This window comes from Lycium barbarum, chromosome 10 (assembly GCF_019175385.1).
Source record: "Lycium barbarum isolate Lr01 chromosome 10, ASM1917538v2, whole genome shotgun sequence".
NCBI lineage: Eukaryota > Viridiplantae > Streptophyta > Magnoliopsida > Solanales > Solanaceae > Lycium > Lycium barbarum.
The window spans coordinates 95,490,867-95,562,955 of record NC_083346.1 but is presented as its reverse complement, the minus strand read 5'-3'; the positions used below and the strand labels follow the sequence as shown (position 1 = coordinate 95,562,955).

Below are 72,089 nucleotides of genomic sequence, written 5' to 3'. Positions count from 1 at the left end.
CTTATGGGCACCTTATCTCGACCGGCTGTGTAAGAAAAAGTTCCACATTTACTCCGCAATCTATCTGGATTTGATTTGATCAACCTGCTCTCTTTGGCGGCTACAAATCTGCTTCCATCTGCTAAGTAATGTTGATTTTGGTTGACGAATACTGCGGTCATCTGATCGGGTTTACATCGTCTTGTCTTTTTGAGCTAATACTGCGATCGGTTTTACATCGCTTTGTCTTTTGAGGCGAATACTGCGGTCTCATGACCGATTTTACATTGCTTTATCGTCTTGCTATATCCGGTAGTTTATATGCATGGCCCTTTCGGCAATTGAAATGAATGACCCTCTTGACAGTAGGAAAATAGATATGCAATGTCCCTCTTGGCAAATAAGAAGAAGTTATAGCCCTCTCGGCAACAGGAAAATAGATATGCAATAGCCCTCTTAGCAAATAAGAAGAAGTGATGGCCCTCTCGGTAGCAGAAAAATAGATATGCAATGGCCATCTTGGCAAATAAGAAGAAGTGATGCAAATGACAGATATGGCCTTTTTGGCTAAATCGTATTTCTTTCGTCCTTTATGCCGGCTGTGACCTTTTTGGTCAAGTATGCCGTTCGTTCTTGTTGCGACCCTTTTGGCCAAACATTTGCCTTTGCGGCAATTTCAGTCATTTTGTTACCTTCGTGGCTAAATATTTTTCCCTTGTGGCATTTTTCATCCTTCCATAATCCTTGTGGCAAGATATTTGTCCTTATGGCATTCAAAATCTTACAACCCTCGTGGCTGGATACTTTGCCCTTATGACGTTCTGATATTCTTTTGCCCTCGCAGCTAGATATTTTGTCCTTGGTGCTATTTAAAACCCTATAGCCCTCGTGGCTGGATATATATTTGAAAGCCCAATCCCAGTGGTGGTCTTGATCTTGTTTGGTGAATCGCTTCCTACACATAAAGCAAAGTTAGAAAAAAGGATCCCCTTCCGATGTCCTGGGGACCTGAATCAGAAATGGATTAGTTTTTCACTATTTAAAGTTGATTCGTGTTGCCAGCGCTGTCGCATCTTCAGATTTCTGGACTCGAAACCCCCTCGGCTCTGGTATTTGAAAGACAAATTTATTTCCACTATGCAGAAAAAAGCATTTTTGTAAAGTTACTATAAAGGTATCTATTTTGTAGGAAAATAAATGCATTGTTTTGAAAGCGGTGAGATTAATTGTCATGACATGTGCTCTGAATGAGGGATATCCCTTCTTTTGTGACTGGTGCTCTCGGCTTTCTTCGCGCAGAATTTTTGAGACCTTTTCTCAAAAATCCTGCCCAGTTCGAATCTTGATTGACGAACTCTTGTGCCGAATCTTCCGAGTTGCGAGAAATTTTGAGGTTGCCGCAGTTTACGGTATTGTATAAATGGGGAATTTTGAGAGCTTCTCAAAATTTCTGACCCAGTTTGAAAATGTGGGTTAGCTGACTCTTTGTAGCGGATTGACGGCGCGAAGTTTTGAGATTTCATCTAAAATTCTGCCCCAGTTGGGCGTGCAGCAATCCTTGCTCCTTTGTGTAGTTTTATCTTTGAGGCTTCCTAGGGGTTTCTTGGGTTTTTCTTTTGGTGCGACCGAGCTCAAAGAGCACCTACGTATCCTGTCGCAGCAGGAATTCAGGTCGAACGTAGTTCGAAATAAAAGTAAAGGAGTTTTTGGTTTTTACTAATAGTGTGACCGCGTCCCAAATGGACTGCCTACATAGCCCACTGTGGGGAAGTCAGGTCATTGCGTAGTTCAGATTACAGAGATGTTTTGGTCTTTTCTATCTATTACAAAATGATTACAAGCAAAGGAAATAAATTAATACAAGCAAATAGAAAAATTATTACAAACAAAGGGTGCTATTACAAACTGGAAAACTTCGGCTTCATGCATAGTAGCGCTTGATTGCATCTGAGTTGATTGGCTTCAGCCACTCTTGTCTATCCATTTCTGCCAATACTACCGCTCCTCTGGAGAGCACTTTGCGGACCACATAAGGACCTTGCCAGTTAGGAGAAAACTTCCCTTTGTATTCATCTTGATGTGGAAAAATTCTTTTGAGCACCATTTGCCTAATTTGGAAAAGCCTAGTCCTGACTCGCTTGTTAAAAGCTCTTGCTATCCCTTGTCGATACAGTTGACCTTGACATAAGGCAACCATCCTTTTCTCATTAATTAATGCCAATTGATCATATCGAGCTTGGACACATTCAACATTGTCTAATTCTGCTTCTTGAATGATTCTCAAAGAAGGTATCTCAACTTCGACAACTTTGACTGCTTCAGTTCAATAAACAGCAGGTATAGAGTTGCTTTTATTGAAGTTCGGGCCGTAGTACGGTATCCCAATAAAGCATAAGGCAACTGCTCGTGCCAACCTTTATAATTATTAGTCATTTTTCTCAATATCCTTTTGATATTTTTGTTGGCTGCTTCTACGGCTCCATTCATTTGTGGCTGGTAGGCTGTCGAGTTTCGGTGAGTGATCTTGAATTGGGCACAGATATCCTTCATCAGATGGTTATTAAGATTTTCTCCATTATTTGTTATGATGGACTCGGGTATACCGAATCGGCATATGATGTGGTTTCGTACGAAGTCAGCTACCACTTTCTTTGTTACTGATTTGTGAGACGTTACTTCCACCCACTTGATGAAGTTGTCAATGGCAACTAAAATGAGCCGGTGGCCATTTAAAGTTGCGGGTTCAATGGGTCCAATAACATTCATCCCCTAAGCAAGGAAAGGCCATGGTGAACTCATAGCGTTAAGTTCACTTGGAGGGACCTTGATTAGATCACCGTGGATTTGGCATTGATGGAACCTTTTCACATATTTGTAGCAATCACTTTCCATGGTCATCCAATAATTTCCAACTTGTAGAATCTTCTTTGCCAGTATAAATCCATTCATATGTGGTCCACATGTCCCAGCATGTACTTCTTCTAGAAGTTTGGAGGCTTCGCCGGCATCTACATATCGAAGCAAACCCAAATCTGGCGTCCGTTTGTACAGTATTTCCTTGTTTAAGCAGAAACCATTCGCTATTCTTCTGATGGTCTTCTTTTTTCCATTTGTAATGCGTTCGGGATATTCCTATCTTTCTAGATACATTTTGATGTCATTGTACCACGGTTTGCCATATGGCTCAGCTTCCATGTAGCAACAGTGGGCATGCTCTTCTTTTAGAGTTATCCTTAGCGGGTCAATGTGACTGCTTTCGGGATGCTAGATCATTGATGCTATTGTGGCCAGTGCATCGGCGAATTCATTATGAGCCCTCGGCGTATGTCGAAATTTGATCTTTCTGAATTTCTTGCACAATCTTTGTGCCAAGTTCACATATGGCAAGATCTTTTCATTCTTGGTGGCCCATTCGCCTTGTACTTGATGAATCAGCAGGTCAGAATCTTCAATGACCAGTAATTCATTGATGTTCATATCCAGTGCCATTCTAAGACCCAGAATGCAGGCCTCATATTTAGCCATGTTGTTGGTGCAACAAAATTTGAGTTTTGCAGCCATGGGGTAGTGTTACCCATTTTCCGATATCATAATCGCTCTGATTTCAGAACTTTAATAATTCACTGCTCCGTCAAAGAACAGTTTCCAGCCAGTGCAAGGTTCTGTTGCTTCTTCTTCTACGGCCAACACCCCTTCATCTGGGAATTGGGTGCGGAGTGGTTCGAGCTCTTCATCTACCAGACTTGCAGTTAGTATGTCAGCCAAAGCATCTTTAATGGCTTTCTGGCTGGGTAGATGATGTCAAATTTACTTAACAGCATCTGCCATTTGGCCAATTTCCCGATGGGCATGGGCTATCGGAATATGTACCTCAAAGAGTCCGTCTTGGATATGAGGTGAGTGATGTACGAAGATAAATAATACCTTAATTTTTGAGCCACCCAAGTTAGAACGCAGTAGGTTTTCTCCACTAGCGTATATCTTGCCTCACAGGCTATGAACTTCTTGCTCAAATAGTAAATGGCACGCTATTTTTTTCCTTCTTCATCGTGTTGTCCTAACACGCAACCGAAGGCCTTTTCAACAACTGACAAACATAGCGGTAATGGGCTCCCGTGCCTTGGTGGTACCAAGACTGGTGGGTTGTGCAGGTATCTCTTGATAGTGTTGAATGCCTCTTGGCACTCCTCTGTCCATTTTGTAGGAGCGTCCTTTTTCAAGAGCTAGAGGATGGGTTCCACAGTGTTGGTAGATTGAGCTATGAATCACCCTATATAATTCAGCCTTCCCAGGAAACTCATGACTTCTTTCTTAGTTTAGGGAAGAGGTAATTCTTGGATTGCTTTGATCTTTGTTGGGTCTAGCTCTATGCCCCTTCGGCTGACTATGAACCCCAGTAATTTTCCGTTTGGTACTCCGAACGCACATTTAGCCGGGTTCAATTTCAAGTTAAACTTTTGGAGCCTGTCGAAGGATTTCCTCAAATCTGTGGTATGTCCGAGCTTTCCCTTGACTTAATAATGACATCGTCCACATAGACTTCAATTTCTCTATGGATCATATCGTGGAAAATGGTAATCATTGCTCTCATGTATGTTGCGCTGGCATTCTTGAGGCTGAAAGGCATTACCCTGTAATGGTACACTCCCCATGGGGTGATGAAGGCTATTTTCTCGACATCCTCTCTATCCATTAGGATTTGATGGTAACCGGCGAAACAATCCACGTACGATTGTAGTTCGTGTTTGGCACAATTATCTATGAGTATGTGGATGTTCGAGAGTGGAAAATTATCCTTTAGGCTAGCTTGCTTAAGATCTCGGTAATCCACGCAGATTCTTATCTTGCCGTCTTTCTTGGGTACCGAAACTATATTGGCTAGCCATGTGGGGTAGGAGGTCACTTCCACCACTCCTGAATTAATCTGTTTTTCCACCTCATCTTTGATTCAGATACTAAGATCCGGTTTGAATTTTCGGGTTTTCTGCTTTATTGGAGCAAAACCCTCATTGATGGGTAACCTGTGGGATACTACATTGGTGCTTAGTCCCGTCATGTCAGCATATTACCATGCGAAGATATCCACATACTCCCTTAGTGAACTTATCAATTCTTCTTTTAAAAGGGTATCTAGGTGTGCACTTATCCTTGTCTCTCTGACATTCTCTTCATCAGCTAGATTTATGGCTTCTGTTTCATTCATATTGGCTTCTACTCATTCTCTAGTTGTTCTACTTCTTCCGCGAGACCCTCGGGTAGCATTGTAGTCTCATTATATTCCTCATACTCTTCTTCCTCTATGCTGCCCGACTCATTTGCTTTGCAACATGTCATGACATTTAAGGTTGCTTTACTATTTTTATTACTGAAAAAAATTCAAAGCAAAAGATGTTAGAATAAAACATGCATGCAGGAAATAAATAAAAACAGTTTTGATAAATCGAGGCTTTCATTGATTTAAAAATGTTCAGAAGTACAAACTGTGGTCTTGGCTTGATTCAAGCCATTTCCATCTTTGAAACATTACGAGCATGTAAGTGACAAAAGGGTGAGCAATCGGGCCTCGACCGATTCTCCCCATTTCCAAAATAAATTCATCTTTCTCTACCGAAGAGCCAGTAGCGGGGTAGAGGTCCAGTTGGACAGTTGCTCGCTCAGTTCTGCCTCTCTGATGGTGGGTGCTTCAGCACATTCTTCCAGAATCACGGAGCAATCTTCTTCTTGGAATAGCATCCTTATCCCTTCTTCAATGTCAGCGTCTCCAGGCATAGGCATTATGTAGGAAAATGACTGGTATAGGTTTAGAATGGGTTTGCAAAGATCCGCAATCTGTTGTTTCTTCTTGGTAGGTATCTCTTCTTCCACTGGGACATAACCAAGTCCAAAGCAAAAATTGTCTGGGAGGATGGGAATTGGCTCAGTGATGCCTTGCAAGTTCTTCCCCAGACCTTTGTTGGGTTCAAACCCGTTTAAGATCATAGTAGAAACAATCATTTTGTAAACTGCTGCATAGTAGTTTCCAGGGAATCTATCTTGTGGGCAGCTCCCACTAACTCCATGACATGAAAATCTGTTCCTTTAGGTGCAACTTCATTGACAGGCAGAGAGTTGTCAGGGTAATTATGCATGCTGGCTTCTCCGTGGATCACCACTTCTTCCCCTTCCCAGACAAATTTTACAGATTGATGGAGCGAGGATGGTACTGCCCTTGCCATATGGATCCATGGTCTTCCCAGAAGTAAATTATAATTGGCGGGTATTTCCATGAATTGGAATTCAGCTAGTCCTATTTGAACGTCCAAGTCAACTACCCCAGTGGCATCACATCGGCCTCTGTCGAACGCTCTTATATTAGTATGGTTCTGACAAACTTTTCCAAGGTCATATCCCAGCTGAGTTAGGGTAGACTTGGGACAAATGTTAAGTCCCGCCCCGTTGTCGATTAATACTCAGGTTACCACTTTGTTGCGGTACATAATAATGATGTACAACGCTTTGTTAGGATTTATACCTTCTTTGGGCAACTCTTTCTCTGTGAAGGCAATTTGATATTCCTCCATGACATGAGAGACCATTTCGGCCAGATTTTCACTATTTATTCTAGCTGGGACGTGAGCTTCTTCAAACACCTTTATCAAAGCCAAGCAGTGTTGAGGTGAACTTTGCAACAATGCCAGTACCGATATTTGGACTGGTGTTTTCTTTAATTTCTCAACAATGGAGTATTCCTTTGGCTGCATTCGGCGCCACAAATCTTCAGCTCAACTTCGGTGATAGTCCTTTCCTGGTTTCCCTCCCTTCAGGGTGCCCCTTGGGCCAGATCTTTGGGAGCGTAGCATCTCCCTGATCTTGTGATGCCATGTGCGGCAGCAACTTGGACTATGAACTCCTTGCGAGGTGGTGCTGGAGTCACTTGAGCTATATGCGCTGTCACTGGCACAAGGATTAATACTTTGAATCACGGGCGTTCTTGCAAGTACAATAACACTACTGTGCGCTCAAGTTCTTTCACAGAATTATGGATTGTGGGCCTTCCTGCGACGCAGACTTCTTCGCTTTCAATCATGTGAATCACATTGTTGCCATCGTTCGGAAAAGGGTTGGTGTTCACATTTGGAGGGGCTGTTTGGAGTACAATTTCCTTCCGATCAATTAGATATTGTATTTTGTACTTGAGATTAATGCAATATTTAGTACTGTGTCCTATGCCATTGGAATGATAGGCACATGTCTGGTCAGCTCGGTAAAATTGATTCTTTAGGTCGACGACCTTTGGGGAAAGCGCTTGGATCATTCCAACCGCGCTTAATCTTTTGAATAAATCAGTTTGAGATTCCATCAGTGGGGTGAATACTCGAGGTGGTTTCTTTCTAATAAGTATTGGGTTGGTTATTTTGTGGAGTGCGGTAAATGGGTGAGAGAGTTTGATAATTTGGCTGTGGAGCTTGGTAATTTGGGAGTCGTGATTGGAAGGCATTTTGCTGAGCTTAGTAATTTTAGGGATGTGATTGGAAGGTTAGTTGCTCGTAATATACGGGCACCGTGTTGTAAGGGGTGGGAATATAGGTATTTGGGGGAGGTGAAGCGTATGCTTCCGTCGAGAAATCTTCTTTTCTTTTGGATTTGGGTCTAGGAGTGTGGGATATTCTAGCCACGTCTTCTTTCTTCTTGCGTACAATCCCGGTTGAGCTTGAACCGATGGATTTTCTAGTCATACTTATGATTCGGCTAGTCTTGTGACCTTTTTCTATGGCCTCGCCCATTTTGACCAGTTCAGAAAAAGGTCTTTCTGCCATTGAAAGCATTCTATCATAGAAATCTGTTTCTTGTGAACGGATGAAAACCGACACAAGTTCTTCTTCGCCCATTGGGGGTTGTACTCGGGCGGCCTCTGTCCTCCACATGCTCGCATACTCGAGGAAGTTTTCGGTGGACTTTTGTTTTACCTTCTCCAAGTAGTATCTATTTGGTACTGTCTCCACGTTAGAGCGAAACCTTTCCATGAAAGTCGCAGCCATGTCTTCCCATGTGATCCAACGGCGTATGTCTTGCGCCGTGAACTATTCTAAGGTTTCTTCGGTCAAACTTCAGCTGAACAACCTCATAATGAACGCTTAGTTGTCTCAGACGCCGACCAATTGGTCACAATAGGCCCGTAGATGTGATTTGGGATTGCCCGTTCCCTTGAAGAACTCGCAACGGGGTACTTTGAAGCACTCGGGTAAATCCAAGTTGGGATGCATACACGAATCGTCATAGCTCAGGCCTGTGCCAATGAGGGTAGTCCTCATGGATTGTTCCAACATTGCAGTCATCTTCCGCTCAAGCCTTTCTTCCTGTTTTTCCTGCTCAGCCTTCTACGTTTTTTCCATCTTCTCATGATGGTCAATTTCTTGATCGGGTAAAAAGGTGCCTGGTGTGACAGGTGTGTGGAAAGAAATAGCAGGGCGAGTTCGGGTAATAGGGGTGCTTTTGTCGGTTGGTAGTGGGATGGGACTTGGTTTTATTGTGATGCCGGGATGGGTATTTTGTTGCACTGGGTAAGAGGGGATAGCGTGAGCGGTTTCAGGAATTTGGTTAATGCTAAGTGGCAGTGAGGTATGGTTCGAGGCACCAATGTGCCCGTCGATTGGGGTAAATGGAATGGTGGTCATAACGGACCGGGTGAGGAAGTGATCGGGTAATGGTGAATTCAGAGATGGAAAAAACGGCGGAGGCCTTGTTTCTTAAGCAGGGGCCTCTCAGGCAGCATTATCAGCTTTGTTTCGCGCCACTTCCTCTTGTAGATGGACGATTTTTTCAAACATCAGTTTCATGACGTCTTCAGTAGGTGATAACTCAGGCAGTTCATGCAGACTCCCTATTTTAAAACCTACTCGTGACCAAGCCCGATAAGGGCTTCCTGCTTATCCCTCCTTGGGACGTCAGGTCAGCGCAGTTCTGTTTACATAAAATAGGGGGGACAAATCCGTATTAAGTACAAAAAATGGGATCCCTTAAAAACTACCCGAAAGGTGACCTTTCTTTTGAGGTCAATAGGTTGTTTGTCCGTTCAACCATTTCTGGCCTTAAAGGCCCCACATCCTAGTACTGAGATGGGAGCACCAACCAAATGGCGCCTTTTTGGACCAAATTCTCTAATTCAAACTTGAACACATCGCACTCTTCTATGTCATGCCCCAAGGCTCCAGAATGGTACAGACACATTTGCGGTGGCCAACTCCTTCAGTTTGAGCCCTTCTGGCTCTGATGGGGCAAATCTTCCCAATGTTGACCAACTTCTGGAAGATGCTGGCGTAAGAGTCCCTAAATACTGTAAAGTCATAACGCCAAATGCGAGTGTTCAGAGTAATCCCTTCAGTAGGGATAATATTGTCATGGACCAAAACTGAATGCAGTCCCCACATCTTGGTGATGCTTTTCTCATCTATCAGCTTGATGAGTCTCTTCTTGAAGGCTAAACATTCATTGATGGTGTGCCCTGCCTGATCTTGGTGATAAGGGCACCTCTTGTGTGCAAAGACCGGAGCACATGGTGGCAACCTATCAAAGAAAATACTGACTATTCCTTTGCTTCGAAGCTTGATCATCATTTCCTCGCTCGTAATGTACTTAGGCGAGACGCGGTAAGGATAATCCAATGCCTTGATCGCAATAGCCCACCATTCGGGCGAAGCTGGTTAGGCATACCCTATTCGCTCCACGGGCTCTTCCCTAAGGCTTGATGGCGCAGTAGAAGTTCCTTCCCCTTTTTGGCTTGACGGTGCAGCAGAGGTTTCTTTCCTTTTTGTACTTGATGGTGCAGCGAAGGTTTCTTCTCTTTTTAGGCTTGACGGTGCAGCGGATGCAGCCCCCTTTGATGGCCACATGGGCTCCTGCGGCTCCGACTCCATTTCTTCTTCCTCGGACTCCTTCATTACCGGGATGTATTCGGGAAGAATCCCTTTTCCCTTGTCCAGGACGTTCTCTCCTTGAGCTTAAACAGGTATCTTGGGCGAACTCTCAGCCGAATCCATTAACTCATCCGCCTCTTTGATCTTGTCTTTGATCGCTCGGATCTGCTTTTTGACATCTTGAATTTTTTGGCGAAGTGAGACCTCATTCTTTCTCATGACCTCGAGCTCGGCTGCATTTTTGTTCATCTTCAGATTCTGAGAAAGTTATTAGGCTTAGTATGGGTAATTTTGTTCATTGTTTTTCTTTGGGTGAGTGGGCGGCATTCGAGATCAATTAAGCATTTAAGTGAAACATATGAAAGCAAATAAGTCTCACAAAGCAGTTTATAAGATTATACTACGCGTGCTCCTAAGCATATTAATTGCTTGAAATATAAATGTGCCATTTGAATCAACCCATTGCCCCATAATCATTAATAGTAATATTCTTCCCAGAAGGGGTACAAAAGATAAAGTAAAGACAGTGCATAAAATAAATCAGCAAAATTATCCTCCAGTGGTGGATGATGAAGCCCGATCCCAGCCAGTCTTGGCTTTCTTCGCCTTTCGGAAGGTAGTCTGGATGTGAAGATGGGTTGATGTTAAAGTGACGTCCATCAGAAATCCTTTCTGTGTGAAAGTCAGTGGAGTGACATCATCTAAAATCTTCTTCATCCGATCATCTAGCTAGATCAAGCAATCATTAGTAAGCTCCAATTCATGCTTCAGACTTTCTATGATGGTTTTGTCATGCTCAATTTTCTCCAAATACTTGGTATCTATGTCGTCAGCTCTTCTCTGAACCAAACGGGTTCGGATCTTGGCTTGCGAATCCTTGTCTTGGACACAGCTGTAGAGAATAGGTCTAGGAGGCAGTGTGCCTTGTAAGTCGGCCCTCAACCAATCCTTATACTCCACAACACAACCCGGACGAAACCTATCTTCGGCTAAGGTATCGGGACCCCAAATCATGCGACCCTTCCGTTCTTGTATGCAATCCAAAGCTCTCGGTGGTCTGTCAATGTTCTAGTCAATGATGAAATCCCCCATGCCTCCAATTTGGGGTATGACTTGGATTCTCCCAAATTGTCTCAAGACCCTGGCAGGTACATAAGGGCGAATCCCATAAGTGGTAAGAATGGACACTTTCTTCCTTTAACCACAACTTCGGTGGACATAAAGTCATGGAACATCCATTGAATGCTTTGCTCCTTCAATCTAGAAAAGGTGAGTGTCCAGCTCTGTTTGTTTTGCTCTCCGAAGTTTGGGCAAAAATCATGAAGACTATCCCTTTCGGCCGGCTTACTTAAGTGTTGTTCACCCCTAACCTTGATCATGTGCTTGAGGATCCACCATTATAGGAGTAGGTTATAGCCTTTGAAGTATTTTTAGTAATTCCGGCAGAGGCTCAAGGCTCAGTGAAAATCGGCTAGTATGATCGGGGTTATGTCAAAGTATTTGGTTTCTTCTTGTTGGGTTATGCCGTAGAAGATGACATGGGTGACTGAAATGACTCAGGTATCTATGGCTAAGGACCAATCCTTGGGAAAAACCATGGTTCCCAAAAAGCAAATGGTGAAAGCCAAAGGTCTGGTGGCCATCCAGTTGGCATAAGTCTTGAATTCACCGGGATACTCCATAAATTCGTCCGGGCTTCCAAACCTTCTGTATATCTCTCTAAAGGGTATGGTGGGGCCATGGGCCCAATTGGCGTAATTCAAAGAAAGCATTCTACAAATTTGGGAGTAAGTGGGTTTTTCTGGGATTAAAGCATTTTGGTCGGATTTCTTTCTTCTTTTCAGCCCCGAGCCTACGCTAGTCAACACATCCTTAAACTCCTCCAGAGTTAGCGTCATTTCGTTGTCATCCCCGAATTTGAAAATCATCCGGTCTCTATCCCAAAATCCAGTAATTACCTCTATCAATTCCTTGCAACCGATCATAGTCATAATGGATGTCAAGTTTCCTAAATGACATGAAATTTCCTTTTTCTCCTCCGAGGACATTTGGCCCAACCAAATCAACAGCAACTTAGGTGTAGTTAGGACCATATCAAAACTTAAATTGATCGCAGAAACCAAAGTTAACCGGCCCCCCACTAGGCAATGGTTTCATTCATAGGCACATTACATATTTTCAAATAGCACGTATTATGAGATGCAGTGTTTTTCGGGTCACAGACCGTACTTGACATGGGGTAGTCTCCCTATCGTGTTTGGATATGTCTAAGATATCCAAACCACACAGTCTACTTCACATTTGGATTTGGCTTAGCTCTAACCTAGGCATATGCAAGAATGGGTTTTTCGAATTGACCTTGGAACCAAGAGGACTACTCGGGGTGAACCGTTGTCGGTCGTTGGGTGACCGCACACCAACTTAACATTCAACGTGTTCCAAAGAAAGGGTGTTTTGGTTTTTTAGTGAAGGCAAGACCGCGACCCCATGCGTCCCCTTTGAAATCATGCATTTTTGCCAGAGTGGCGGAGTTTATGATATGAAATGAATGACTGTTATAGTTGCGGAATTTAAACACATAAACTAATTAGTAATATATAAAATCACATTATATTGAAACCTATATGGTTAGAACCTAGAAAATCTCCAGCGGAGTCGCCATATGTTACGGTTCGCTTTTACGCGGGTTAAGGCATAAAAGTTACTACGAGGTTGTTGGTGCTCTAATCGAATTTTAGTAATTTTAGATTTGTCACCTAATTTATTAAAAGAAAACTAGGAAAACCGGGTAAAAGATTTTTTCAAGCAAGAGAGAAATTTTTTTGGTACAAAAGTTCGAGGTAAGAGTTCTGGTGATCCCCTAGGGAAGGTTTTACGCACCCTAATATTAAAGATCCGTAGAATACGGTTGACCTACGAGCTTCAATGTGTGATTAATGTACTTATTTGTTTTAAAATGTTTAAATTTTCGCAAAATGTCATTTTTTGTTCATATCATAATTTCGATACAAAATTCGGCAAAAAGTCCCCTTATAAAAGGGGTTTTTTGGGTTCGAAAATCCACGTAAGTGTTCAACTCACTTTATTGCCGGACTAGGACACACCTGGAATTTCTCCCGAGTAGAGTCGCTACTATTCTATTCCTAATAATATGAGTTTAGTTCTTACGGGTTTTTATTTTATATAAGAAAATATGGAGTATTCTCCTATATATATATATAAGAAAAAGGAAAATTTTTGTTAAGTCCAAATTTTATCATTTTTTAAAGCTCATAAGGTCAAACCATATTCCAAGTCCAAAGTCCATCATACCTCAATCTTGGTCCAAAAATATTCCTCTTATTTCAATCCGTATAATGTTGGGTTTCCAGGCCCAAAGTCCTTTTTCAGAAATGTATCCAAGTAAGAAGTTCAAGTGATCCAAATTTAGTGTTGGGCTTCCCAGTCCAAATGTCTCTTTTCAATCTTGGTCCACAATTCTTTGGCCCAAATAGTCTCCGTATCCTTTTTAAGTAAAAAAAAAAAGTAGTCAGTTTTTATCCCTAAATAAGATCTAAACTTTAACTTTACCAAAAACCTAGATTTTTCTCAAAGTATTCAGAGCATTTTTTATAAAAATAAAACAATTCCACCATTTAAACAATATTAGGCTACTTCTTGAATTTCATTTTTTCTGTAAGCAGTCCGGTTTCGTCAGTGGGCTTAAGGCCCAAAACAGTTCAATTATTTCAAGGTGTTAATTTTAACAAAAAAGGGCGGAAGGCCCAAATCCCTCTACCACTTAATCAACTTTGGAATCATTTTGCCTTATTCAAAACACTAGTCCAGTTTTAAACATAGTTAAAATTGGATTAGGTTCTATTTCATGCAAAGATTTAAGTTATTCGAACTTTGAAAAATAGTTTAGGCGACTTTCCTAAAAAAACTCTAAATGTTGTCCTAAGTTCTAGCATCCATAGGGGTTCCAATATATAAGTGTTGTTTACATATACAACAAATATACAAGCAAGATACATAATGCAAGGCAGGAATGAAGCAAGGTAAATTTCGACTGATGGGCCTACCCAAACCCATCAGTGTAATTTTCACCCATGACTGGGCCTTCAACATATTAGCTTCCATTTCTCCTCCATCGGACTCGATAAAAGAAGGAAGTTGGGCCTCTGGCCAAACAGGTTTCATGCAAGGATGCGGCCCAAACAATGGTGTTTTATGCGAACAAAGAAGAAAGGGAAATATGGATTAGAAAGCATCTAAAACTGAGGTTTAATTAAGACAAAGTTTTGTGTAATAAATACATAGAAGTCATATGATTCTAAAAATATACTACATTTGATGAAATAGAAACTCGACTAAACATACACACCCACATGGACTGAAACAACAAAGAAACAAGCCCAAAATGCAAATAACTGTAGGCCCTGAATTTAAGGCCCACATAGACTGAAATAGCACAGAAAACAGGCCCAAAACTGAAATAAAGTAAACAGGCCCATAGGATAATTTTCTTAAACAGAAATAGGCAATGCCACACGAATAAGTATACACACCTATCAACTATATACCATTGATATACACACCCATGGAGATACTAAAACAACCCAAAAAGGAAAGCTTTCACCCTCTTGTTCCAGATGCAGTACAAGATTCAAGGGGTTTAAGGGAACCCCAGACATGGCAGACACCAGGGAAGGCTTAAGCTTAACCCCGAAGTGCAATTTTGCCTCTCCATTTATGTGTTAAGCTCATAGTATATGAGAGGGAGTGTTCAAGATTTGTATACTAAACATACAATAAGAGCTAGCTATAATTATCCATACACACAATTTACAATCACATACTTAATCAATTAAATTAATATGGCACAAAGGTCTGGCCCAAAACACAGATGGCCTAACAGGACCAAAACTTAAAAGAAATGAAGAAAGTGGAAGGCCCAAACTCCAATCATAAAAGAGAGTAGCAGAGGCAAGAAAATGGAGGCCCAATATGTTAGAACAAGTAAAAGACCAAGCCCAACTGAGTACTGGTTAAGGCAAAAGAAAAATTCCTAATTCATGTGGGTGATATACCTCGCTTATACTAAATAAACAAATCCTTGTATACCAGAGACATATCAAGCTGTGTATACTTGGTCTACTGGGCATATCCCCAGCTCAAGGCACAAATATAAATGACACATAGCACGTAAAAGTAGGATTTTCATGGTTGTCACTCAATTCACATATAACAAACCAAGCCAGTATAAACCCAAGATTTCATAGACAAAAGGAATGCCAATATTTCCAACTTACAGTTACTGTTTAGGCAAACAAGACCTTCTTAACATGGCAAAGTCGTTATCCTCCCAGAATATGACATAAAGTTATTACGGGACATGTTTTATATTTTATTTTATTATCATAAGTCAAGTATTGATCTTCAAAATAGACTTAACTTACACTTACTTTAAACATAGCAACAAACCACAAAGAAAAGCATGATTTAAAATCCAATTTCATAGAGTGTACTGGGCTGATCCTTTAACATGTTTACTAATGATTAGTTGATTGCTTGAGGTTCCTTATTATCATGTATAGGGCTTATTTATCCTGACAACTTCCTTACCAACTAGATGAGGGGCTAACCAAATAACAGAGATACCAAACAAGTTTTAAACAGTTCAAACCATGCTTAAACTCAGCAAGGCCAGTAACAAGATCAAGGTAGCCTGGACACTCAATACTAACAGGCTTAAACTATTTTTAGTGCCATTATTACATTTAGCCAAACTATAGGGCCTTATCTATTAGTTAAACAAATCAGGCTACAAACAGGACCATACCACATACTGTAAGGGTACAATATGCAAAGACAACTAGGCTGCCCATGTTAAAAATAGATTTTTAAAATTAATAATGCATAAATCATGTTGTTACCACCATGACAATCAACTTAGCTGAACCACACATAGGGAATCGCTAACTAAACAGATTAAACTAGACCAACCATATAAACATGATCAATCAAACAAGCTGAACTAACATATAAGCATGCCTAATTAAGACTAGATTAATCCAAGCCTCACATAACTAATGTACTTAACTTAACAAGCTAAACTAGGCTAGAATATATAAACATGTTCAATTAAGAAGCACTGCCACCTCAAGTTTTAACAACTACAACTAGCACATTTATTTAAAACATGCATGACCTAGATGAGATCTAGGCACATTAATCAGGTTCAAAACATATCCCTACATGACACAATTTTTGGCCTTCTTAAGATTAAATAAACAGCTTATGTAGGACAAGTTGGTGTCACACAACAATAGCTAATTAATTTTTTTTAATATAGTTATGTCCAATAGTCACAGCATTCTATCACAATTGTCTAACACACCTCTTGATCTCATGGACATGATTCAAAAAATAACCTCATATAAACTCTAACAGAACCAATCTATACAGACCAAGCACAACTTTATACTACCATACTAAAGCAAGGGGAAACTAGACCAAAATAGATTAGACACCATTAATATCATGTTAAACTAACAAATAAAACCAATCACACCAAGCATGACTTATACTGAATTATTATATTAAACCGACTAAGCAACTAACTAAATAACACACTAGCTGCAGTATATATGAAAAAACAAGTAGACTAAGCACATAATCATTAATATGTGAGGCAAGTAAGAACATAAAAAAAACTAACTAAATAAACTAATAAAGAGAAAGGGTAAGAATGTGTCACGCCCCAAAACCCACCCTAGACGTGACCGGCATCCGACGTCATGAATAACATCGGAAGAACCTAAACAACACAATAATAATACTTGAACCTGCCAGGTTCAACATTCGCCTCCAACAATTTATAAATTAAATGTAACAAATCCTGAATACATGAACTAAATCAGCGGAAGTCTTTAATATCATAAAAGTTAATCAAAACGTGACTACGCCCAAGAGTTAACAAAACTCAACAACTAGCCACAAGAACGTATATTATGGAGCTTCTAGGATAAAGAGGTAATAGTTCGACTCATCGGGACGCAGCCCAAAAACTAATAATAAATGAGCAACATAATAGGGTGTCCCACGAATGAACGTGTGGGCTCACCAAATCTGCAGCAACAGCAAGTCCTTCCTAAGCGCCTGAAGTATCAAGAACCTGCTCTCCTCCGTTACCTAACATACCATCAAAAACAACAATGGTATGCCTGAGTACTTCGTACTCAGTGAGTGCCTCGGGGACAATAAGTAATATAAAAATAAAATAAAATATAATAATACATACCGAAATCAGTTCTGAAAAGATAGTATAAAAACTGTCATTCCATTTATGATTCTTAATATCGTTTGTTGAACAGTTTATAAAGCCACTCCAAAATCCCGATTTCAATTATGCTTTAAATTGATCAGGCATAAATATCAGTTCCATAATAAATATGGATATCACAATCACCCATATAGGCCCAACTAAATATCAACAACATTGCGTAATACACCGGAATATGGATTCACGGTGGCTACTCTTCCTCCCGAATAGCAAGGCACATTGCGCAATTCACCGGAATATGGATTCACGGTGGCTACGCTTCCTCCCGATTAACAAGGCACATTGCGCAATTCACCGAAATATGGATTCACGGTGGCTACTCTTCCTCCTGAATAGCAAGGCAATCAATACACCCCAGGTAGCGAACCCGGAAGTGTCCACTCTTCCTCCCGAATGGCAAGGCAATTAATACACTAGGATCCATAGTGGCTACTCTTCCTCCCGAATAGCAAGGCAAACACAACAACAAAGTCCATGGCATAGAAGCCGATTCACAATTTGTCTCAAAGTAGTCACACCATCAATAACATTAAAGTTCATTATGCCATATCGAAAGAATAAGTCATTCCAATCAAAGTTTTGAAAATGTATAAATTCTTTACAAAAGATTTCCATGTCCCAATTCATCAATGAGAATGTCATCAACAACTCTTAACCATCAGTATTAAGCATCTTTCATAGATGAAAACATTCATAATATCTTATACATATATAAGGTTTGTTACAATAGCGTTAATGTGGGTTTGTCCCCTCACACACATTAACCACCATTTAGACATGAATTAGAGTCCAAGAAACATGAAAAGAATACTTTTAATTTCATTCATTAAAGAATCTTGAATAAAAGTTATACTTCCAACAATGGTTTCAAAAGTGACTTTCATTCAAAATAAGTTTTTAAAAGAGAGACATGCCTTAATTTGTTAAACAAGGTTTAACAATTCACTTTTCTAATGAAGAACACCCAAACCCTAGTTTGAATCACTTTGGGAAGAATTATGTTGCAAACCTTAGGTTTTGATCACACAAATCATGTTAAGAATCATGGGTTTGATGTTAGAATGATTTAGTAATGTTAAGGATGCCCTTACCTTTGATTTGAAGACTTGGGGGAATGATTTTCGTCCTTAGGGTTGTTTAGGAAGTGGAGGAATAAACAAAACAAGGGTCCTATTTATATTTTTCCGGTGAAAACGGGCCAAAGGACGCCTCTGAAGGACGGACCGTCCTTCGTGTTACGGACCGTCCTTTGGACCGTCCCTTGGTGGGAATTTCCAGAGAGTTTCTGGAAATTTTTGAGACGTTACAGTTCATGTTACGGCCCGTAACACGTGTTACGGTCCGTAACGTCTCACCGTAACACAGGCAAAATTTCCAGTGAAGACATGCTTCAGTAAAACGGGCATAACTTTTTGTACGTAGCTTTGTTTGGGCTGGGCAACCTACCGTTGGAAATCTATTTCAAAGATCTATAACTTTCATGAAGGAATTGTTTCCAAATTCGCAACACATGTTCATGAAAATCGCCCAGAAGACAGACCTACCAAAACTTAGGCGAATTTATGATCCCTTAAGAACTACACTAGTTGGTTTGACTTCAAAACGACCATCCTCCACCAGAATTCATCAAGAATGGATTCATATAGATATAATATCATCTTATTACTATATTTTTACACATTCACTCCTAGTTCAAGTTTATGAGGTGTTACATTATCCCCCACTTAAGATCATTCGTCCTCGAATGAGGATAGTATTCTAGGAAGGTAATTAATCAACACGAATTTAACCACACAATCACCTTGTGCACGAATGGTTCAAAACTTAACTCATACGTGAAATAGGGAACAAGTGCGGATATCTCTTCTTCATTTCCTCTTCCGCTTCCCAAGTAGCTTCCTCAGTATTATGATTTCGCCACAACACTTTGACCGACGCAACATCCTTTGTTCTCAACCTTCTAACTTGGCGATCTAAAATCTGAACTGGTTCTTCTTCATAAGACAAGGATTCATCAATCTCAACCTCTTCATAGTTCAACACATGAGAAGAGTCAGGTTTATACAACCTCAACATCGAAATGTGAAACACCGGATGAACCATGGACATCTCAGCCGGTAACCTCAAATCATAAGCTACCTTCCCATCTCTTCTAATAATCTCATAAGGACCAATGTAGCGAGGACTAAGCTTGCCCTTTCTGCCAAAACGCATTACCCCCTTCATAGGTGACACCTTCAAGAAAACCTTGTCACCAACAGCAAATTCCAATTCCCTACGCCTCATGTCCGTATAAGACTTTTGTCTACTCTGAGCGGTCTTTAGTCGTTGCACAATAAGATTTACCTTTTCGATTGCCTCATGAATTGAATCAGGACCCAACAACTCTACTTCCGTTGGTTCAAACCAGCCAATTGGAGACCGACAACGCCTCCCATATAGAGCCTCATAAGGAGCCATCTGAATACTAGCTTGATAGATATTATTGTAAGCGAATTCCACCAAAGGTAGGTGTTCATCCCAAATTCCTCCAAAATCGATTGCACAAGCACGCAACATATCTTCCAAAGTTTGAATAGTTCTCTCTGCTTGCCCGTCAGTTTGAGGATGAAAGGCAGTGCTCAGTTTCACTCTAGTCCCCAAACCTTCTTGAAACATCTGCCAGAAATGAGCAGTAAGTTGGAACACCATGCAACCTAACAATCTCCTTCAAATATAACTTGGCGTACTCTGCAGCGGCATATGACGTCTTTACAGGAAGAAAATGGGCAGACTTCGTGAGCTTATCCACGATCACCCAAATTGAATCATACTTGGCCCTTGTGCGAGGTAAACCTGCAACACAGTCCATATTTATCATCTCCCACTTCCATTGAGGAATCTCAATGTTTTGAGCCAAGCCACCAGGACTTTGATGTTCAGCTTTCACCTGTTGACAGTTCAAACACTTTGCCACAAAGTTAGAAATATCAACCTTCATGCTCTTCCACCAATAGTGTTGTTTCAAATCCTTAGACATCTTGGTGGATCCCGGATGAACCGAATACTTGGAACTATGAGCTTCCATCATTAGTTCTTGTCGAAGACCATCAACATCGGGAACACACAATCGTCCTTGCAATCGCAGAACACTATCGCCAGTCCCAACTGTAAATGAAGTGTACTCACCCCTTTCCACTCCATCTCTCAGCTTTGCCAAAAGTTCATCATCATATTGCTTGAATTTAATCCTTTCTACAATGTCAGACCGTGATGGAGTGATTCCCACTAACTCTCCATCTTCAGTTTCATCAAGCCTAACCCCAAGACTAGCGAGCCTTCGAATCTCTTTCCCCATGGGCATGTCACGAGCACGCAAATAAGCCAACGTGCCCATAGATTTTCTGCTCAAAGCATCAGCAACCACATTAGCCTTACCAGGGTGATACAGAATATTCAAGTCGTAGTATTTTAACAACTCCAACCACCTCCTCTGCCTGAGGTTCAACTCTCGCTGCTTGAAGATATATTGCAGACTCTTGTGATCAGTAAAAACATCACAATGCTCACCATACAGGTGATGACGCCAAATTTTCAAAGCAAATACCACAACAGCCAACTCCAAGTCATGAGTCGGATAGTTTTTCTCATGCTTCTTCAACTGACGCGAAGCATAAGCAATCACCATACCGTTCTGCATCAATACACAACCGAAACCAATTCTAGAAGCATCACAATACACCACATATCCACCAGACCCCGAAGGTAACGTCAAAATAGGAGTCGAAGTCAACCTTGTCTTAAGCTCTTGGAAACTCCTTTCACAAGCTTCAGACCACTGAAACTTAGTAGTCTTCTGTGTCAATTTAGTCAGTGGAGAGGCTATTGACGAAAAACCTTCCACAAACTTTCGGTAATAGTTTGCCAAACCCAAGAAACTACAAATTTCAGTCGCACTAGTGGGTCTAGGCCAATCCTTCACCGCTGCAATTTTCTGAGGGTCTACTTTAATGCCGTCCCCGATCACCACATGGCCCAAGAAAGCCACAGAATCAAGCCAGAATTCACACTTAGAGAATTTTGCATATAGCTCGTTCTCCTCAAGTGTTGTCAAAGTTATCCTCAAATGATTAGCATGATCCTCACGATCCTTAGAGTACACCAAAATGTCATCAATAAACACAATAATGAAGCGGTCTAGATACGGCTTAATCACACGGTTCATTAAATCCATGAATGTAGCAGGCGCATTAGTCAACCCAAAAGACATGACTAGAAACTCAAAGTGCCCATAACGCGTACGGAAGGCAGTTTTCGGGATATCCTCCTCCTTTATCTTCAACTGATGATACCCAGACCTCAGGTCAATCTTTGAAAAGAACTTATCACCCTGAAGTTGGTCAAACAAATCATCTATTCTAGGAAAGGGATACTTATTCTTAATGGTCACTTTATTAAGCTGACGGTAGTCAACACATATTCTCAGGGAACCATCCTTCTTCCTAACAAACAAGACTGGAGCACCCCAAGGTGAGGAACTTGGTCGGATGAAACCCTTATCCAACAAGTCCTTCAATTCCCTTAGCTCCGCTGGAGCCATACGATAAGGTGGAATAGAAATAGGTTGGGTGTCGGGGATAACATCAATCCCAAAATCAATAACTCTATCAGGAGGAATACTGGGAAGATCTTCAGGAAATACTTTGGGATAATCCCTTACTATGGGAACAGATGCAAATTCGGGTACTACGACTTTTGTATCATTAACTGCAACCAAATGGTAAATACACCCCTTAGTAATCATCTTATGAGCCTTAAGATAGGAAATAAATCTACCCTTTGGCTTAGCAATTTCACCCTTCCACACAATAACAGGCTCATCGGGAAAGGCGAAACGAACTAACTTATGGCGACAATACACATTAGCATAACACGCAGACAACCAGTCCATCCCTATAATTACATCAAAATTCACCATCTCAAGTTCATACAAATCAGCCACGGTCTCACGGCCTTTAATCACAACAACACAATTTCTATACACTCTAGAAGTAATAACAGGAACACCCGAAGGCGTATCAACAGCAAAGGGTTCCAACAAAGGTTCGGGTTTCATACCCATATCAAGAGCAAAATAAGGAGTCACATAGGATAAATTTGAACACGGATCCATCAATGAGTAAGCATCATGAGAACATATGGTAAGGATACATGTAACCACAGCATCAGAAGCCTCAGCTGCCTCCCTACGAGTCAGCCCATAAAGCCGAGTTGTCCCTCCACCAGAAGTATTAGCAACTTCCTTTCCTTTGCCATTATTACGAGCATTATGATAATTATTGATAGCATTACCAGCAGACGGATTTTTAGCAGATGCAGAAGCAGGCGAATCATTCTCTTGGTTATTCATAGCAGCAATCTCACGTAGCCACTTTCTGCAGTCCCTCTTAAGATGCCCCTTAACACCACACTGATGACAGATACGATCCTCCCACACTGGCGGACGACTACTTCCCTGCGAAAACTTACCATTATTATTATTAGTCTTCCGGCCTTGCCTACCAGAAAACACATTAGCATGGGAATAAGCGCCAGACTGAGCAGGCGCAGAATACCCTTTACTCTGCCCTCCCCTATAATTACTACCACTGAAACCACCCGCTGATCGGGACTTCTTGTGTTGATCTCGATCCACCCTCTATTCATTTTTCCAACTTTCTTGTTGTTCAGCAAACTCAACCAGAGATGAGAAAGTCCAAGTAGGAGACATAGCAACAGCAGCACATGCAGACTTGATACGTGATACTAGGCCTTTCACAAAACGAGTCAACTTTTGTTTTTCAGTCGGAATCATGTATAAAGCATACTTTGACAGACGAGTGAACTCCAAACTATACTCACGAACTGACTTGTTACCCTGCTCTAGCTTTTCAAACTTCGTAGCCATAGCAATTCTTTCCTCATCAGACAAGAACCTTTCCATGAACGCCTCTTCAAATTCAGCCCACGTCGGAGCTAAAGCAGCGTCACCTCTCTCAGATTCCCACATCTCAAACCATACATGAGCAACATCCTTCAACTAATACGAAGCAAGCCTCACATCTTCAGAATCCTGGGCATCCATTGCCCTCAATACCTTAAAGGTCTCATCTACAAAGTGTTGGGGGTCGTCCACCTCTCGTGACCCAAAGAACTCTGGTGGCTTTAAGTCTAGGAACTGCTTAAATCTGCCTCCACCATGAGGTCCCACACCTCTACGCTGCTGTTAATCGCAACCAAAGCAGTCAACATTTGAATAGCCGTTTGCATAGTACCAATCTCAGGCACACCCGCAACAGGAACAGCAGGAGCAGGCGGTGCTAGGGTGGTGCTTGATTTCCAGCATCATTTTCATTACCAACATTCGCGCCCCCAAGATTTCTGTTAACTTTCGCAGGACGTCCTCGTTTACCATTTTTGGATCGCGTCAGAGTCATTTCTGCAAGGCACGAATTAACGAGCGAATTAGAACGATCCTAAAAAGGACTTTAAGCTCTACAGCACAATCTAGAATCAAGAAGAATAGGAAACACCTATAAATGTCCTGGGCGTTTCTCGGTCATTCAGGTGATCAGGCTGCACAAGGAAAACCCCACTAGACACAGCTCCACAGACACCGACAATAATCCTAGGACGTAATTAAACCTAGGCTCTGATACCAAGCTTGTCACGCCCCAAAACCCACCCTAGACGTGACCGGCATCCGACGTCATGAACAACATCGGAAGAACCTAAACAACACAATAATAATACTTGAACCCGCCAGGTTCAACATTCGCCTCCAACAGTTTATAAATTAAATGTAACAAATCCTGAATACATAAACTAAATCAGCGGAAGTCTTTAATATCATAAAAGTTAATCAAAACGTGACAACACCCAAGAGGTAACAAAACTCAACAACTACCCACAAGAATGTATATTATGGAGCTTCTAGGATAAAGCGGTAATAGTTCGACTCATCGGGATGCAGCCCAAAAACTAATAATAAATGAGCAACATAATAGGGTGTCCCACGAATGAACGTGTGGGCTCACCAAATCTGCAGCAACAACAAGTCCTTCCTAAGCGCCTGAAGTATCAAGAACCTGCTCTCCTCCGTTACCTAACATACCATCAAAAACAACAATGGTATGCCTGAGTACTTCGTACTCAGTGAGTGTCTCGGGGACAATAAGTAATATAAAAATAAAATAAAATATAATAATACATACCGAAATAAGTTCTGAAAAGATAGTATAAAAACTGTCATTCCATTTATGATTCTTAATATCGTTTGTTGAAAAGTTTATAAAGCCATTCCAAAATCCCGATTTCAATTATGCTTTAAATCGATCAGGCATAAATATCAGTTCCATAATAAAGATGGATATCACAATCGTCCATATAGGCCTAACTAATTATCAACAACATTGCGTAATACACCGGAATATGGATTCACGGTGGCTACTCTTCCTCCCGAATAGCAAGGCACACTGCGTAATTCACCGGAATATGGATTCACGGTGGCTACTCTTCCTCCCGAATAGCAAGGCAATTAATACACCCCAGGTAGCGAACCCGGAAGTGGCCACTCTTCCTCCCGAATGGCAAGGTGTTACAGAATGTTACCTTTTTTTTTGTTTGTGCAACCTTGTCGAGATTTGGAATTGGCGACCTTTTACTCCTCAAATCGCAAGCTTAACCACACAGCAAAAGTAAAAAAATATTTAAAACTTAAACTTTTAAGTCTCAAAGGAGAATATTGCCAAAACATAAGCTTAAGTATATATTTTTTGTGTAAAAAATTTTCTTCCCCTTTCAAAAATGCGAGTAAAGGGCCCTATTTATAGAAATCCCCTAAACCCTAGGTTCACGATGTGGGATAAATCCCAATTTTGGGATTTCCTCCTCATAATTCGGTATTGTAGGGCTAGGATTGAATAAAAAACAACATCAAAGGACCAGATTAAGTTGTTAGAAGATCGATCCGTAGGGTTCTTCATGAACTAATCAAATTCCTCAAATTCGAACAAGTGCAAACAAAAACCATTAAGAAAGCTCAGAGTTTTGAACGTTAATTTGATAAAAAGGCAAGAAAAGGATTACTTACACCTCGTTTGGGTAGAGTTTGGTGAAAAATGGAGGAGACAATAAATGCATTGCCTTCAATCGTCCATACCAGGCCTGTTAAAGGCCTTACACCTCTGAATATTTGCCAAAAATGGCGAGATGACGAGAGGAGAGAGAGGGTGGCCCCATGGCTGCTTGGGTTTCCTTCAAAGGAAACCCTTTATCGTCTCTTAAGGGCCATTTGGTGAAGGAAAATGGTTAAGTGGAAAGGGGGTTACCCCTTTAAGCCCGCCTTGGGCCGGGTCTGGTCATTTTTGGGGATGGACTCGGCTCAATATATTATTTTTTTAAAAAACTGATTTGTGGTGTATGTATACATGATATACATGGGTATACGAGTATACTCGTGTATATTCATGTATACATGGGCGGGGCAAAAAATGCAGATTTTAACAAATAGCCCAACTTTAAAACGATGTCCACTATTTGGATATTTAAAATAAGACCCCATTTAAACTAATTGGCCAAATTTAAAAGAAAATAATAATAATAATTTTTAAAAAAATGTCAAAAAACCTTAAATAAATTTGGCTAGTTTAAATTATTGCCATAATTGGCTAATAACTAATTATTTCTATTACAGCCGCTTAATGGCAATTTTCAAAAATCAATTACAATTAAAACTTAATTAATTATGATTAAATTCTAATAAATTGACTAGATAAGAATTGAGGGGTAAAAATGGCTAATTGACTTAATTAAACAGATTCCTTACATTAAACAGAGCAAAATACTTTGCAAATTGATATTTTCGTCACAATTTAGACAATTAAGAGAATAATTATGGTAAATTATCCTCTTTTCTGGTTAATTTAGCCAAAGTATTATAATTGTGAAAAATACTTAAAATAATATTATAGAAATTATTTCACCCAAAAAATTGGTAAATTATTTACTAAATAATTTTAGAAAATTATTTTGATTTCTTAAAAAAAATACGTACTTCACTCTGCTTAATATTGAAGGATTCTGGGTAATTAAAGTAAATTACGGGGGTCAAAAATTAGGCGTCAACAACATGAAGATAGATACATAGTATGACTTGTATGAGAACATGGAAGCATGTAGAATTTCACGAAAATAAACGTAATAGTTCATATCTTGCATTTAAGAACTCATGGAATGCAAAGCATGGGTTTTCATGGATTACGGACAGATTCTCAATAACCAAAATGGAGTATCAAGAACACAATAACGAAGTAATCATACAAACATAGTATATCATGGTACATGTACTTAGGGTTATCATGAACATGTCAATAACCCCAGTTTTGATGAACTTTCATATAATCATAGAAGAACGTGGCATGGGAAAGAACAATGATGTTCCCACATGTAGATAGAAACCCTACATACCTGTACCACTCCAAAACTTGTAAAAAGGTCTGAACTTGAAGGAGAAATCCAAAAGCTTTAGTCTTGAATCCTTTAGATGGGTTTTCTTGAAAACCCTATGCAAGGAACAATGAATTCTCATTTAATATTCATGAATATACGTTGGAATTCACTTGGGATGATTAGAATAGGCTTACCTTGATGAATTCTAATGGTAGAGAGAGTAGAACTTCGTGCTAGGGCTTTGGGCTATGAAAAGTGGGATTAAGAACTGAACCCACGTATTTATATTATTTGCGGCAGCGGGGAAAGTATGGGCACATTGTACGGCCCATACAATGTGGGCGTACCTCATATACCATTTTTCAGAGCCAATGATTTTTGTCACTCGAGGTACGGGACAAAAGTACGTCCCGTACTTTGATGTATGTCCCGTACATCTAGCCCATACCTGGAATTGTCAAATTCCAGTGGTTTCTGATTTTCCCTCTTGAGGTATGTCCAAGAAGTACGTCCCGTACTTTTTGACGTAAGTCGTAATTTTATTGTTCCAAGGTGATTTCCAATCCCAACACCTCCCGTCTTGATTTCTAAGTCCCGAATCATGAACGTAGCTTAGTGAGGAGGTACGAGGTGTTACAGCCTTTTTGGCTGATGAAAACGTATTTAACTTCAAATAAAGATCACGTTTTATTTAATTTTAGTTGGCCAGTTTTTTAATGAACCCCGGAACATGCAATGATTTTTTTTTATTCTATAGATATTGAACAAAAAATAAAGTTAGGGACATACTAATTATATCTTTCCTATTTTTCCCTCAAGAAAAAATGAAAAAAGAGTGATTTTATCATTTTACAAAGAAATAAAGAGATTTGGGTGGAAGTCATTAAAAACAAATAGGATAAGATGCAAATCGCAAAAGGGGACATACGTTAAGAGTGCAAAATGCCATGAATTCCAAACAATCTGATAGGCATTTTAATTTTTAGGAGGACACTTCTATTATTGTAGTAATTGGTATTGCTAATAAACAAGCATGTTTGTCAAACCATTTGTTAATAAACAGGCTTATTTTCCGAACAACTATAGCAAGATATCCTTGTTTGTTTATCACTAGCCCTCCCTTCGACATTCCTCTCCTTGCGGTTAAGCTAACGATATCGGGAGAACAAATACAAATACCGTAGGGACATATTTGATGTGATCCTCTCGGGCAATGAATATCACAATCTAATGTAGTAGCGACACTTCTGAACTTGTCCCAACACCTTAAGAGATGGTGAACCTAAGATTGAATCAAACGTAAGAAATGTTAATTACATAATGAATTTAAGTTATATGCACTTAAAATATAAAAGGCTATTTACGTAAGTAGGTAAATTATAAGGTAATTATATATAAACTCCTACAAAAAGATTTAATTAATAACCACGTAAAGATGGTAGTTAACATGTTATCTCAGGTTAAAAACACTGGTAATGTAAAAAAATTATGTTGCCAGTGAATATAACTTAAACCTTTAGGAAAAATTAATGTTCAGTCTACGATTCGAAAAATATCTAACTGGTAGCTTCTTTCATGTGTCAATTTATTATATCGTCATTCATAGGGCCTCTTCTTATAGGAGGATGAACAACATAAGGTGGTCGGGTGCAACAACAATAATTTAATAATGTGTATATAAATAATTCATCGTGTGCACTCAAAACTCGATAACTCTAAATTTAAAAAAGTTTTAGCTTCTATTACTATTAGACAAGATGATGATTTTTTAATTAAATAACCCTTAAAGTGAAAATGTATTTTAGACATTGAAATGGTAGAGCAGGAAAATTAAAAGAAATCTTACCAGAGAAAATAAGAAAAAAAGTGAGGAAAACCATAATGATTGCTGATTTCTCCATCTTCTAAAGCTTCTTTTAGCAAAGCAAAGATGTCGCGGAAAATTTCCCAAAAGTTCTGATGCTTCTTGTTCAACCTAGCTCCTCTCTAATGGAGTCTTAGGCGTAGGTTAAGCAAAAGTCAGCTAACTTAAGCCTAACGGTCAAAATGGTGAGAAAACGTGGGGCGGCAACGACGAAAGCAACGGTAACGATGGCGGCTACATCCACTGATACATCAGTAGCGCCACCGGAGTACAGCACTCATGTAGTGACACCTGAAACGGGTATTCCACAACATTTAGCTCCATTACAACTGCTGAACTGGTTACCAGGAACTAAACCTAATGCGCAGCTTGACTGGTGTGATGCTGAAAGCCTCACTCAGGCTCTGATGAAGGTCACACAATGACCCAGTGCACCAGTAGCTATAGAGACACCTGATTCTATCCCAGTGGAGAAAACAATAGCTGCTTAAGCAGCTAGGAAACTCACATTCTCGATGGGAAGTCAAGCCGCAGGCCCAGAGGTTCATCCAAGGAATAATCGAGCTCCTCACCGAGGTAAACAACTCTCTTATTATCCACATGTACTAAAGGAGGTTAAGCAGGTTATGAAATTGAGTATAGATGGAATTGAGAAACAAAAGGAGAAATGGGACTGTGCCCTAATTGGATATGTAGTTAGAACAAACCCTCCATTTAAGCAAATGTTAAAATAGGTCTATGCGATCTGGAACTTTGTATCAACACCTAGGATATTTCTTCATGATGAAGGGTACTATATTTTCAAATTTGAGAATGAACAGGATAAACTGGATGTGCTGGAAAATGGGCCTTACACATTTGACTATAGACTTATGGTTCTCAAGAAATGGACAATTGGTTTTCTAAGGGGTAAGGAATCCATTAGAGAGATACCTCTCTGGGTCAATTTTCCAAACTTACCAGTAGAGTATTGGGACACAGAGAACTTAGGAAGGATTGCAAGTTATGTGGGTAAGCCAATTTGTACTGATAGGTTAACTGCAGATGAAGAGAGGTTGTTCTATGCTAGAATGCTCATAGAGGTTGATGTTACTCAACCATTACCTGAACAGATGTTAATAGAAGAAGCAAAGGGACAATTTAGAATCCAGGAGGTAGATTATGATTGGTGGCCAATGTATTGCCAAGATTGTATGTCCTTAGGCCATGAGACAAAAAAAATTCCAGTAAATGCAGCCCAGGAGTAATAGAAGAAAGCAGAGAAACTACCTAAGGAGCAGGCTCCTACACAGGTGACTCATACTGCTAATCCTAAGCCTGGTGGTGAGCCTAAAAAGAAGAAGTATCACCCTCCCCCAACACAATGGCAAGCTAAGGAGGTAGGTGCAGTAGGTGTTCCACAGAACTCAGCTCCCCAGAAGCAGGGAATGAACCAAGCAACTACTTCAGGAACCAAGGCTAATAATACTCATAGTAAGCAAGTAGTGAGTGAAGGGGAAACTGATACCAAGGAACTAGAGCCTGATCCTGTTATGCTACGTCAGAGTTAGCTCAGCAAGTTGGGGTTTGTAGAAGGAGAGCAACTGGTAAAGGGTCCTAAGCAGCCCTTAATCAAACCCCCATGATATTCTGCTCCTGGAATATTAGGGGCCTGAACCAGCCCTTTAAGCAAAAAGATTTGAGATCCTTTTTGTTTAAATAAAGAATTGATCTCTTGGGTTGTTTGGAAACTAAAATAAAGCAAAGGAGAGCAGATAAAGTACAGAAGATCCTTGGTGCTGAATGGACTTGCTATAATGATTATACAGTTGAGCCAAATGGAAGAATATGGCTGTGGTGGAAACACCAAAATGTGCAGGTCAATGTGACAAAGACAACTTCTCAGCTTGTGCATTGTTATGTTGAGGATAGAAGCTCAAACTTTGCAACTTATATGACATTTATATATGGATATAACACTAATGAGGGTAGGAAGGAAGTATGGGAGGAACTCAGATTGCTGCATCCATCTATAAGGGACCCTTGGCTTTTATTGGGAGACTTAAACACCTGTACTTCAGTGGAGGATAGAATTAATGCTGCTCCAGTTCAACTGCATGAAATACAAGACTTTGTTGAGTGTATAGAGGATTTGGGTGTGGGACATGTCACTAAAAAGGGATGCGAGTTCTCCTAGTGTAACAAAAGGGATGCTTCTGCAAGAATATATAGCAAAATAGACTGGATATTGGGGAACTATCAATAGTTCCTTAAGTATACTCAGGTGGAGGCTATCTTTGAGAACCCAAGCTGCTCTGACCATTCTCCAATAGTGTTCAACACAAGTGTTACATTTTAACCTGCCAAGAAACTATTCAGACTACTTACAATTATGCTGCAACAAGGTGAATTCAAAGACTTGGTTCACAAAGTCTGGGGAGCCCAGGTGCAAGGACATACTATGTTTAAGATTTGGAGGAAGTTACAAATGTTGGGGGCTCAAACCAAATATATTAATCACAATATGTCTACCCTGGGGACTAAAGTTGATGATTTGAGAGGAAGACTACAGATGGTACAAACTCAGATCAAATTCAATTTGTTTGATAATACATTGATCACCCTTGAAAGAGAGTTGATTGTGCAGCTGCATAAATGGGACACAATATATGAGCAAGTGCTTAGATAGAAATCAAGAGCTACACGGATAGCTCATGGGGACTCTAATTCTAAATTCTTCCATGCTCATTTGAAGGCTAGACAGACAAGTAATAAAGTGGCATCAATCTAGATAGTCAAAGGATAAGAATTACAGATCCTCAGCCGATAAAACAGGAGTTTATCACCTTCTTTAGGCAGTTGCTGGGAACCTCAGCTGATGACATCCTTGTCTTGATCCTTCAATTGCTAAGGATGGGCCATGCTTAACACCAGAACAACAAAGACAACTTATTCAGCCTGTTACTAGAGGGGAGATATACCAAGCTTTGAAGAGTTTACCAAATGACAAAGCTCCTGGGGTTGATGGTTTCCCTGCAGAATTTTTCAAAGAATATTGGTCCCTGATAGGTGAAGAGGTAACACAAGCTATCTTACAGTTCTTTGATAATGGAAAATTGTTGAGGAGTATGAACTTTACTACAGTTACATTGGTACCTAAAGTAGCTAATCCCAATTATGTTAATGAATTTAGGCCTATTGCATGTCGTACTACTATGTATAAGCTTATTGGCAAGATTCTGACTAGTAGTAGATAGTTTGGTAGGTCCTTCTCAATCTACTTTTATAGGGGGGATGAGTATTTTACACAATGTAATAGTGGCTCGTGAACTGATTAAAGGGTATGGTAAGAAGCATGTGTCACCCAGATGTTGTATGAAGATAGAACTTAGAAAGGCCTATGATTCTGTGGAGTGGGGATTTTTTAGGATGGTTTTGACTGAATATGGGCTGCCTGACAAGATGGTGCATTGGATTTTGACTTGTGTCTCCACAGTTAGATACTCAATATTGATCAATGGTTCCTTGACAGAAGAATTCCAAGCAAAAAAAGGACTCAGACAAGGGGATCCTATGTGCCCTTATCTGTTTGTCCTTGTTATGGAGTATTTAAATAGGTCTCTCAACAGTTGAAACATGATCCTAACTTTAATTACCATCCTAAATGTCACAGATTACAACTTGCACATATATGTTTTGCTGATGATCTCATTCTATGTTGTAGAGCAAATAAGTGGTCCATACAACTGATACTACAGGCTTTTGAGCACTTCTCCAAAGTCTCAGGGTTGCAAGCCAACATGGATAAGAGTGTTTTTTAAGTGGCTGGCGTACCAGAGTCCTTCAAAGAACAGATGATACAAGAAATGCATTTCACTACAGGTGCAATCCCTTTCACATACTTAGGGTTTCCTTTTTCCTCCAGGAAGCTTAATATTCAACAATGTCTTCCACTAGTAGAGAAGATAACAACTAGAGTAAGTTGCTGGACTTCCAAATTGCTATCTTATAGTGGAAGACTACAATTGATCGAAAGTATGCTGTTTGAAATGAATACATACTAGGGGCAGGTTTTCCTGTTGCCTAAGAAGGTGATAAAAATGGTCAATACTATATGCAGAGTTTTCCTATGGACTGGTAGTAACGTGTTTTCAAAAAAGGCACTAGTGTTCTGGGATGCTATCTGCCAACCAAAGGTTGCAGGTAGACTCTATGTCATTGCTTTTGAACAATGGAACAAGGCTGCAATCTATAAGTTATTGTAGGCATTGACACATAAAAAAGAAACTCTTTGGGTTCAGTGGATTCATGGATACTATGTCAAGAGCCAGGACCTTGCAAATATGAATACTCCTAAACAGGCATGCTGGATAGTTAGGAAAATATTTGAGGCTAAAGCATGGTTTCCTAAAAACAATGCCATCACGCATCTGGATCAATTTGAAGTTGGGGGGGGGGGGGGGGGGGGGAGGTTCAGTATAAAGAAGGCTTATACTTCATTGTTTCCTCAATTACCAAGGCCTAGTTGGAAGAGTCTGTTACTATCATCTGGTGCATTACCAAGGCACTATTTCATCCTCTGGCTTGCAGTACAAAGTAGATTGGCTACAGTAGATAGACTTGCCATATGGAACCTACAGGTGCCTCTAGAGTGTGTGTTGTGTTCTTCACAAGCTGTAGAGACTGTGCACCACTTGTTCTTTGATTGCACTTACTCAAAATATATATGGCAAACAGTCTTAACTTGGCTGGGTATACAGAAACAGATAGGTACTTGGGAGGAAGAAGTGCAATGGTTGTCTTAGCAGGTCAAGAACAAGAGGCCAAGATTAGAAATTCTAGGATTCCTCAGTGCAGCAGTGATCTATCATGTATGGGCAGAAAGGAATGCTAGAAGATTCAACAAAGAAAGTAGAGTTGCAGTACATAGAATCAGGGAGATTGTATTACAATTACATATTAGAGGGCAATCTAAATGCACATGGCAGAGGATGTTAGATCATCTGCAAAAGTACCCTGTCTAGGCTAGTTTTGTATTTCGTCTCTGTAATAGCTTAGATAAGGAAACATGAGATCTGATCCCAAAGTCAAAACAGGATCAGTGGTGTACTAAACTATCTCACTTGGTTGAATAAAAATTTTCTATTTGACCAAAAATAAAAGCAAAGATGTCGCACAAAGCTATTATGCGAGTACATATATATATACACTCAATCATTTTGATCTTGATTAATTGCTTACCTTAATAGTACATACAACTACAACAAAAACCCAGTGTAATTCCACAAAGTGGGGTCTGGGAGGGTAGGATGCACGCAGACCTTACCTCAACCTTTTTGGGGTAAAGAGGTTGTTTTCGATAGACCCTCGGCTCAAAAAGAAACATAGTCAATGCAGAATTGCAAGAAAAATAGGCCAGTAAAATATCAAGATAGAAAATAAATGGAGCAACACATAGTAATACATACATAAGGCACACATAAAGGTAATACTCTACGCGATACCTAGATACTCTACTAAGAAAAGGGAAGAAAGGAGATGGAAAGGCTAGCCCCCACCTCTCGCACACACAACGCAACAAAACTCAACTACCTGCTAACTTTCTATCCTAATCTTCGATCTCCAAATCTTTTTATCTAAGGTCAGGTCCGCAATCAGCTGAAAGGATGTCATGTCCTATCTTATCACCTCCCACAGTTCTTCTTCGGCCTACCTCTGCCTCTCCTAACTTCTGTGACCTCTAATCTCTCATACCTCCTAACTGGTGCATCCTTACTCTTCCTCTTCACATGCCCGAACCATCTTAGTCTTGCTTCCCTCATCACCCTGCTCCAATACGGTGTGCCACATCATCGTTAATCTCCCTGTCCCTTTGTATTACAAACCCAAGATACTTGAAGCTTCTTCTTTTAGGTATAACTTGTGCCTCGATCTTCACTTCTACATCTGTCTCCTGCGTCACGTCACTGAACTTGCACTCCGTGTATTCCGTCTTAGTCCTGCTTAACCTGAAACCTTTAGATTCTAAGGTCATTCTCCAAACTTCCAGCCTATCGTTAAATCCACTACGCGTCTTGTCAATCAAAACTATGTCGTCTGTAAATAACATACACCACGGCACCTCTTCTTGAATATGTCGCGTCAACTCATCCATCACTAAGGCAAATAGAAACGGCTAAGGGTTGATCCCTAGTGCAACCCCATCACGATCGGAAAGTGTTTTGAATCACCTTCCACTATCCTAACCTGGGTCTTGGCACCCTCGTATATGTCCTTAATTTCCCTGATGTAGGCCACAGGCACACCTCTAGACTCTAAGCATCTCCAAAGAACCTCCCGAGGGACTTTATCATATGCCTTCTCCGAGTCAATGAACACCATGTGTAAGTCTCTCTTTTTATCCGTATACTGCTCAACCAATCTCCTGATAAGATGAATAGCTTTTGTAGTCGATCGTTCGAACTGGTTCTCGGATATCAACACATCCCTCCTCATCCTCATCTCGACCACCCACTCCCAGATTTTAATAGTGTGGCTTAGCTGCTTGATCCCCCTATAGTTATTGCACCTTAATAGTACACAGTAAGTAATAAAGACAATTAGCCAATATCTTTGGAAGGTGGTGTTGTCATTTAAATTTTAATGGATTTAAATCCATAAATTAATTGGACTATATTAAATACAACAAAATAGTCAAAATAATGTCATCCAGTTTTAAAAGCTCGGGGTTAGTCCATTTAATTGGGCTCCAAAATGATGAGCCCACTTTAATAGCCCAAAGTCCAAGCCCATCACAAAATCCAGGCCCATGCCACGTGTCGAATGAGGTGGAAATCCAAGTCAAATTAATGAGTTAATGAAATCATGCCAAGTGTACGGATAACATGTTCTGGCCAACCAAATTGGAGCTTGTCACCGGATGAATATGATTGGTTAGTTCAAACCGACCAATCAAATCACAGAGCTACACCTCCCCTAAAACTATAAATAGGGGGTCCTTATAACTCACAAGGGAGGAATTAAGAACAAGAAGATAGAAGAGAACTCGTGGATTAAATACCACATATTTCTCTACAAGCTACAAGTTCAAGTCCAAGTTAAAGATTAAGAATGAAGACAAATATCAAGGCGTTCAAGATCAAGTTACTTGTTTGTGGCAAATAATCCAAGTCCAAATTCAAAGACGAAGATTCAAGATCAAGCTACTCAAGCCCTTGAATCTAAATCAAATTCAAGTTCAACCTAGTTTATGTTATTGTTAGAGAATCAGAGGATTATATAGAGATTGTAACACTCAACATTCTTGAAATAAAATACTAAATTTTGTTACTCAGTTTTCCTATCTTGATTATTTATTTTTCTTGACTCGAAAATATGTTGGTTACAAATTTTGGCACGCCCAGTGGTGCAATATCTACCTCTTATCTCTTCACATTAATCATCAAATTTTAAGAACACTGAAATGGCATCACAGAAGATCAACGCAAAATCTACTGCTGCTAAAGCTACTGATTCCAAGTTTTCCTCTGAGGTGGAGAACATACTGGATACTACTATGGGCAGTTTGGGACCCATCACCAGGAACAAGGTGAACTTGCTAGGACAACAAGCATCTCAATAGTCGTCTGCATCAGTTCCTGTGTTTAAAATTCAATCCTTAAAGGGGGCAAGAGTCTCTCCAATGGATTGGAAGAAGGAGAGAATATCGCTGATATCGTTGAAAAGACGTTGGCACGGCTTATCCCACTTCAAACAAAGAATCTTATCATCCAAGATGATAATGCTGCCTTGATCACCGGATCTGCCCCAATCACTCCACGCAATCTTTTCCGCTCGAATTTCAGTTTGAGGGAAAATCCATGTTTTGCTCCATCATCTACAACAGCCATCCCAGCAATGATGATTAACACCTCACCTGTTGAAGAACAATTTGCGAGCTTGACGAAGGGGATTGGTGACTTAACAAAATATGTGCAAGAATAAGATAATCGAATCGTCAAGTTGACAGACAGATTCGACAGTGTGATGGAGAGGGATTCGAGTCATGCACCTGGAAAGCATCCTATAGCACAAGAAAAAGGAGATCCATCTACAAAGCAAGTACATGTTGCTGAAGAACTACAAGTATCCTCTGAAGGATTAATTCTAATTCATCAATTGAAGGACTTCATTATAGAAACCATTGAAGACAAGTATTATGTTGCTGCCAAGTATTCTGTTACATACGCCAAGCCATACACTTCAAGGATTGATGGTTTAAAAATGCCTGCAGGTTATCAACCTCCGAAATTTTAACAATTTGATGGAAAAGAAAATCTGAAGCAGCATGTTGCACACTTTGTTGAAACTTGCAATAATGCTGGAACCTGTGGGGATTATCTTGCTAAACAGTTTGTGCGCTCCTTGCAAGGGAATTCTTTTGACTGGTATACAGATCTTGAGGATGGTTCTATTGATAGCTGGGAGCAACTTGAACATGAATTTCTCAACTGCTTCTATAGCACAAGGCGTACTGTAAGCATGGTTGAACTTATAAATATGCATCAATGGAAGGATGAACCCGTCATTAATTGAGGAATGCAAGCCTGAATAGCAAAGATAGACTTAGTGAGGCTTCCGGAATAGAAATGTGCATCCAAGGAATGCACTGCGGACTTCTTTATATCCTACAAGGAATCAAGCCCAAGACCTTTGAAGAATTGACTACATGTGCTCACGATATAGAGTTAAGCATTTCCTCAAACGAAAATCAAGGGCCATCTGTTTATGAGCCTCGCAAAGGGAAAGACAATCTAGAAGTGAAGAGATGGGGCAAGTTTGTGCCAAAGTCTGAGAGCAAAGAGTCAATGAATGTTAACGCCGGACCATTAAAGGCCACCACAAAGCTAAGCAAGAAGGAAAGTGTGAAGGCTACATCTTTCCAAAATAATGTCGATAGAAAGCTAACTTTAAAGGAAATGGAAGCGAAAGAGTATCCATTCCTAGACTCAGATGTTCCAGCAATATTTGAAGAACTTCTTGCATTGAAACTTATTGAGTTACCCGAAATGAAGCGGCCAGATAAAGCTGGGAGGACTAATGATCCAAATTACTGCAAGTGTCATCGGTTGATGGGTCACCCTATTAAAAAAGTGTTTCATCTTCAAAGAAAAGGTCATGGATTTGGCCCATGAAGGAATGATATTGCTCGAAGATGAGAAGGAAAGTTTGTATCAAGTCTCTGTCATATTTGGCTCGCTGGATCCCGTAGTTCTTTGCAACTTTTTTGAAAGACATGAATGTGGAGATATTCTTACTGCATCATCACTGAAAATGATTAGATTTGGTGACTTTTATCCCATCGATGTTAACACGCCATTGTGCCTTCCTATAATTCATGAAGAAATAGTGAAGGAGAAATCTTTAGAGAAAAGTCAATCTCGTGTTGATCACACTGATGATGAAGGATGGACTTTGGTGACTTGACGGAGACGCTGCAAAATGAGCTCACGAAGAGAGCCAAGTAAGCAAGTGACAAGAGGAAAGATGATAAAATGACCAAAGAAGCATAGGGTAAAGAATAATGTGAAGAAACCAAAGATCGAGGAAACTTACTATTAAAAGCCACGTTGTCCGATAACATTGGAGGAATTCTTGCCAAGTTGGTTTTAGATGAAGATTTCTCACTATGATACCAAGGCCTCATGCTGTAATATTGACGAAGAAGACACGAAAAAGGAAGATGTAGCATTGTCGGCACTTCCCTTGCATGAAAAGCTTATCGAGACTCACTCTAAAGAAGTGGACACTTGTGACCCGAAAATCATATTAACTAATGATGATCTATTGTTGGGTGAAATCTTGCATAATCGTCCTTTATATATGGTTGGATTTGTGCGTATGAGGGTCGCCTTTCCCATTAAATGTATCAAATTTCGGTAGCTTGTAGCCTACGGGTGAATCGACATCAGGCTGAACACAGAGGTCTTCATATTCTACACTCTTGCTTCCTCTAGAAACTTGAAGGTTTCTCATTGCCTCTTTGAGACTGTGGATCTCTTTTAACAACATATCATCCGCCCTTGCTTTTGCTTCCTTATCCATTTCCTCGTATTGATCCACCTCGGGCTGGAACCTGACCGCTACTGGGTTAAAAAAGGCTTGTGTTTCCGCTGCATATACCGGAGGAACATATTGTGCGTTAGGAGTGACAAAATGTGCCCCTTGTATATGCTGGGTTGGATAAATTTGGACGGTGGGAGTGTTTTGGAATGGATCAGACATAATAATTTCCTTTCCTCGAACAACCCAACTACGTCAAGGTAATGATGACGTCTTTGACCTTGTGAGGTAAGGGTGGTCGGCCAGCTCGAGTGTCAACACGAATCAACTCTTTTGGGAATAAAAATAAAAAGAAGCATAATAAGAAAAAGGAAACATAAAATGCAAATGATATCAGTCTCATTAACATGTCTAGGTAAAGTCATGATCACGTAGAGTCAAGTAAGTCATGTAGCAAATAAAGTCAAACAAGTTGTCAAACAAATGTAAACGAGTATATCAAACAATAATGCGTCCTAAAATGCATGGGACCTCTTTGTGCCAGAGGTAGGCCTAACGTTTGTTTGAAGGGTAAAGTGTGCCATAATACGTCATCCCATTGCTTTTGGCTAATTAAACAAGTTCTATTTCCCAAAATAAAATACAAAAGTAATGTAATATTTATTACATATCAAATGAGTACAACATAAAATGTTTCCTAATCTAAGTAAAGTAAATACAACTTCTAGCTCCATTTTGCGATGTCCTCGGTTCTCGTCGGTTTTTTATCACAGATGTACTCCAATGCAAATCCATACCTGTCATAGAAACGTTAGTCATTCCCTCCCTCCTAAAGTTTAATTAGTTAGAGCAAATAGTCAACATTTAGGCACGATTATCCTTCAAACATACACATAAAGTATGATTAGTGTCACTCGGGGTCGTGAAACCACTTGGACGTTTGGGTAAAGTCATCTAATGGGCTAAATACACCAAGTGTATTAAACCTCCTAGGTCATGAAATGTATGCTCCTAATACAGGGTGTTGGTTTAGCTCTACTCTAGGTTGACTAAGAGTTGGTTTCCTACGACACAAGGCTCTCCCAAGTGGACAACATGGGAGTGGAAAGTCCGTGGCTGTCGACTGCACCGCCGATCGACTAAATCCACAAGATCGATCCAACTGGAGGGTGATTTAATAGTGCACGGCCGCGAACCGCGAAACCGCTTTAAGTGTGTGAATTTGTGTGAATTTTCCTGGAGTGGAGGAAAATGAAACGAAATGACAATTTAAAAAAGCAAGTAACACATAAACAATTTATATCAAACAAAACAATATATCATGCAAACAATTATAGCATGTGAAACAGTTTAAGCAAATAAAGTGACTAGGTTAGCACACAAAGCCTAATTAAAAACTAAGTCTGTTATGGTTAGAACCTAAGTAGTCCCCGGTGGAGTCGCCAAGCTGTTATACCCCATTTTAACCGGAGTCAAAATGGTTTACAACATTCCGGTAATTCCGGGGTTAATTAAAGTTAGGGAGTCGCCACCTAATTATTTATGGTGAATTAGGGCACCTAAAGTTAACTCCGTTTTACTGTCTACGAAACTTAAGATTCTAGGTAAGGGTTCAATTAGTCTAAAGGGAAGGTATTAAGCATCCTTTAAGACCCATTAACAATGGTTAACAGACCGGACTTATGCTAATTAGGCTAAGTGTAAATGTAAAAAAAAGTTTAAAATCTAGGTGTTGAGAGGGACGTAACTAACTAAATATGTTCAAAGAAAGGGAATATTTGTAAATGTCAATTTTAGCTATGGTAGCAATTATCTTGATGTAAAGACTTCCAAGAGGCTCAAGTTTCTTATATGGAAAAAAAATTAAATTGCTTTAAGAAATCAAACTTGACATGTTGAAAGGCTGCCTAATTGGAAACATCTTATTTCATGTTAGAAAAGGAAATTAATTAGGTATACGTTCTCAAAAATCTATTACGTTACTACTTAGTCTAACGCAAATAATGGAATTTGATTTGAAAAATGTTTCTTGATTTGTAAAACAGAACGGATGACAACCTAAAACATTTTGTTGAATGTTAGCTATAAATTAGATGGTAATTTAGGTCTTAGCAATAACACAAAGATGGAAATAAAAGGTTAGTCACATAGGGAGTTTTAAACACACGGATAAGCAAATCAAAGGGATATGAAAATGATAAAAAGCCATTTCGGCTTTCATAAGGGGTAGCGCTATTCGGCCAACTTTCCGCTCAAGCAAAGTGAGAAAGTAGACAATGCAGGGGTGCGAACTCCGTAAGCGGTGTCGTTGAGTTTCGAAGTGAAACTCTTCGGCTACGGTTGTACATGCGAAACAAAGAAAAATAACAGAGTATTAGAGTAATGATATAGTTCTTTTATAAAAAAAAATATGTAAACGAAGTAAAGTAGCACTATCATTCAATTCACAACTCGTAAATTCAAGAAAGTCATTACAAACATATACATGAATGAGGACCTTAAAGACATGAACAATTAATCAAATTTTCACACTAAAATAAACAAAGAAACATGCTCTATGTGAAGTTGCAAATGCATGAATATTGCTACAATCCAAGGCATACAATCATGGGGTTTTCTAGTTCTGGTTATATTTGCTGCTTGTTTTGGGAAGATTGTTGGCACTTTTATAGTTGCCCTTCTCCTGAAGATTCCTAAAAATGATGCTCTTGCTCTTGGATTCTTATGAACAGTAAGGGATTAGTGGAACTGATTGTCCTCAATATTGGTAAAGATCGAAAGGTAATGCTCGTCTAGTGTCTTATTGCTCTGTGAAGTCAGGTTATCCCTTTCAGCTTTAAGTTATTTACTCTATGTCTCATGCAGGTATTGAATGATCAGACTTTTGCTATCATGGTTATGATGGCTCTCGTCACAACCTTTATCACCACACCCTTGGTTCTGGCTGTTTACAAGCCAGCAAAAATACTAAGCAAAGGCGACTATAAACGAGTATCTAGACTAAGTGGTATAAAAATTAGGCAAACTATCACTAACACTACGTTGAAATGAAAAAAAAAAAGAACATAGGCAACTCACTACTTGAGAATAACGCAAATCCCAGGTATAGAAAATCTTCCTAATCAAATATTTAGTACCTCTTTACGAAAATTCAGAACAATGCTCAAACATATTAGACGACTTCTATTATGACTGAAACGGTAACAATCTACTAATATGACTTCGAGAAATAGAGGAAAACCTAAACCATAGCTTAAGCAACTGATTAGCCCCTAGGTCCATAATATACAATTGTATACTACTTTTATACACACTGTATACGTTGTTTATATATTTGTGGCGTATGTATAAAGTGAACCAAAAAAATAACAACAACCAACCGGCTTAGAAAAAACATAATCCTCTCAAAGTTTTATAGTATTCAAGTTAGGTTTTTACTACTAGTAACTTTTCATTTACATAACCTGTCACTACATATTTAACAAATACATGTACAAACACCTATATACATATATATCATACATATGGATGTAGAAAAGAGAGACAAAGGGGTTTAAAGGCCAGTGAAGAAGGACAAGCAGACATGGTTAAGTTAATGCTGAGGAGAAGGGAAGAAAAGGAACATGATGGACTAGATTTCTCAAAAAAAAAACAGAGGAAAAGAACTTCACATTCAGAAACTCTAGAAACAGATTAACATGATTTAATTCATGGAACCTTCATAAAAACATATTCAGATATCAATAAAATGGTGGAAACTAAGACATGAACCTCAATGTTTATTCACCATTCGTCGACTGTAGCAACTACGCGAACTAAGAAATGCGAAAATGTTTTCGAATCACAAACGGAACAACAAGACATTAAAACATGATTTTTTTTTTCTATGCTAACATAATTTTAACAAAACGATAAGTCAAAATTGCATCAGATTTTACCTGTTGGTGGTGCAGTGAACGGGGCGTCGACGTCGGGTCTACTCTCTTACCTTGATTAAATTCAAGCCTCGAAACCAAATCAGTTCTAAATCGCTACCACAACTAAAGTACGCACCGAAACATGAAAGGGTAATTTTAGAAGCTAAAAGGGTTCTAAAAAAAATATGCAGATCGTTTCCCCCCGGGTCGTTCTCCCCTCTAGGAACCCTTTTTGATGTGTCTTGAGACACTACTTATAGGTGCCAGTCAAACACCTAGGGTTTCAATTCGGGCGGGATCTTGAATTATCTAGGTCCAAACCAATTCAAAATCTGAACGTTTGAGATTTTGTAAGGATTCGCCAGTAACAAGATCAGAAAAAGATGGAAGAAGACAAAACCCAATAAAGCTCTTGTACTAAAATGGCGAAAGAAAGAAAGAAAAAATTATGAAGAAAATCCAGTTTAAACTTGCCAATCCCGATTCGATTGTCAACCAAAGGGCACGCTTAGCACGGGATTTTTAGATCTTCCCGAAATGGTGAGACCTTCACTGAGCTTTGAGATTTACGGTTCTATCTAAACACGAAATGAGACAGAGACATTAAAAACGCCCAGACGAAGGTAGAAAAAGACAATGTTTGCACCGAAATAGTAGGGTAAAGGTCTGCCACGGCTGAGCAACAGTAGGAATTTGTGTGGAATAGGAAGGGGATGAGAGAGATGGGAGTGTGCGGCGTGTGTTCTCTTTTCATTAGGGTAAATCAGATGAATACGTTTTTAAGAACTGGGCCGGACGGGTGAAAGGGGTAATGGGCTGGTCGGGTAAGTTGTTGAAGGGTGATGGGCTGGTTGAATATTTCGGATAGTGGGCTGACTTGGGCTCAAATGTTGGAGCATAATTGGTCCGAAATTAATCAAAAGTATGGGCTCATTTTGAAGTAAAACGTGGGCTGGTGGGATCCGAATTTTGGTCCTTTTCCTTTTGGAATAAACATGCAATTAGTAATTTATAGTAATAAGCTATAATTTAATGTTATAAAATTACTAATAATATAGAAACTATAAATATATAGGTAAGGTAACAATAAAGTAGAAATATTGTCTAGGTTAGTTTTACGATTAATATGTAATAAATAAATAGCAATGTACGATGTATTAATAAATAATAATATTTAATCATAATAATAATAATAATAATAATAATAATGTAGTGATAGTGAAAATGAGATATTTAAAGTATTAGAAACTCAAGAAAAAGAATGAATCGGAATAAAGGACGGGCAAAATTGGGTGTCAACAGATGCCCCTCTTCGACCGGAGACGATGTAAGAGTTTTCGGGCGAAGAAGTTGACGTAGTAGCCAATTTTGTTCCGACCAACAAATATGAACCCGGAAGAACTTAAAAAAGTATGGGTTAGGGGAATTGGTGGGAAATACAATGGGATGGAAGGAATGTTGGAAAATTACGGTCGAACCCAGTTTCGAGTTGCCTACATATCTCGGGTTCCATGAGAATCAAGTTGTGTGTAGTTCGAAAAAAGCGGATCGATATCGACGCTACACCTTTTGCCCCATTGTTGAATTATGGTAAGACTGGGATATAGAAAGGGACACAAGATTGTGAAAAGAGTTGATTGAGGCGGTGGATATGAAAGAAAAATTTGGATAACCTACGTATCACACGTTTATGGACGTAGGCGGAGTTGAGTTGGAGAGTATATCTGTGACCTTTGCTTGTGAGTTTGATAGTCCTCTTTAGCATATTTGACCCAGTTCACTGCATAAGATAAAGTTTCACGTTGCGCTGTGTCTTTGTATGTAGATTGTACCTTCTGTCAAAACTGAAATTCATGTCAGAATCACTAATGAAGTCTAGGGTAAAGTTGAAAGTGTAAAACTTATAAGGTGTGTAAAATGATAGTAAATATGAGTGTAAGAATGAAGCCGCGTGGCTTATAATGAGGCCGTATGGCCAAATGTTGTCTCTGGTTGTCTTCAGGGACTTGAATGAATGCGTGATATTTATGCAAATGAGCCTGTATAGCAAAATAATATCTCCGATTGTTTTCGGGGACTTGATGGTAAATGATATGTCGATGAGGCCGTACAGCCAAATGATGTCTCCGGTTGTTTCGGGGACTCGATGATATCTGTGAAATTAAAGGTAAAGTTACTAAAGTGAATGATAAGGTAATTGATGCAGTAGAGAGTGAAGCAAGGATGCAGCCGTCTAGCTTATGAAATAAGGTTGTGTAGCCGTATGATATCTCCGGTTGTCTTCGAAGACTTGATGAAGATTCCCGTAAAGTTCAGGATAAAGTGTTAAAGTATGTAAAGTGAATGATGTCTCCGGTTGTCTTAGGAGACTTGATGAAGATTCCTGTAAAGTTCAGGGTAAAGTCGTTAAAGTGGGTAAAGTGGATGACGTCTCCGGTTGTCTTCAGAGACTTGATGAAGATTCCTGTAAAGTTCAGGATAAAGTCGTTAAAGTTGGTAAAGTGAATGATAAAGTAGTGAGTAAAGTAATAGTGTAGCCGTCTGGCTTATGCACATGAGGCTGTATAGCCAAATGATGCCCCCGGTTGTCTTCGGAGACTTAATGATAATTCCTGTAAAGTTCAGGATAAAGTCGTTAAAGTTGGTAAAGTAAATGATAAGAATGTAGGCATTTGGCTTATGCACATGAGGCTGTATAGCCAAATGATGCCCCGGTAGTTTTCGGAGACTTAATGTTGATTCCTGTAAAGTTCAGGGTAAAGTGGTTAAATCAGGTAAAATGAATGATGAAGTATTTATAAAGTATGGAGTAAAGTGATAGCGTAGCCGTTTGAGTGATGATGTTGATGGTATCGTGGCAGGCCGGTTTAATAACACGTAATCCTGATTTAATTCGCCTTCAATCTCGACAACCTACAAAAACAGGTATGTTTGTTAATAAAGTCATAAAGTCATTGTGATAAAACTAAAATTAAAGATAAAGTTGGAAATAAAGCCGTTTGGCTTTTAGGGCGAGGCCATAACGAGCCAAATGATGCTTTTCGGCCGTGATTGATAGGCTTGACTGTTGGTCTCGCGGTCTTTAAGTTCCTGCACTCAAAGAAAAATTCTTAGTTTGGGAGGGGGAAGTTGATTCGTGTTGACTCGAAGCTTGACGTTGTTGGCGCTCCATTCGTCTTGTTTGTTTGGATCTTGTGATCTCCGTTCAAGCCTCGGTAGATGAATAGTAGTAAAAATAATTGAAAGAAAATGTTTCATTTGACAGATATATATGTAATTATATGTATATAAGGAAAGATATATACGTAAGTATATGTATGTAAGGAAAGATATATATGTAAATATATGTATATAAGTTGTAAAATATTTCTACCAACTTTAAATTGTGACACTTCCAAAACAATTGAAAAGTCATTCGCCTTAATCCTATCGATGTCCAACCGTTCTCTCATCTATATCCTTTCAAAACCTGCCCCAGCTTTAGACTCAGAAGGGTATACTAGACTTATGTTATGGTGTGACCGAACCTTATATAGGTTGCCTACGTATCCCGCCAAGGGAATCAGTTCAGAACGTAGTTCGTACGACACATAGAAATGGTTTGAAATTTTCTAATAAAGGGACCGAACCCGACATGGATTGCCTACGTATCCCACCAAGGGAATCAGGTCAGCGTAGTTCTGTTATGTAAATGGCTAAAGGTTTGTTAGGTTTTTATCTAAATATGACTGAGCCGTATGTCGATAGCCTACGTATCCCGCCGAGGGAATCAGGCCATGAGTAGTTCTCCCTATAAATAATAAGGATTTTTGGATTTTTTGCTATAATGCAACCGAACCCTATGTGGGCTGCCTACGTATTCCACCATGGGAATCAAGTCAGCGTAGTTTGTATGGTACATTAAAGGAAAGGTTGCAAACAAGACAATCCAATCTAATGTCGTCCTATGATTTCTTCTTGACTTGATAGCCTTCATGCTTGTGTCATTATCTATCGGCTATTTCAATTTCTCCCAAGTGAAATCTTGTCTTGTCCTCTAATTTCTTTGTTATTCTCTCGAGATGTACTTTATTCAATCGTTCATTTTATGTCACAATCATGAAATTGGCAGATTTGATAAATAGAAATAGAAAATAACAATAATAGACGATTAAGGAAAATCAGAAATGCATTCATAGATTTTGCAATTAAGCTTCCAAAAGATGAGGCAAAGCAACAAAAAGTTTTGGGCACGATTCAAGCCTCAATTTTAAAATCGTGCTATCTCAAAAAGCTCACTACATGTTCAATCTACCAAGACTCCCGGCGAACCAGGGACGGAGTACAAGTCCAACTCTTCAAAGTTTCTCCTGATTCTGCACCCCAGATGGTCGGTGTCTCGGTGTTGTGAGTATTTGTAGCAGCAATCTTCATTGGTGCTTGTCTTTGGACTGTTCCCACAGGAGCAACAAAGGTTGATGACATACCCTTTTCCAACTTTCCGATTGGCATAATGGTTCCTTTCAAATCCCCATCTTCCTCAACAGTTATCATGTTCACGTTAGCATTTTCGTGAGTAGGTAAAGGGTTCTTGTCCACATTGGGCTGAGCTCCAGTGAGCTGGATCGCTCCTTCCTTAATCAAGGCTTCGATTTTATTTTTGAGACCATAGCAATCTTCAGTGTCGTGCCCAGCAACTCCAGAATGATATGCACAATGTTTGGAACCATCAAACCATCTTGGAATAGGATCGGGAATTTTCCCTTCAATCGGTTGTATCACGCCCGCTGCTTTCAGTCTCTCAAATAATTGAGCCAAGGGTTCAGCGAATCGAGTGTAATTATAGGTATTTTTTATGTCAGGGTTTGGACGGGCTTTAGATGTGGTATGTGGTCGATTTTGGTAAGTGGTAGCTTGAACGGTTTGATATGGACGTGGGTTTTGATACGGAGGTGCTCGGGGTTGGTAGTAATTTGCTTGGGCGTTGTAGACAGGGTAAGGAGTTAGTGGAGTTTGGTAGGGTTCGACATATTGGTAAGGGTAGAAAAGTAGCTGTGGATGGTTAAAGTATGTAACGGCTCGGCATGGCTTATGTCCTTGGATATCCATAACTGCAGCTACGTCTTCTTTCTTCTTTTTAACCCCGCTGATAGAACTAGATTGAATAGCTTTGTTTACAGCTTGCAAAGCAGTAAGATCCTAAATTTTTCCCGATTTGATTCCTTCTTCTAAGGCTTCTCCCATTCTGACAACTTCTGTGAATTTTTGCCCCATCATGTCTATCATTTTCTCATAGTATATGCCAGCTTGGCATTCAATGAAGGTGGCAGCCATTTCTCTATTACTCATCGGGGGTTGAACCCTGGCTGCTTCTGACCTCCAACGCAGTGCATACTCACGGAACGATTCAGTTGACTTCTTAGTTACCTTGGTCATGTAGACTCTATCTGGTGTGATATCGGTGTTGAAACTGAATCGGTCCATGAAGTCTTGCGCCATATCGCTCCAACCATGCCATTTACGGACGTCCTGTTGTGTATACCAAGTAAGAGCCTCACCAGATAAGCTTCTTATGAATAGCTTCATCCTTATATTCTGATCTCTGCCTACTCCCACCAGTGTTTCACAATAGGCCCTTAAATGCGTATGAGGGTCGCCTGTCCCATTAAATGTATCAAATTTTGACGGCTTGTAGCCTACAGGAGAATCGACATCAGGCTGAACACAGAGGTCTTCAGAGTATACATTCTTGCTTCCTCTAGAAACTTGAAGGTTTCTCATTGCCTCTTTGAGACTGTGGATCTCTTTTAACAACATATCATATGCCCTTGCTTTTGCTTCCTTTTCCATTTCCTCGTATTGATCCACTTCGGGCTGGAACCTGACCGCTACTGGGTTAGTAAAGGCTTGTCTTTCCGCTGCATATACCGGAGAAACATATTGTGCGTTAGGAGTGACAAAATGTGCCCCTTATCTATGCTGGGTTGGATAAATTTGGACGGTGGGAGTGTTTTGGAATGGAGGCGGTGTGTTATAAGTGGTGTTTATAGGTAGTTGGTTTGGTGGGTTTAAAGGAGTAGTTGCAGGTGGAAGATTAGTGTTGGTGGATAAAGGGACATAAGCAGTGTGAACTAGCGATTGACTTGGTGGGTTGACAAGCGGTGGATTAGGAGTAGCATAGGTAGTGTAGGTGGGTGGTTGACTTTGTGCTAACCCGATTCAGTTCTCCACGTAGATCCTCAATCTCTTGAGTCTGGCGGGCGATATGTTCATCATGTTGAATAGTAGTTCTATGTTCGGAAGTCTCGGGGGGATCACTAGAGATCACGATGTTTTCGAAACCAGTTGAAATAGATGCGGCTGGATCAGACAAAATAATTTCCTTTCCTCGAACAACCAACCTACGTCGAGGTAATGATGACGTCTTTGACCTTGTGAGGTAAGGGTGGTCGGCCAGCTCGAGTGTCAACACGAATCAACTCTTTTGGGAATAAAAATAAAAAGAAACATAATAAGAAAAAGGAAACATAAAATGAAAATGATATCGGTCTCATTAACATGTCTAGGTAAAGTCATGATCACGTAGAGTCAAGTAAGTCATGTAGCAAATAAAGTCAGACAAGTTGTCAAACAAATGTAAACGAGTATATCAAACAATAACGTGTCCTAATATGCATGTGACCTCTTTGTGCCAGAGGTAGGCCTAACGTTTGTTTGAAGGGTAAAGTGTGTCATAATACGTCATCCCATTGCTTTTGGCTAATTAAACAAGTTCTATTTCCCAAAATAAAATACAAAAGTAATGTAATATTTATTACATATCAAATGAGTACAACATAAAATGTTTCCTAATCTAAGTAAAGTAAATAAAACTTCTAGCTCCATTTTGCGATGTCCTCGGTTCTCGTCGGTTGTTGATCACAGATGTACTCCAATGTAAATCCATACCTGTCATAGAACGTTAGTCATTCCCTCCCTCCTAAAGTTTAATTAGTTAGAGCAAATAGTCAACATTTAGGCACGATTATCCTTCAAACATGCACATAAAGTATGATTAGTGTCACTCGGGGTCGTGAACCCACTTGGACGTTTGGGTAAAGTCATCAAATGGGCTTAATACACCAAGGGTATTAAACCTCCTAGGTCATGAAATGTATGCTCCTAATACAGGGTGTTGGTTTAGCTCTACTCTAGGTTGACTAAGAGTTGGTTTCCTACGACACAAGGCTCTCCCAAGTGGACAACTTGGGAGTGGAAAGTCTGTGGCTGTCGACTGCACCGCCGATCGACTAAATCCACAAGATCGATCAGACTAGAGGGTGATTTAATAGTGCACGGCTGCAAACCGCGAAGCCGCTTTAAGTGTGTGAATTTGTGTGAATTTTCCAGGATTGGAGGAAAATGAAACGAAATGACAATTTATCAAAGCAAGTAACACATAAACAATTTATATCAAACAAAAAAATATATCACACAAGCAATTATAGCATGTGAAACAGTTTAAGCAAATAAAGTGACTAGGTTAGCACGCAAAGCCCAATTCAAAACTAAGTCTGTTATGGTTAGAACCTAAGTAGTCCCTAGTGGAGTCGCCAAGCTGTTATACCCCATTTTAACCGGAGTCAAAATGGTTTACAACATTCCGGTAATTCCGGGGTTAATTAAAGTTAGGGAGTCGCCACCTAATTATTTATGGTGAATTAGGGCACCTAAAGTTAATTAAAGTAATTATCTAAAGTTAACTCCGTTTTGCTGTCTACGAAACTTAAGACTCTAGGTAAGGGTTCAATTAGTCTAAAGGGAAGGTATTAGGCATCCTTTAAGACCCATTAACAATGGTTAACCGACCGGACTTATGCTAATTAGGCTAAGTGTAAATGTAAAAAAAGTTTAAAATCTAGGTGTTGAGAGGGACGTAACTAACTAAATATGTTCAAAGAAAGGGAATATTTGTAAATGTCAATTTTAGCTATGGTAGCAATTATCTTGATGTAAAGACTTCCAAGAGGCTCAAGTTTCTTATATGGAAAAACATTTAAATTGCTTTAAGAAATCAAACTTGACATGTTGAAAGGCTGCCTAATTGGAAACATCTTATTTCATGTTAGAAAAGGAAATTAATTAGGTATACGTTCTCAAAAATCTATTACGTTACTACTTAGTCTAACGCAAATAATGGAATTTGATTTGAAAACTGTTTCTTGATTTGTAAAACAGAACGGATGACAACCTAAAACATTTTGTTGAATGTTAGCTATAAATTAGATGGTAATTTAGGTCTTAGCAATAACACAAAGATGGAAATAAAAGGTTAGTCACATAGGGAGTTTTAAACACACGGATAAGCAAATCAAAGGGATATAAAAATGATAAAAAGCCATTTCGGCTTTCATAAGGGGTAGCGCTATTCGGCCAACTTTCCGCTCAAGCAAAGTGAGAAAGTAGACAATGCAGGGGTGCGAACTCCGTAAGCGGTGTCGTTGAGTTTCGAAGTGAAACTCTTCGGCTACGGTTGTACATGCGAAACAAAGAAAAATAACAGAGTATTAGAGTAATGATATAGTTCTTTTATAAAAAAAAATATGTAAACGAAGTAAAGTAGCACTATCATTCAATTCACAACCCGTAAATTCAAGAAAGTCATTACAAACATATACATGAATGAGGACCTTAAAGACATGAACAATTAATCAAATTTTCACACTAAAATAAACAAAGAAACATGCTTTATGTGAAGTTGCAAATGCATGAATATTGCTACAATCCAAGGCATACAATCATGGGGTTTGCTAGTTTTGGTTATATTTGCTGCTTGCTTTGGGAAGATTGTTGGCACTTTTATAGTTGCCCTTCTCTAGTAGATTCCTAAAAATGAGGCTCTTGCTCTTGGATTTCTTATGAACAGTAAGGTATTAGTGGAACTGATTGTCCTCAATATTGGTAAAGATCGAAAGGTAATGCTCGTCTAGTGTCTTATTGCTCTGTGAAGTCAGGTTATCCCTTTCAGCTTTAAGTTATTTACTCTATGTCTCATGCAGGTATTGAATGATCAGACTTTTGCTATCATGGTTATGATGGCTCTCGTCACGACCTTTATCACCACACCCTTGGTTCTGGCTGTTTACAAGCCAGCAAAAATACTAAGCAAAGGCGACTATAAACGAGTTTCTAGACTAAGTGGTATAAAAATTAGGCAAACTATCACTAACACTACGTTGAAATGGAAAAAAAAAAACATAGGCAACTCACTACTTGAGAATAACGCAAATCCCAGGTATAGAAAATCTTCGTAATCAAATATTTAGTACCTCTTTACGAAAATTCAGAACAATGCTCAAACATATTAGACGACTTCTATTACGACTGAAACGGTAACAATCTGCGAATATGACTTCGAGAAATAGAGGAAAACCTAAACCATAGCTTAAGCAACTGATTAGCCCCTAGCTCCATAATATACAATTGTATACTACTTTTATACACACTGTATATGTTGTTTATATATTTGTGGCGTATGGATAAAGTGAGCCAAAAACAAAACAACGAGCAATCAGCTTAGAAAAAACAAAATCCTCTCAAAGTTTTATAGTATTCAAGTTAGGTTTTGACTAGTAGTAGCTTTTCATTTACATAACCTGTCACTACATATTTAACAAATACATGTACAAACACCTATATACATATATAAATCATACATATGGATGTAGAAAAGAGAGACAAAGCGGTTTAAAGGCCAGTGAAGAAGGACAAGCAGACATGGTTAAGTTAATGATGAGGTGAAGGGAAGAAAAGGAACATGATGAACTGGATTTCTCAAAAAAAAAAAACAGAGGAAAAGAACTTCACATTCAGAAACTCTAGAAACAGATTAACATGTTTAATTCATGGAACCTTCATAAAAACATATTCAGATATAAACAAAATGGTGGAAACTAAGACATGAACCTTAATGTGTATTCACCATTCGTCGACTGTAGCAACTACGCGAAATAAGAAATGCGAACATGTTTTCGAATCACAAACGAAAACAGCAAGACATTAAAACATGATTTTTTTTTCTATGCTAACATAATTTTAACAAAACGATAAGTCAAAATTGCATCAGATTTTACCTGTTGGTGGTGCAGTGAACGGGGCGTTAACGTCGAGTCTACTCTCTTACCTTGATTAAATTCAAGCCTCGATTTTACAAGCTAAAAGGGTTCTAAAAATAATATGCAGATCGTTTCCCCCCGGGTCGTTCTCCCCTCTAGGAACCCTTTTTGATGTGTCTTGAGACACTACTTATAGGTGCCAGTCAAACACCTAGGGTTTCAATTCGGGCGGGATCTTGAATTATCTAGGTCAAAACCAATTCAAAATCTGAGCGTTTGAAATTTTGTAAGGATTCGCCAGTAACAAGATCAGAAAAAGATGGAAGAAGACAAAACCCAATAAAGCTCTTGTACTAAAATGGCGAAAGAAAGAAAAAATTATGAAGAAAATCCAGTTTAAACTTGCCAATCCCGATTCGATTTTCAACCAAAGGGCACGCTTAGCACGGGATTTTCAAATCTTCCCGAAATGGTGAGACCTTCACTGAGCTTCGAGATTTAGGGTACTATCTAAACACGAAACGAGACAGAGACATTAAAAACGCTCCGACAAAGGTAGAAAAAGACAATGTTTGCACCGAAATAGTAGGGTAAAGGTCTGCCACGGCTGAGCAACACTAGGAATTTGTGTGGAATAGGAAGGCGATGAGAGAGATGGGAGTGTGTGGCATGTGTTCTCGTTTCATTAGGGTAAATCAGATGAATATATTTTTAAGAACTGGGCCGGACGGGTGAAAGGGGTAATGGGCTGGTCGGGTAAGTTGTTGAAGGGTGATGGGCTGGTTGAATATTTCGGATAGTGGGCTGACTTGGGCTCAAATGTTGGAGCATAATTGGTTCGAAATTAATCAAAAGTATGGGCTCATTTTGAAGTAAAACGTGGGCTGGTGGGATCCGAATTTTGGTCCTTTTCCTTTTGGAATAAACATGCAATTAGTAATTTATAGTAATAAGATATAATTTAATGTTATAAATTTACTAATAATAGAGAAACTATAAATATATAGGTAAGGTAACAATAAAGTAGAAATATTGTCTAGGTTAGTTTTACAATTAATATGTAATAAATAAATAGCAATGTACGATGTATTAATAAATGTAGTGATAGTGAAAATGAGATATTTAAAGTATTAGAAACTCAAGAAAAAGAATGAATCGGAATAAAGGAGGGGAAATATTGGGTGTCAACAGGGTCCAAAAGAATATAGTTGCTGATGATGAAGCTTTTGCTGAGACAGAAGCACACTTTGCAGATACAAAATTCAACTAAAAGAACCGTGTCTCAAAGGAGGTTAAATTTGATAACGCGATGCCAATCAAAAAGGTTGATATTGCAAAAAAGGCTAATGTAGCAGCTGGAAAGGTGAAGATTATAGTTGAAAAGGATCAAGCGCTTTCTAACATGAACAAAGTACCTAAGCTAAACGTGGTATCTTCGAGTAAGAAAGCGACTCCCCTTCTTCACTATGATTGAACGACGAATAAGGTTGAAGGCAAGTCTTCTGAGTTATAGGGTAATGTGTTAAGTGGGTTGACCTTTCCTATAAAGCAAATTGATGCAATCAAACCATCTTCAAAACTGGTGGAAGGATTTTTCAAATCATCCAATCGTAGTTCACACGAATCACTTTCTTAAAAAGCGAACAGATGAGGGTTTTGATCCAAATGCCTATAAATTATTGGCGAAAGCTGGATACAATCCCAATGAGCCTTCTAAATTAGGGAAGCTCCCACCAGAAGCTGTTGGAAAGGGAAATCATAGTTTAAGCCCTACTCAGAGGATGATGGTAGAGAAAGGGTATGCTGTGAAAAAAATCGCGTGAAGGTTTGGGTTACAAACAACCCTCACCAATCTGCATCTCTATAAGAAAGGCAAGCATCAACTACATTACCACTAAAGAAGAGTCTTCGGAATCTAACAAAAGGCCTTCTGTATTTGATCGGCTTACCAACCCGACACCACGAACTTCAGCATTCAATAGGTTGGGACCATTGAAAAAGAAACACAAGTGCCAAGGGAATAATAGAAGGATAGAAGGGCCTATTTATGCTCAAAAGCAAAATATTTTTGAGGATTGCCCGAGTTTGGCTCCTTCTAGAATGAGGCGAGAAACAAAACTTGTGGTTTCATGTGGAGAGATCCTCAAAGCAAAAGCGCATACTATAGTCCATACTAAAGAACGTGATAAAGATGAATAAAGTGTAGGATCATCATATCACATCACAATCTGGGATGAGCAGAGCGACATGCTTCATGCAAGAGTTGAGGAAAGGTTTGTTGATATTTATGCATGTCACCACATATCTTTCAATTATGGTGATCCCCAAGAATATAAAGATGCTGAAGATGCACCGCCTGAGTTTGAGGAAGGTGTAAAGACGACTGTTGATGTGTTAAAGGAAGTTAATCTTGGAACTGGTGAAGACCCAAGGCCCACATATGTAAGTGCCTCACTAAATGTTGATGAAGAAAACAAATATGTTGAGCTGATTATGGAGTTCAGCGATGTTTTTTCTTGGAGTTACAAAGAGATGCTAGGATTAGATCCCAAAGCTGTAGTTTATCACCTCGCCGTAAAACGAGGCGCTCGTCCTGTTTAGCAAGCTTAACGCCGCTTTAGATCTGAACTAGTTCCCTAGATTGAATCTATTGAATCTGAAGTCAACAAACTCATTTAGGCAGGTTTCATTCGTGAAGTCAAGTATCCCACATGGATTTTAAGCATCCCATATGGATTTTAAGCATCCCGCATGGATTTCAAGCATCGTACCTGTAAGAAAGAAGAATGGCCAAATCCGAGTATGTGTTGACTTTAGGGATCTTAACAATGCATGCCCTAAGGATGAATTTTATTTTCCAATCCCTGAGCTTATGATTGATTCCACGACCGGATATGAGGCAATGTCTTTCATGAATGGTTCATCTGGGTACAATCAGATTCGCATGGCACCAAAGGATGAAGAATTTACTGCCTTCCAGACTTCTAAAGGTATATATTGGTACAAGGTGATGCCTTTCAGTTTAAAGAATGTTGGTGCTACTTATCAACGAGCCATGCAGAACATCTTTGATGATATGCTACATAAAAACGCCGAGTGTTATGTTGATGACTTGCTGGTGAAATCAAGGGAGAGAGATGACCACTTGAAAGATTTGGGAATGGTGTTCGAACGGCTTTGACGATACCAACTCAAAATGAATCCTTTGAAGTGCGTCTTTGGAGTTTCTTCTTGAAAGTTCCCCAGCTTTATTGTTCGACAGCTAGGGATCAAAATTGATTAATCTAAGGTAGATGCGATTTTGAAAATGCTCGAGCCTAAAGATGTCCATGAGTTAAAAAGCTTGCAAGGAAAACTCGCGTACCTCAAGAGGATCATTTCATATCTAGCTGGCAGATGTCAACCATTCAGTCGTCTTATGAAGAAAAATGTTCCTTTTGAATGGGACCAAGCTTGCACAAATGCTTTTGAGAGCATCAAATCTTATTTGATGAAGCCTCCAGTACTTATAGGCCCCATACTTAGAAAACCATTGATATTATCTATTGCAGCGGAAGAAAGATCAGTAGGAGCATTTCTAGCCTAAAAAAATAATGAAGGGAAAGAAAATGCCCTTTATTACTTGAGTAGGATGATGACACAGAATGAGATGAAATATTCTCCTATTGAGAAGTTATGTATGGCACTGGTATTATCAATTCATAAGACGAAGCATTACTTCCAAGCTCATGTGGTGCGACTTGTATCGAAAGCAAATCCTATCAAGTTTGTCATGTCCAAACCCGTCCTAAGTGACCGGCTAGCAAGGTGGTACCTCCAATTTCAACAATTTGAAATTGTGTATGTCCCTCAAAAAGTGGTAAAAGGACAAGTGCTAACAGACTTCTTGGCCACCATCCAATTCCAAATGATTGGGAGCTATCCGATGAGCTACCTGATGAAGATGCAATGGCTGTAGAAATTCAGCCTCCTTGGAAGATGTACTTTGATGGCGCTGCCCATTGTGAAGGAGCTGGTGCTAGAGTAGTGTTTGCCCCACTTCTTATAGGGAAGTCTTGCCATATTCCTTCACTGTAACACAACACTGCTCCAATAATGTTGCTGAGTATCAAGCATTCATACTTGGGCTTGAAATGGCTGTTGATATGAAACAATTGCAACTATAAGTTTTCGGAGATTCCAAGTTGGTGATCAATCAAGTTTTGGGTAGTTATGAGGTCAAAAAGCCAGAGTTTCTGCCTTATCGCAACTACGCTCAGAAATTGATGGGTTGGCTTGGAGAGGTGACTATTCAACATGTTCCTATAAAGGAAAATAAAAAATCTAATGCATTAGCAGCTTTAGCTTCTGTATTAGTATCGCCTGATCAAATGCAAGTCGTCATTTGCCTATGGTAGCACCACCACCAAATGAATGTGAAGAAGAAGTTGAGCATGCCATTACCACTTCGGAGGTTGAAATTAAAGATTGGCGACAACCAATAATTGATTACTTATGTTATGGGATATTGCCAGAAAATCTTCTAAGGAAGACAGAAATCCGACGGCAAGCCCCTCGTTTCCTTTACTATAAGAATACACTCTACAGATGATCATTCAATGGAGTACTCTTATGTTGTTTAGGGGCAGATGAGTCCGTTCAAACTATGCAGGAGGCACATTCTGGAGTATGCGGGGAGCATCAATCTGGGCCAAAACTTCATTTTTCATATAAAAAGAATGGGGTATTATTGGTAAACTATGGTGAAGGATTTCTTGTATTACGCTCGAAGGTGTAATCTTGCCAATTCCATGCTATTTTCATACATCAACCACCGGAAGTATTGCACTCGACCGTTGCTTCATGGCCATTTGAAGCTTGGGATTTGGATGTTGTTGGGCCATTGTCGAAGTCTTATGGGGGACATTTATACATTCTGGCTACAATTGATTACTTCTCGAAATGGGCTGAAGCTATTTCTCTTAAAGAAGTAAGGAAGGAGTGTTACATCTCGTATTTTTGTACGTTGGAAAGCGTGCAAGTTAAATGACATTAGTAACGGAAGCAAGGTTATCCCCCAAGCTCATAGGTGGTTAGAGTGATGGTACAGATGTATTGAAAGGATTAGAAGTCAAGTGAATTGGATAAAATATTTTTCATTAAGGTTCAACGTTTATTTGAGTGAAATACGGTCCAACCTATAATAGCCCGTATTTTTGGACTAGGAAATTGAACCGCCAAACATGAGCAAATTTACTCGATCCCGGAGGATTTGGTCTTTTCAAGCATGAAAACCAAGAACCCGGTGTATACAAGGAATGAAGTTGAAAAAAAAAAACTATGCCTTAACAAGCGTGAAAATAGTGATTGGGAATAATATTTATGTATGTATAAAGAGGATATGGACTAGAGTTCTACTACATAATTATGATAATGAATATATCGAGTGTGTTAAAATTGATCCATGTTTAAGTTAAATTGAGATCAAGAAATTAATTATGCGTGTAATTGATTAAATGGAGATTTGTATTAGAGACAAGGAATTTATGAAGATTATGGGATAAATATAAGGTGGATATAGTCCAAGTATGTACGGTAGGTGGCAGAAATATTATTAGTACATGTATGCACGTGTCCACTCATTTGCATGAATAGATAAAGAAGTATTTTGAGACGGCAACATGTGTAAGTTTATTAAGAGATTCCATAAATTTCCATTATCTGTTCATTCCAATTTAGATATAGGAATGAAATGCTAGAATAGGTTCCTTCAACAATAGGCTGTGAATCTAGATCTTCACACCAAAATAAACGTACCAGCACATAAATTTCTTTTACGGACCAGCAGGCACATTTCTTCTATACCAATAGGAAAAGTACAATCCCTCTCACGAAGACACATAGCGGGTTTTGCACACCGCTTCGATTTCGTTGTTCCGTTTTTGGCATGGTTGAATCCGGGTTTTCTTCGTAGTGAAGTAAGGTGGAAGAAGATTATTTCTTGGAATATAAGGTAAGAATTCTCCTCTACTAGATATATTTAAATTCGTCCGGGTCCTAGTTAAATTGTGAGACGGGAACTACGAAATTAATTGCGGGAAGTCGGATAAATTGTTATTACTATCATGTGGGATGTTTTGGAGGTAATTTAAGAATGAATTTAATTTTAGTTGATATGAAATTATTGGTATTGTTGCTATTGGTATAATGATTGATATTTTGGCTAAGTTGGAATCACGAGGATTATTATGTTTTTAGAGAAGATGCTGCCCGAATATTGTTAGATTTCTAATTAATTAAGGATTGGTTTGAAAGAATATCCTAATTTAATTATTGGCATATTTGGTATTATTTGTAGATGGTATGAGATTAGTGAGACGTGGGCCGAATTCTATAGAGTTATGAAGTGAGTTATTGTTCTATTTCCATAGAATTTATGTGATGACATTGTTGAAGTCTTTATTTGTGACGCGGAAATGATATGAAGTTTGGTTGGAATGAATTATACAGGGGATTCATTAAATCATTTGTTAAGTTAATGTGAGTTAAAGCTAATCCCTACGGACTGATTTAAGCATATCGCTTTGGGATATAGACTTGCAGGTTCAAGAAATGAGACATAGGATGAGTAAGTAATCGACGAGGTATGTAAAGCTGTCCCTTCTTTCTTTTGGCATGTCCTAGACGTAAGTGATGAATGACATGAGCTTTGGGGTAATTCCATTCATAAGTTCCGAATATGATTCATGATTCTTGTTCACTTCTTGATGTTAGAGCTTTTAGAGTAGTTAAGCCACTGCCCTCGAGCTTTCTATATGTTGTATAGTATAATCGTATGTATAAGTCTCTATTCCTAAAGGCTCTATAATGACTAATGTCCTTAACTTTCATAAGCTGTCTCGTATTGATTTGATACCTGTCTATGATCTCTGAGACGTTATTTAATATAGTTCATAATGATATTCAAAGAGCCACTAGGATGGCTAATGTTCTTGATTTCCAGAAACTATTTTATTATGTCTTGATACATGTATATAATCCTTGAGGTTCTATTTTTATATAATCCACAGCGACATTCGAAAGGTATTTGATATGACTATTGTCTTGGTTTTCAAATGATGATTCGTTTTGATTATTCTATTAAGTCTCAGATATGATTTAATTTGCATATGGTTTCTCACTACTCTGCTCGTGCATGCCTCAATACATCTTTCACTGAGTCCCGGGCCAGGACATGTTTTCGTGCACAGATCCACTGCATTATTCACCGAGTCCCTCACTAGAGGGCCGGGACACGTTATATATATGTATATGATGACATGATGATATGATGATATGGGGATGGCGGCCAGGATGGCACATGATGATCTTATTCACCGAGTCCCTCACTAGAGGGCCGGGACACGTTATATATATATACATGATGATGATATGATTTTATTTACCGAGTCCCTCACTAGAGGGCCGGGACACGTTATACATATACATATGAACAGGATGATTCTCTAATGGTGACATTAAGTTTCATAACGAGTTGTCTGATATTGACACCATGATTTATGATTCAAAGGTAAGCCTTGTGGTTTTCTGGTTATTGTACTGGTTTTCTGTACTCCTCACTTCAGTATGATCTTGTTTATTGTATTTATGCTTTAAATGTTCAGTACATATTCCGTACTGACCCCCTTTCTTCGGGGGGCTGCGTTCATGCTCGCAGGTACAGATGCTCACATTGGTAACCCGCCAGCTTAGGAGTCCTAGTTAGCTATCTTGGAGTGCTCCCTTGTCCTGGAGCCTAGCTTTTTGGTACAGATTCTCCTGTTGTATATATGTGTCTATTCAGGGGTACGGTGGGGCCCTGTCCCGTCATATGTTACTGTTGATACTCTTAGAGGTCTGTAGACATGTATGTGGGTTGCATTCCGATGTGGTCAGTTGTGTATATGATCATTATGCGTGTTCTATCGTTGTAGCAGCCTTGCCGGCTTGCATACATTGTCATATTGTTGTAGCAGCTTTGTCGTCTTGCTTGTGCTATTGTTTCGTAGTGGCAGCCTTGTCGGCTCGCGTAATGTTTTGATATGTAATGGCAGCCTTGTCGGCTTGCATAGTATAGCAACATGTATAGTGGCAGCCTCGTCGGCTTGCATATGTAAATATGATGCGATGTAATTAGTCGATGGCCTATAGTATCGGCCAAATAATGTTGACAGGTACGTATGAGTGTCCAGCTCGGACACTAGTCATGGCCCACGAGGCTGGGTCGTGACAAGGGGAATGTGGAAAACTTCATCCTAGTCAATATTATCTATCGTTTAGGCATTCCTCGATATATATTGACAGACAATGGCAAGCCATTCGATAACAAGTTGATGACTAAGATTTGTGACCCTTTTGGCTTCAAGCAACGTAATTCTTCTATGTATCATGCCACTGCCAATGGCCTCGCTGAAGCATTTAACAAGACACTCTGCAACTTGTTGAAGAAAGTCGTCTCCAAATCGAAGAGAGATTGTCATGAAAGGATGGAAGAAGCTTTTTGAGCAAATAGGACTACTTATCGCACACCAACGCAAGCGACTCCTTATTATTCGCTTGTTTATGGGGTTGAAGCACTTTTTCCACTTGAGCGACAAATTCCATCATTGCGGCTTGCTATTCAAGAAAGAATCACTAATGAAGAAAATGTTAGGTTACGCCTTGAAGAATTGGAGGCTCTCGATGAAAAGAGGCTAGAAGCTCAACAAAGTCTGGAATGCTATCAAACCCGTCTATCTCGATCTTTCAATAAGAGGGTTCATCTTAGATGATTCCAAGTGGGTGACCAAGTTCTTGTTGTAAGAAGGACAATTATTACTTTTCGTCGATCTGGAAGCAAGTTTTCTGCTAAATGGAATGGGCCATATGCTGTGCAAGAAGTATACTCAAGTGGCGCTTACAAGCTTGTTGACTCAGAAGACTTGCGGATTGGGCCTATCAATGGGAAATTCATGAAGAGATATTATCCTTGAAGAGAAGAAATACACTCCTTAAGGCACGAGCATAAACTGCATGTAACTCCTGACCCGCAAGAGTATAAAGTGTGCACGGCCCAAAAAACAAATGTTCGCTAGGTTGAAAATCTCGAAAGAGGCTGCCTAGGCAAAAGTTAGGACTTAAAAAAAAAAAAAAAAAACTCACTTTTTTGAACTACGGTATGACTTGATCTTCTTCACTGAGGTATGTAGGCCACTTAGAGTTTTATTCTAAGCTCAGTCTCATGAGTTTTAAAAAAAATACATCACTCTATTCGTTGTTCGAGTGAAGTATGGTAGAATGAAATCTGCCTAACCAGGCACATGCAGATCGTATATATAAACATCCTTTTATAGAAATTTAGACCTTCACCAAATACTGATGGTTTAATGGGGGAAAATATCCATGATAAATGGATTTCTCCAATGGGATGACTGTAACTTTTAGTAATCAGCAAGTTGAAGTCTGCAAATCCGTCGATTTTCAAATTAAAGTCCTCAAATTCGCCAACTCTCCAAATTGAAGTCCAAAGCCACATCTTCAAGTTGAAGTTTTAAATTCACCATGACTGCAAGTTGAAGTCTTAAAATACAACAGGCTTTCAAGTTGAAGTTTTAAATCCACCATGTCTACAAATTGAAGTAGTCAAATCTGTCGGTCTTCAAGTTGAAGTTTTAAATTCATCATGTCTGCAAGTTGAAGTCTTCAAAGTTCACTAAGTATAGTCTCAAGCTGAGGATTTTTTAAATATTCATGCCTTAAAAGGTGGACTAGATTAGTGCTTTTACACCTTAAGATGGCTTTAGACAGATTTATCCTTACATGAATATCTAATTTCCATGCCTTAAGGTGGACTAGTTTAGTTCCTTTTCCGTTAAGCTGGCCTTTGGCGGATATATTCTTAAAAGGATCTCAAAATTTTCAGTCTCAAGGTGGACAATTTTAGTCCCTTTGTACCTTAAGCCAGCCTTTTCGCGGTGTAAAGTCTTCGACCCGAACGACGTAAAGTGTTTGGCTTAGACGGTGTAATGGTCTTTGCCTCAGAAAAAAAGTAAAAGTCCTTAGCATAGACGGTGTATTGGCCTTGCTTCGGATCCCAAAAAAAGGGCCTTTGACTTAGACGGTGTAATAATCTTCGCCTCAGACAAAAAGTAAAAGTCCTTAGCATAGACGGTGTATTGGTCTTGCTTCTGATTCAGAAAAAAAAAAAAAAAAAAAAAAAGGTCTTTGACTTTGACGGTGTAATGGTATTTGCCTCGAACATATGTAAAAGTCTTCAGCATAGACGGTGTAATGGCCTTGCTTCGGACAAATAAAGTATTTGGCTCGAACAGAGTAATAAATACTTCACTTCGGATGGAGTAATGATTCTTCGTTTCGGACGGAGTAATAATTCTTCGTCGATGGAGTAATAAATTCTTCACCTTGAACAGCGTGATAAATTTTTCACCTCGGACCGAATAATAAATTATTCATCTCGGACGGAATAATAAATTCTTCACCTCGGACGGAAGAATAAATTCTTCGCCTCGAGCTGTGCAATAAATTCTCCACTTCAGACGGAGTATTGTTCGTCTCGGACTCGGACGGAGTAATAAGCTCTTCACTACGGGGATATAAATCCTTCACCTGAACGGAATAATATGCCTTCAACTATAAGGAGTAATTCTTCATGTTGAACTTTTAACATACGAAAGTCTCCCCAATCTCCGACGAAGTAAAAAAATAAATTTGCTACCATTTTAAGAGGCTTCTTTGCTACCAATCGAGTAGTTAGAAGAGTCGCAGAGGCAGTGGCAGACCCAGGATTTTAAGATCGTGGGTGCTCACTTTTTCAATATAAATGCATAATTATTTAAATGTGAAAATTTAAAAAGCTAATGAGAAAATGACAATTAAATATTATTACGAAAAAGACTTCTAGTCACAAGTTAGATTAAGCAAACTACGGTTAATATTATTACTTTTTTTATTTTAGAAAAAGACTGTCTTCTAGTCACTAAGACTCAATGACTTTATATTTTGAAGACACTGATTGCAAATATTTTACGCTCTAAAGTATTCTAAAATCTAAAGCTTTTTGTCATAATGAATGAGATATCGAAAATAGAAAAAGGGAAGAAAATAAACTAAAAGAAATGGCCAGGAAATAGTCAAGATTGAAATGTTACCATTTAATAAAAAAAAAAAAAAATCAAGAATGAAAAGAAAGAAAAAAGAAGAGAAAGGGAAGTATATGAAGTAGTAGTAAAACTCCTAAAGAAATGCTTCAGCCGCGAATCGAACCCTCGGTTTTCAGATGCTGAGCGCCAAACTATGAGCTTTAGAACCAAAGCACCCATTCGTTTATGGGTGCTCAATAGTTCATTATAACAGTTTTTCAATATTTACCGTCTAACTATACACATTTTGAGTCGCCGTCAATGGGTTCTTGAGCACTCGGAGCCTACATTGTAGGTCCGTCCCTGGCAGAGGAACAAGCGGCAGACTGGTTGAAACTTTAAGGGTGCAAAAAAAAAAAAAAAAAAATCTTACATGAGAATAGAATCCAAGATCCTTTTAAAGACCCACAGCGTGAAACTTCAGAGCATTGGCAACCATTACTTTGATGAAACCTGCAACTTCTTCATGTGTTTTGAGGCGGTGAAGAAACTCCATTGATCGTAATTCAAGCTTGGGTTTCCGACACATACTCTGTTTGGGTAGGCGACGTCTGAAAATAAGTGGATCGCAACGAGCATTTACCTACGTTCAGCAGCTCCAAATATTCAGAAACCAACAACGGCAAACGGAGATTAAAAAGTGACAGGAACTACACAACAACCACGCTAACGGAAGGAATATTAACACTTGAAGTCTCTGGTATCTAGAAGAAATAAAAAGTAGAGTAGATATCAACAGTACTGGTTAACCAGAAGAAGCTGCTAAAGAACAAATCTGCAAAGCAAAGCCTCGGAAACAGAAATAGTTAGCTGCAAACTGCCTGCAACTCAAAGAAGTTTAAGATTTTTAGGACTAGAAATTGAGCTCCGCAGGCAGGCAGGCAAATTAAGAATGGTGTACCCATGCGGACTCGGACGTCTCCATAAAACTAATCCTTCGTTTGGAGATGAGGTTGAGGGTGGATTTGAGCTCTATTTGTAGTAATAGTTGTCTTGTAAAGCAGTTGACTCTATTTGTAGTAATAGTTGTCTTGTAAAGCAGTTGACTCTTAATAGGACACGGACGTCAAAAGAATTACCAAGCTGGGAACTCAATAAATTGGATTAAGATATATAGAAGAAGATGGAATCCTTATCCAACTAAAACATACACTAGAAGAAAATAACGTGAAGTTGAGGTTGGTGAAACAAGCTGGAGACATTTGCAAGTGTGATTCTCCCATATTTAATTAATATATGGGCAGATGCTTTTATTAAGGCAAGATCGTGCCACGTAGATTGCAAATTCTGTTTTAATTAGATGACATGCCTGGAATATATGTAGTAATAGTTTGGTTTTTACTTTGTTATGACCTGTTTGGACGTAAAGTCATGCAAGAGAATGGAAAATTAAATATGGGAAAACCTTATCCGTACTCGAGTCAATGAATACATAATATGTGTTCGTATGTACGTATAGTTTCCAAAGAAAATGAAAGATGTTTGGCATATATTAAGTTTGGCAGCAATTCGACTCAACAGCTCAAATGTGCAATTAAATTACTACTTCAAGTCTCTTCTTTAAAGGTCCGACAAGTCATATATCTCGACAAGTCTTGAAGTAGGGGCATTTATAGTCATTTAAATTTTAATGAATTTAAATCCATAAATTAATTGGACTATATTAAATTCAAGAAAATAGTCCGAATAATGTCATCCAGCTTTAAAAGCTCTGGGCTAGTCCATTTAATTGGGCTCCAAATGATGAGCCCACTTTAATAGCCCAAGTCAAATTAATGAGCCAATTAAATCATGTCAAGTGTACGGATGACATGCTCTGGCCAATTAAATTGGAGCTTGTCACCGGATGAATGTGATTGGTTAGTTCAAACCGACTAATCAAATCACAGAGCTACACCTCCCCAAAAATTATAAATAGGGGTCCTCATAACTCACAGGGGAGGAATTAAGAGCAAGGAGCTAAGAGAGCTCGTGGATCAAATACCATATATTTATCTATAAGCTACAAGTTCAAGCAATCAAGTTCAAGTCCAAGTTGAAGATTAAGAACGAAGACAAATATCAAGGCGTTCAAGTTACTTGTTCGTGGCAAATAATCCAAGTCCAAATTCAAAGATGAAGATTTAAGATCAAGCTACTCAGGACCTTGAATCTAAATCAAATTCAAGTTCAACATAGTTTATGTTATTGTTGGAGAATCAGAGGATTATAAAGAGATTGTAACACTCAACATTCTTGAAATCAAATACTACATTTTGTTACTCAATTTTCCTGTCTTAATTATTTATTTTTCTCGACTCGAAAATTTGTTGGTTACTGGTGGTTTCAGGGATTAGGAAACAAATTTATACTTAACTAATTGCTGAGTTTTTGTTCCTATATATTAATTATGGGAATGTATTGTATAATTTTATTTTTTTCATCTTTTTTTAGATCACCAAAGCCTTCTTTTGTTTCTTCAGATATTCGGTATCTGAAATTTACTGGCTTGACTAATTCGAATTGGCACCTGGTAGGACCACTATAATGACCAATACCCTTCTATATAGGGGTGAGCATGGTACGGTATTGAAAAGTTCGGTATAGTAATTTCGGTTTTCGGTTTTTAAAAATACTATACCATTATCATACCAAATTAATTCGGTATGGTTTGGTATTTTTAAGTTCGGTTTCGGTATTTTTCGGTACGGTAAATTGGTAACCATAGTTTGTTTGACTTCGACCTACATATACTTATATAATAAATAATTATGACTTCGGCTATTCAAGAAACGTCTCAATTATATTGTACTAACACCTTACACATGTAAATATATTCAAAAGAAGCACAATTAATCCCCTTTGTACATCAATTACACAAAAGGGCATTTCAATTAACATAGATTAATCAAAATTCCAACGTTTAAACAATTAATATTGTACTAATACTAGTTTATATATTTGTTAGTATTAAAATACTATAATATATATATAACTTGTATATGTAACTATATACTTCGGTATGGTATTCGGTATTTCGGTATATTATTTATAAATACCGAATACCGAACTTTTTAAAAATGCATACCAAATACCGTACCAAATACTATAATACCAAAACCACGGTACAAAAAATTATAGTTGCAGTATTGTAATAGGTATATACCATACCATGCCCCCCTACTTCTATATGCATATATGTAGGGAAACTAGTATATGGAAGCAGGAAAAAAAACAAAAAATAAAAAACAAATGAAAACCATAAACTAAAGGTGATAACTATTTGCTCTAAATTTAAATTATATAAATCACTTTTCTAAAGAAAACACAAAGACATTTTAACCTGAAAAACAACATCAGATTTCATTTGTATTACATAAAAATATTTTGTAGAAGCAAATATATTTTGAAATATAAGTTTGATGATTGACAAACATGACCGCTTGATTGGGATGATTGTCATAAGTTGAAGTACCTGGTCTTGTTAGTTGGTTCGTATCAGTACAGATCACCTAATAATGGATCTAGGATTTATTTACGTGTGAGGTTTGTTTAGTGGTAGAGTACTTTCATCACTAACTAATAAGTTAAAAGTTCGAGTCGCACCAGATTAAGCGAAAACATTTTAAATTTTTAAGTAAGGGTGGTGGGTAAACTAAAACTTAAAAACCTTCATTAGGTATCCACTTTATACACTACTAAGGTGGAGGATATTGATTCCGAAAAATAAAATATTTTTCCTCCTTTCTCTCTACCGATTTTATGGATCTACCAAAAGGAAAAAATAAAATCTTGTTATAAACCATTTTGTCTAGTTGTATTTTGGATATATTATTAATGATTATATAAGTAGAAGTGTAAATGTACCACTTGACTTAAAGTGATAAATACAACGCACTTGCAAGTTGTATCTTAGTTATGCCAAGTTGTGTCCAAGTTGTAGAGCAACTTGTACAAGTTGTATACATTGTAGGTTGAGAGGCAAAACTCTTCTATAAATAAGGAGTTTTGCCTTCTCATTTGTAACACCAAGAAAAGTGATAATACAATATCTCCCTCACTCTACAAACACTACTAAAAAACTGCCAAAAATCGACGGACAACCGACTCCCTGCGTCGGTTTTTTACATTTCTAATTTTTTTTAATTATTTTAATTAGAAAACCGACGGACGACATCGGTTTTTTTGGCAGAATTTTAAAAATATATATCCGCAAAAAAAAACCGACGTCGAACGTCGGTTTTAGTAAAAAAAAAATTAATATAAAACCGACGGACAACGTCGGTTTTATTTTTAAAAAATATTTTAAATAATATGCAATTCAATTTGTTTTTTAAAAAAATAATTAAAAAAAAATTTAGGAAACCGACGGACATGGTCGGTTTTCAATATTTTTTTTAAAATTTTTGGGTCAAATCTGGTCAAACGTGCGGGAAAAACCGACGGACAGGGTCAGTTTTGTCCGTCGGTTTTTCTTTAAAAACATGGCAGACGGGTTTTATACCCATTTCTTCTCCTCTTCCAAATTAAAATTCCCATTCCCCTCAAACCCTACCCGCCGCCCCCCTCCCCTCCGCCCAGCCCAGCGTCGCTGCCTGCGCAGCCCATCCCCACCAACCCCAGACCCGTTTTGAAGTTAATTAATTGAGGTTAGTTTCTCTTAAATTAGGGCTTTTAAAATTCTTTCAATTTTAGTTTTATTTGTAGATTTTAGGCCTAATGCTAATCTATTTTGCTTTGGTAAACATCATTTGCAATGTTATTAATGTTGAATTTGTGAAAAAATATAAACTTTATTTGACTAGTTTACTTGTCATTTTTTTTTTTTTTTTGCTTGAGATTGTGCTATATTTCATGTTCTTTGCCAATGTATTTGTGTTAGCTTAGTTATCATTCTTTGTAATATTATTGATGTTGAATATGTGCAAAAATGTATACTTTAATTATTTGACTAGTTTTTTTTTTTTTTGTTGGATTGTGTTTTTTGTTAGAATTCCATAAGTTATTAGAATTGTTATTGATCATTCCAAATTATAATTAGTTGACATTGTGCTTTTCAAAGTTAGAATTGTTAAGTTATAGTATTTCTATAACCTCAATACTAAAATGTAGATTTTATTTCTCTAGATTTACTTTTCAATTTTTAGAATTGGTTGAAATTGTGCTTTTCAAAGTTAGAATTATTAAGTTATGTTAGAATTATTAAGTTATAATATTTCTATAACCTCAAAACTAAAATGTAGACTTTATTTGACTAGATTTACTTTTCAATTTTTAGAATTAAAGTTAGAATCCATAAGTTATTAAAGTTAGAATTGTTATTGAGAATTCAAAGTTAGAATTGGTTGGGATTGTGCTTTTCAAAATTATATTAAAGTTAGAATTTTTAAATTATTAAAGTTAGAATTGTTATTGAGAATTCAAAGTTAGAAGTGGTTGGGATTGTGTTGTCTTAAGTTATATTTTAAGTTAGAATTCTTAAGTTATAATATATTTCTATAACCTCAATAATTTATGGGTATATTTTTGTAGATGGACCGTATGTGGATGTATAATATGAATAATAGTAATCGTTTACTTGATAATAATACAATTCTATACTTGTTAAATTTTTGGCTACGATCAATATATCATTATTGAGTTATTAATTTTATGTATGCAGATGTCATCAGGTGGTAGTGATGAAGGTAGAGGTAGAAGTAAAGGTAGAAGTAGAGCTGGAGGTACTAGTAAGAGAAAAGATAAGAGACCTATAGATCCTACAGCTACTAGCAGTCAGTCCATTCCGTCCGCTCCACATATGCAATCTAGTCTGCCTCTTTTTTTTTATGCCTGGCTCTTCTATACAGGCCCAGTCTGGTCAGTGGGTCTTTCAGCCGACACCACCTCAGCCGGCATCATTTACCTATCCTACTTCTATACCTATACCTATGTATTGCCCACCACGTGGCAGATCTCCTAGCATATCGGCCACTTTGTCTCCTTCTCCTTCTCCAAATGGTACACCTCCAAGTGTATCTAATTTGCGCCTTAGAGATAGCAGCTCTGAGCCTGAGTCACTGCCATCCAACCAGTCTCAGACCCATCTTCGACCTCCTGCACCTGCACGTGCACCTGCTCCTGCTCCTGCACCTGCACCGGCTCCTATACAGGCACCGATATATCATGGTTTACATCCGGGAGATAGAGATGCGATGGGTCGAATTTTCATTGTGCCTGAGGGAGCTGGGTAATATTGTCTTTTATTAAGTTTTCCTAAAGTTTTTTTTTCATCTTAATCTAATATGCGTTAAATTCTTTAACTGCAGGTTCTATCCAGATCACGACACTACAAAAGTCTTGCTGGATGTTATTCGGAGGCTTTATGGCAATCATTTTTATACTTCATGGGGTGAAATCCCATATGATACTCGACAGGATATGTTTAGAGAGTTTAATGTATGCATCTTACTAAACATTTCATAACTTGAATTTACTTTTTAGATAAATCATCTAACATTAGCTATTTGATTTGCAGATGTATTGTACATGGGATCCAATGGACAATGATAGGGTTGCTGCAAACTTTGACAGGAAGGGGAGTGCAAGGTTATCTAATTGGTTTTCGAGGGCTAGAAGGTATATGAAGATGCCCCAATGGCTAAACGCTGAAGTCTGAGCAGGCAAAGGCTGCCCGTGCATCCCAGAAAGGTGGCTCTTTGCACACTGCGGGTGCAAGAACTCAGGGGCACGTGGCTAGGACAATGGTAAGTAATTTTATACTTTTAAAGTTACCTACGATCAATATATCATTATTGAGTTATTAATTTTATGTTTAAATTTTTTTTTTTTTTGCAGAAAAAAGCTACGGGACAGATGCCAACTCAGGATCAGCTATTCTAAAGACCCACACAAAAAAGAAGAAGCAGGAGTCGGATCCGACCGTATGGGTTGAGGACAAGGCTCGTAATTTCTATGTAAGTGATAATTTTATTATTTAAGTAATTATATATAAGTTTAATTATGATATATTCGTTATATACTAAGTTTCATTTTTTAATATATAGACGCAATTTATGGATAATGTGAACCAGTACAGCCAAATTCAGCCTGAGCATCCAAGCCGTCCTCCACCGGAATTAGAGATAGATTTGTGGTGTAGAGCAGTTGGGGGAGTACAAAAGGGTAGAGCGTACGGTCTAGGCCCAAGGAACAACTTAAGTCGCCTTCGGTCAGGATTGCGAGGTGAAGGGTCTTCTCGACAAGCCGAGGGAGTTGATAGTGTTCATGTCGCAGCTATGGCGCAACAAATTGCTAAACTTAATAGGAAATTAGCTGAGACTGAGGCAAAAAGATTTGAGGAAAGTAACACCATGAAAGCGAGCCTTGAATCGCTCATGGCACAAGTTAAAAGCCACATTGCATGTGGACAATTTGGTGTGCCCCCTTCTCCCGCCCCCTCCGACCCAGAAGATGATGATGACGGTGATTACGTAGCCCGGACACCGGATGATCAGTTGTAGTAGTTTGGATTTAATAATGGACTTATGTTAAAACTAGTTAATGGTACTTTTGGTTGGACATTTAAATATTTCTGAACTTCGAAGGTCTATTTAGATCGTATTTGATGTGTTTAGATAGCGTTTGATGTGTTTTATTATTACTTAGGGTGATTTTATGTATTGTAGCTCTTTTAGAATTGATTTGGAGCATTTTAATGCTAGTTTTGAGCAGCGTTTGGTATTGGTTTCTGTGCAGGTGTGGCTGCAGAAAATGCATGAATTGCATGCAGGAAATTTTCCAGAAAACCGACTCAGTCCGTCGGTTTTCTGGAAATAAATTCTTAAATTTTATGAAAAAACCGACGCACTGTGTCGGTTTTTTATTTATATTAAAAAAAAAACGGACGCAGTGCGTCGGTTTTTTCATAAAATATATATTGTTTTTATATAAGATCAAAAATCAGAAATTAAAAAACCGACTCAGTCCGTCGGTTTTTTTAATTTTTTTTTTAAATTATTGGATAAAACCCGACGGACCACGTAACCGACGCTGTCCGTCGGAAAAAACCGTCGTTGTCCGTCAGTTTCCAAAAAGCGAGGCTATTTAAACCGACGGACCGTAAATGGTCGTTTCCCGTCGGTTTCATTAAAAACCGACACGGTCCGTCGATTTTCGTCGTCGGTTTTTCTCGTTTTTTTAGTAGTGAAAGATGTTGATTTGCTTCTCTTATTTATTTGCAATTATATAGTTTATAACACGTTATCAGCATGTGACTCTACTACTGAGTTGGATTCCAGTAATTCAAAATTGACGAGTTGTTTGGCGTATGCTATTGGTCGGTACTCTGTCTCCACGAAAACTTTTACCGAGAGAAGGTTTGAACTTTGGATTTATAATTTATTTGCTCGCCTTAAAGGTAAGTATTTTTCTA

The 72,089-nt window shown here is 38.8% G+C and overlaps 1 protein-coding gene and 1 long non-coding RNA gene across 2 annotated transcripts; one reads left to right on the top strand and one right to left on the bottom strand.

Annotated features, from left to right (window-relative positions):
* Window positions 1-34,331: 34,331 nt before the first annotated feature.
* Window positions 34,332-35,011, bottom strand: LOC132613148 (uncharacterized). The gene is made up of 2 exons (XM_060327195.1): window positions 34,741-35,011; window positions 34,332-34,606 (listed from the first exon to the last, which is right to left on the bottom strand). The coding sequence occupies exons 1-2, from the start codon at window positions 35,009-35,011 to the stop codon at window positions 34,332-34,334; spliced, it is 546 nt and encodes a 181-aa protein (XP_060183178.1).
* A 23,176-nt stretch (window positions 35,012-58,187) lies between these two features.
* On the top strand, window positions 58,188-60,550 carry LOC132615833 (uncharacterized). Its single transcript, XR_009572858.1, has 3 exons — window positions 58,188-58,533; window positions 59,116-59,164; window positions 60,238-60,550. It is a non-coding gene; the product is annotated as an uncharacterized LOC132615833 (long non-coding RNA).
* The last annotated feature ends 11,539 nt before the right edge of the window (window positions 60,551-72,089 follow it).

Excerpts from the sequence above, each read along its gene's own strand:
- LOC132613148 (XM_060327195.1), bottom strand. The coding sequence starts at position 35,011 with ATGAGGATGAGGAGGGATGTGTTGATATCCGAGAACCAGTTCGAACGA. Across the intron at positions 34,607-34,740 it reads CCAGGTTAGGATAGTGGAAG|ACGACATAGTTTTGATTGAC; the intron begins GTGATTCAAAAC and ends TGTTATTTACAG.